Genomic DNA, 69282 nt, shown 5'->3' on the forward strand with positions numbered 1-69282 from the left:
CTTACTGAGGGTCTGCAGGAGAGAGGCCAAAGCAAGATGCGCCCGGAGGAGCGTCTTGCCACATGTCAACACTGGGTCTGACAGAGGGCCTCCAGGAGAGAGGCCGAAGCAAGACGCGCCCCGAGGAGCGTCTTGCCACGTCACCTCTGGTTCTGACTGAGCGCCTCCAGGAGAGAGGCCCAAGCAAGACGCGCCCCGAGGAGCGTCTTGCCACATGTCAACAATGGGTCTGACTGAGGGCCTCCAGGAAAGAAGCCCAAGCAATACGCGCCCCGAGGAGCGTCTTGCCACATGTCACCACTGGGTCTGACTGAGCGCCTCCAGGAGAGAGGCCCAAGCAAGACGAGCCCCGAGGAGCGTCTTGCCACGTGTCAACACTGGGTCTGATTGAGGGCCTTCTGGAGAGAGGCCCAAGCAAGACGCGCCCCGAGGAGCGTCTTGCCACATGTCAACAATGGGTCTGACTGAGGGCCTCCAGGAGAGAAGCCCAAGCAAGACGCGCCCCGAGGAGCTTCTTGCCACATGTCAGCACTCGGTCTGACTGAGCGCCTCCAGGAGAGAGGCCAAAGCAAGACGCGCCCCGAGGAGCGTCTTGACACATGTCAACACTGGGTCTGACAGAGGGCCTCCATGAGAGAGGCCCAAGCAAGACGCGCCCCGAGGAGTGTCTTGCCACATGTCAACACTGGGTCTAACAGAGGGCCTCCAGGAGAGAGGCCCAAGCAAGACGCGCCCCGAGGAGTGTCTTGCCACATGTAACCACTTGGTCTGACTGAGCGCCTCCAGGAGAGAGGCCCAAGCAACACGCGCCCCGAGGAGCGTCAGGCCACGTGTCACTACTCAGTCTGACTAAGAGCCTCCAGGAGAGAGGCCCAAGCAAGTCGCGCCCCGAGGAGCGTCTTGCCACGTGTCAACACTGGGTCTGATTGAGGGCCTTCTGGAGAGAGGCCCAAGCAAGACGCGCCCCGAGGAGCGTCTTGCCACATGTCAACAATGGTTCTTACTGAGGGCCTCCAGGAGAGAAGCCCAAGCAAGACGCGCCCCGAGGAGCTTCTTGCCACATGTCAGCACTCGGTCTGACTGAGCGCCTCCGGGAGAGAGGCCAAAAAAGGACGCCCCCCGAGGAGCGTCTTACCACAAGTCAACACTGGGTCTGACTGAGTGCCTCCATGAGAGAAGCCCTAGCCCCCGAGGAGCGTCTTGCCACATGTCACTACTCGGTCTGTTTGAGCGCATCTAGGAGAGTAGCCCAAGCAAGACGTGCCCCGAGGAGCATCTTGCCACATGTCAACAATGGGTCTGACTGAGGGCCTCCAGGAGAGAAGCCCAAGCAAGACGCGCCCCCAGGAGCGTCTTGCCACATGTCAACACTGGGTCTGACTGAGCGCCTCCAGGAGAGAGGCCCAAGCAAGACATGCCCCGAGGAGCGTCTTGACACATGTCAACTCTGGGTCTGACTGAGGGCCTCCATGAGAGAAGCCCAAGCAAGACGTGCCCCGAGGAGAGTCTTGCCACATGTCAACACTCGGTCTGACAGAGGGCATCCAGGAGAGAGGCCCAAGCAATACGCGCCCCGAGGAGCGTCTTGCCACATGTCACCACTGGGTCTGACTGAGCGCCTCCAGGAGAGAGGCCCAACCAAGACGCGCCCTGAGGAGCGTCTTGCCACATGCCAACACTGGGTCTGACAGAGGGCCTCCAGGAGAGAGGCCCAACCAAGACGCGCCCCGAGGAGTGTCTTGCCACATGTCACCACTGGGTCTGACTGAGCGCCTCCAGGAGAGAGGCCCAAGCAAGACGCGCCCCGAGGAGTGTCTTGTCACATGTCAACACTGGGTCTTACTGAGCGCCTCCAGGAGAGAGGCCCAAGCAAGACGCGCCCAAAGGAGCGTCTTGCAACATGTCAACAATGGGTCTGACTGAGGGCCTCCAGGAGAGAAGCCCAAGCAACACGCGGCCCGAGGAGCGTCTTGCCACATGTCAGCACTCGGTCTGACTGAGCGCCTCCAGGAGAGAGGCCAAAGCAAGACGCGCCCCGAGGAGCGTCTTGCCACATGTCAACAATGGGTATGACTGAGGGCCTCCAGGAGAGAAGCCCAAGCAAGATGTGCCCCGAAGAGCGTCTTGACACATGTCAACACTGGGTCTGACAGAGGGCCTCCAGGAGAGAGGCCAAAGCAAGACGCGCCCCGAGGAGCGTCTTGACACATGTCAACACTGGGTCTGATTGAGGGCCTTCTGGAGAGAGGCCCAAGCAAGACGCGTCCCGAGGAGCGTCTTGCCACATGTCAACAATGGTTCTTACTGAGGGCCTCCAGGAGAGAAGCCCAAGCAAGACGCGCCCCGAGGAGCTTCTTGCCACATGTCAACAATGTGTATGACTGAGCGCCTCCAGGAGAGAGGCCAAAGCAAGACTTCCCCCGAGGAGCGTCTTGACACATGTCAACACTGGGTCTGACAGAGAGCCTCCATGAGAGAGGCCCAAGCAAGACGCGCCCCGAGGAGTGTCTTGCCAAATGTCAACACTGGGTCTGACAGAGCGCCTCAGGGAGAGCTCTCCTGGAGGCCCTCTGTCAGACCCAGTGTTGACATGTGGCAAGACGCTCCTCCGGGCGCATCTTGCTTTGGCCTCTCTCCTGCAGACCCTCAGTAAGACCCATTGTTGACATGTGGCAAGATGCTCCTCGGGGCGCGTCTTGCTTGTGCCTTTCTCCAGAAGGCCCTCAATCAGACCCAGTGTTGACATGTGGCAAGACGCTCCTCGGGGCGCATCTTGCTTGGGCCTCTCTCCTTGAGGCGCTCAGTCAGACTGAGTAGTGACATGTGGCCTGACGCTCCGCGGGGCGCGTCTTGCTTGGGCTTCTCTCCTGGAGGCGCTCAGTCAGACCCAGTGTTGACATGTGGCAAGACGCTCCTCGGGGCACGTCTTGCTTGGGCCTCTCTCCTGGAGGCGCTCAGTCAGACCGAGTAGTGACATGTGGCAAGACGCTCCTCGGGGCGCGTCTTGCTTGGACCTCTCTCCTGGAGGCGCTCAGTTAGACCGAGTAGTGACAGGTCGCAAGACGCTCCTCGGGGCGCGTCTTGCTTGGGCCTCTCTCCTGGAGGCGCTCAGTCAGACCGAGTGCTGACATAAGGCAAGACGCTCCTCGGGGCGTGTCTTGCTGGGGCCTCTCTCCTGGAGGCGCTCAATCAGACCGAGTAGTGACATGTCGCAAGACGCTCCTCGGGGCGCGTATTGCTTGGGCTTCTTTCCTGGAGGCCCTCAGTCAGACCCATTGTTGACATGTGGCAAGACGCTCCTCGGGGCGCATCTTGCTTGGGCCTCTCTCCTGGAGGCGCTCAGTCAGAACCAGATGTGACATGTGGCAAGACGCTCCATGGGGCGCGTCTTGCTTCGGCCTCTCTCCTGGATGCCCTCTGTCAGACCCAGTGTTGACATGTGGCAAGACGCTCCTCCGGGCGCATCTTGCTTTGGCCTCTCTCCTGCAGACCCTCAGTAAGACCCATTGTTGACATGTGGCAAGACGCTCCTCGGGGCGCGTCTTGCTTGGGCCTCTCTCCTGGAGGCGCTCAGTCAGACCCAGTGTTGACATGTGGCAAGACGCTCCTCGGGGCACGTCTTGCTTGGGCCTCTCTCCTGGAGGCGCTCAGTCAGACCGAGTAGTGACATGTGGCAAGACGCTCCTCGGGGCGCGTCTTGCTTGGACCTCTCTCCTGGAGGCGCTCAGTCAGACCGAGTGCTGACATAAGGCAAGACGCTCCTCGGGGCGTGTCTTGCTGGGGCCTCTCTCCTGGAGGCGCTCAATCAGACCCAGTGGTGACACGTGGCAAGACGCTCCTCGGGGCGCGTCTTGCTTGGGCCTCTCTCCTGGAGGCGCTCAGTCAGAGCCAGTGGTGACACGTGGCAAGACGCTCCTCGGGGCGCATCTTGCTTGGGCCTCTCTCCTGGAGGCACTCAGTCAGACCCAGTGTTGACACGTGGCAAGACATTCCTCGGGGCGCGTCTTGCTTGGGCCTCTCTCCTGGAGGCGCTCAGTCAGACCCAGTGTTGACATGTGGCAAGACACTCCTCGGGGCGCGTCTTGCTTGGGCCTCTCTCATGGAGTTCCTCTGTCAGACCCAGTGTTGACATGTGTCAAGACGCTCCTCGGGGCGCGTCTTGCTTTGGCCTCTCTCCTGGAGGCCCTCTGTCAGACCCAGTGCTGACATGTGGCAAGACGCTCCTCGGGCCGCGTGTTGCTTGGGCTTCTCTCCTGGAGGCCCTCAGTCAGACCCATTGTTGACATGTTGCAAGACGCTCCTTTGGGCGCGTCTTGCTTGGGCCTCTCTCCTGCAGGCGCTCAGTCAGACCGAGTGCTGACATGTGGAAAGATGCTCCTCGGGGCGCGTCTTGCTTGGGCTTCTCTCCTGGAGGCGCTCAGAAAGACCCAGTGTTGACATGTGACAAGACGCTCCTCGGGGCGCGTCTTGCTTGGGCCTCTCTCCTGGAGGCGCTCAGTCAGACCCAGTGGTGACATGTGGCAAGACACTCCTCGGGGCGCGTCCTGCTTGGGCCTCTCTCCTGGAGGCCCTTTTTCAGACCCAGTGTTGACATGTGTCAAGACGCTCCTCGGGGCGCGTCTTGCTTGGGCTTCTCTCCTGGACGCCCTCAGTCATACCCATTGTTGACATGTGGCAAGACACTCCTCGGGGCGCGTCTTGCTTTGGCCTCTCTCCTGGAGGCGCTCAGTCAGACCGAGTGCTGACATGTGGCAAGACGCTCCTCGGGCCGCGTGTTGCTTGGGCTTCTCTCCTGGAGGCCCTCAGTCAGACCCATTGTTGACATGTTGCAAGACGCTCCTTTGGGCGCGTCTTGCTTGGGCCTCTCTCCTGCAGGCGCTCAGTCAGACCGAGTGCTGACATGTGGAAAGACGCTCCTCGGGGCGCGTCTTGCTTGGGCTTCTCTCCTGGAGGCACTCAGAAAGACCCAGTGTTGACATGTGACAAGACGCTCCTCGGGGCGCGTCTTGCTTGGGCCTCTTTCCTGGAGGCGCTCAGTCAGACCCAGTGGTGACATGTGGCAAGACACTCCTCGGGGTGCGTCTTGCTTGGGCCTCTCTCCTGGAGGCCCTCTGTCAGACCCAGTGTTGGCATGTGGCAAGACGTTCCTCAGGGCGCGTCTTGGTTGGGCTTCTCTCATGGAGGCCCTCAGTCAGACCCAGTGTTGACATGTGTCAAGACGCTCCTCGGGGCGTGTCTTGCTTGGGCCTCTCTCCTGGAGGCCCTCAGTCAGACCCATTGTTGACATGTGGCAAGACGCTCCTCGGGGCGCGTCTTGCTTGGACCTCTCTCCCTGAGGCGCTCAGTCAGACCGAGTAGTGACATGTGGCAAGACGCTCCTCGGGGCGCGTCTTGCTTGGACCTCTCTCCCTGAGGCGCTCTGTCAGACCCAGTGTTGACATTTGGCAAGACACTCCTCGGGGCGCGTCTTGCTTGGGCCTCTCTCATGGAGGCCCTCTGTCAGACCCAGTGTTGACATGTGTCAAGACGCTCCTCGGGGGAAGTCTTGCTTTGGCCTCTCTCCTGGAGGCGCTCAGTCATACCCATTGTTGACATGTGGCAAGAAGCTCCTCGGGGCGCATCTTGCTTGGGCTTCTCTCCTGGAGGCCCTCAGTAAGAACCATTGTTGACATGTGGCAAGACGCTCCTCGGGACGCGTCTTGCTTGGGCCTCTCTCCAGAAGGCCCTCAATCAGACCCAGTGTTGACATGTGTCAAGACGCTCCTCGGGGCGCGTCTTGCTTTGGCCTCTCTCCTGGAGGCCCTCTGTCAGACCCAGTGTTGACATGTGTCAAGACGCTCCTCGGGGCGCATCTTGCTTGGGCTTCTCTCCTGGAGGCCCTCAGTCATACCCATTGTTGACATGTGGCAAGACGCTCCTCGGGGCGCGTCTTGCTTGGGCCTCTCTCCTGGAGGCGCTCAGTAAGACCCAGTGTTGACAAGTGACAAGACGCTCCTCGGGGCGCGTCTTGCTTGGGCCTCTCTCCTGGAGGCGCTCAGTCAGACCCAGTGGTGACATGTGGCAAGACACTCCTCGGGGCGCGTCTTGGTTGGGCCTCTCTCCTGGAGGCCCTCTGTCAGACCCAGTGTTGGCATGTGGCAAGACGCTCCTCAGGGCGCGTCTTGGTTGGGCCTCTCTCCTGGAGGCGCTCAGTCAGACCCAGTGGTGACATGTGGCAAGACGCTCCTCGGGGCGCGTATTGCTTGGGCCTCTCTCCTGGATGCCCTCTGTCAGACCGAGTGTTGACATGTGGCAAGACTCTCCTCGGGGCGCGTCTTGCTTGGGCTTCTCTCATGGAGGCCCTCAGTCAGACCCAGTGTTGACATGTGTCAAGACGCTCCTCGGGGCATGTCTTGCTTGGGCCTCTCTCCTGGAGGCGCTCAGTCAGACCCAGTGTTGACATGTGGCAAGACGCTCCTGGGGGCGCGTCTTGCTTGGGCTTCTCTCCTGGAGGCCCTCAGTCAGACCCATTGTTGACATGTGGCAAGATGCTCCTCGGGGCACGTCTTGCTTGGGCTACTCTCCTAGATGCGCTCAAACAGACCGAGTAGTGACATGTGGCAAGACGCTCCTCGGGGCGCGTCTTGCTGGGGCTTCTCTCATGGAGGCACTCAGTCAGACCCAGTGTTGACTTGTGGCAAGACGCTCCTCGGGGGGCGTCCTTTTTTGGCCTCTCTCCTGGAGGCGCTCAGTCAGACCGAGTGCTGACATGTGGCAAGAAGCTCCTCGGGGCGCGTCTTGCTTGGGCTTCTCTCCTGGAGGCCCTCAGTAAGAACCATTGTTGACATGTGGCAAGACGCTCCTCGGGGCGCGTCTTGCTTGGGCCTCTCTCCAGAAGGCCCTCAATCAGACCCAGTGTTGACACGTGGCAAGACGCTCCTCGGGGCGCGACTTGCTTGGGCCTCTCTCCTGGAGGCGCTTAGTCAGACTGAGTAGTGACACGTGGCCTGACGCTCCTCGGGGCGTGTGTGGCTTGGGCCTCTCTCCTGGAGGCGCTCAGTCAGACCAAGTGGTGACATGTGGCAAGACACTCCTCGGGGCGCGTCTTGCTTGGGCCTCTCTCCTGGAGGCCCTCTGTTAGACCCAGTGTTGACAAGTGGCAAGACACTCCTCGGGGCGCGTCTTGCTTGGGCCTCTCTCATGGAGGCCCTCTGTCAGACCCAGTGTTGACATGTGTCAAGACGCTCCTCGGGGCGCGTCTTGCTTTGGCCTCTCTCCTGGAGGCGCTCAGTCAGACCGAGTGCTGAGTACTGTGGCAAGAAGCTCCTCGGGGCGCGTCTTGCTTGGGCTTCTCTCCTGGAGGCCCTCAGTAAGACCCATTGTTGACATGTGGCAAGACGCGCCTTGGGGCGCTTCTTGCTTGGGCCTCTCTCCTGGAGGCGCTCAGTCAGACTGAGTAGTGACATGTGGCCTGACGCTCCTCGGGGCGCGTGTTGCTTGGGCCTCTCTCCTGGAGGCGCTCAGTAAGACCAAGTGGTGACATGTGGCAAGACGCTCCTCGGGGCGCGTCTTGCTTGGGCCTCTCTCCAGAAGGCCCTCAATCAGACCCAGTGTTGACACGTGGTAAGACGCTCCTCGGGGCGCGTCTTGCTTGGGCCTCTCTCCTGGAGGCGCTCAGTCAGACTGAGTAGTGACATGTGGCCTGACGCTCCTAGGGGCGCGTGTTGCTTGGGCCTCTCTCCTGGAGGCGCTCAGTCAGACCAAGTGGTGACATGTGTCAAGACGCTCCTCGGGGCGCGTCTTGCTTGGGCCTCTCTCCTGGAGGCCCTCTGTCAGACCCAGTGTTGACATGTGGCAAGACGCTCCTCCGGGCGCGTCTTGCTTGGGCCTCTCTCCTGGAGGCCCTCAGTCAGACACATTGTTGACATGTGGCAAGACACTCCTCGGGGCGCGTCTTGGTTGGGCCTCTTTCCTGGAGGCGCTCATTCAGACCCAGTGGTGACATGTGGCAAGATGCTCCTCGGGGCGCGTATTGCTTGGGCCACTCTCCTGAATGCCCTCTGTCAGACCGAGTGTTGACATGTGGCAAGACTCTCCTCGGGGCGCGTCTTGCTTGGGCTTCTCTCATGGAGGCCCTCAGTCCGACCCAGTGTTGACATGTGTCAAGACGCTCCTCGGGGCGTGTCTTGCTTGGGCCTCTCTCCTGGAGGCGCTCAGTCAGACCCAGTGCTGACATGTTGCAAGACGCTCCTCGGGGCGCGTCTTACTTGGGCCTCTCTCCTGGAGGCGCTCAGTTAGACCGAGTAGTGACATGTGGCAAGACGCTCCTCGGGGCGCGTCTTGCTTGGGCCTCTCTCCTGGAGGCGCTCAGTCAGACCGAGTGCTGACATAAGGCAAGACGCTCCTCGGGGCGCGTCTTGCTGGGGCCTCTCTCCTGGAGGTGCTCAATCAGACCCAGTGATGACAAGTGGCAAGACGCTCCTCTGGGCGCGTCTTGCTTGGGCCTCTCTCCTGGAGGAGCTCAGTCAGACCCAGTGGTGACACGTGGCAAGACGCTCCTCTGGGCGCATCTTGCTTGGGCCTCTCTCCTGGAGGCGCTAAGTCAGACCCAGAGTTGACACGTGGCAAGACGCTCCTCGGGGCGCGTCTTGCTTGGGCCTCTCTCCTGGAGGCGCTCAGTCAGACACAGTGTTGACATGTGGCAAGACACTCCTCGGGGCGTGTCTTGCTTGGGCTTCTCTCCTGGAGGCCCTCAGTAAGACCCATTGTTGACATGTGGAAAGAAGCTCCTCGGGGCGCGTCTTGCTTTGTCTTCTCTCCTGGAGGCCCTCAGTCAGACCCATTGTTGACATGTGGCTAGATGCTCCTCGGGGCGCGTATTGCTTGGGCCTCTCTCCTTGATGCCCTCTGTCAGACCCAGTGTTGACATGTGGCAAGACACTCCTCGGGGCGCGTCTTGCTTGGGCTTCTCTCATGGAGGCCCTCAGTCAGACCCAGTGTTGACATGTGTCAAGAAGCTCCTCGGGGCGTGTCTTGCTTGGGCCTCTCTCCTGGAGGCGCTCAGTCAGACCCAGTGTTGACATGTGGCAAGACGCTCCTCGGGGCGCGTCTTGCTTGGGCCTCTCTCCTGGAGGCGCTCAGTCAGACCGAGTGCTGACATAAGGCAAGACGCTCCTCGGGGCGTGTCTTGCTGGGGCCTCTCTCCTGGAGGCGCTCAATCAGACCGAGTAGTGACATGTCGCAAGACGCTCCTCGGGGCGCGTATTGCTTGGGCTTCTTTCCTGGAGGCCCTCAGTCAGACCCATTGTTGACATGTGGCAAGACGCTCCTCGGGGCGCATCTTGCTTGGGCCTCTCTCCTGGAGGCGCTCAGTCAGAACCAGATGTGACATGTGGCAAGACGCTCCATGGGGCGCGTCTTGCTTCGGCCTCTCTCCTGGATGCCCTCTGTCAGACCCAGTGTTGACATGTGGCAAGACGCTCCTCCGGGCGCATCTTGCTTTGGCCTCTCTCCTGCAGACCCTCAGTAAGACCCATTGTTGACATGTGGCAAGACGCTCCTCGGGGCGCGTCTTGCTTGTGCCTTTCTCCAGAAGGCCCTCAATCAGACCCAGTGTTGACATGTGGCAAGACGCTCCTCGGGGCGCATCTTGCTTGGGCCTCTCTCCTGGAGGCGCTCAGTCAGACTGAGTAGTGACATGTGGCCTGACGCTCCTCGGGGCGCGTCTTGCTTGGGCCTCTCTCCTGGAGGCGCTCAGTCAGACCCAGTGTTGACATGTGGCAAGACGCTCCTCGGGGCACGTCTTGCTTGGGCCTCTCTCCTGGAGGCGCTCAGTCAGACCGAGTAGTGACATGTGGCAAGACGCTCCTCGGGGCGCGTCTTGCTTGGACCTCTCTCCTGGAGGCGCTCAGTCAGACCGAGTGCTGACATAAGGCAAGACGCTCCTCGGGGCGTGTCTTGCTGGGGCCTCTCTCCTGGAGGCGCTCAATCAGACCCAGTGGTGACACGTGGCAAGACGCTCCTCGGGGCGCGTCTTGCTTGGGCCTCTCTCCTGGAGGCGCTCAGTCAGAGCCAGTGGTGACACGTGGCAAGACGCTCCTCGGGGCGCATCTTGCTTGGGCCTCTCTCCTGGAGGCACTCAGTCAGACCCAGTGTTGACACGTGGCAAGACATTCCTCGGGGCGCGTCTTGCTTGGGCCTCTCTCCTGGAGGCGCTCAGTCAGACCCAGTGTTGACATGTGGCAAGACACTCCTCGGGGCGCGTCTTGCTTGGGCCTCTCTCATGGAGTTCCTCTGTCAGACCCAGTGTTGACATGTGTCAAGACGCTCCTCGGGGCGCGTCTTGCTTTGGCCTCTCTCCTGGAGGCCCTCTGTCAGACCCAGTGCTGACATGTGGCAAGACGCTCCTCGGGCCGCGTGTTGCTTGGGCTTCTCTCCTGGAGGCCCTCAGTCAGACCCATTGTTGACATGTTGCAAGACGCTCCTTTGGGCGCGTCTTGCTTGGGCCTCTCTCCTGCAGGCGCTCAGTCAGACCGAGTGCTGACATGTGGAAAGATGCTCCTCGGGGCGCGTCTTGCTTGGGCTTCTCTCCTGGAGGCGCTCAGAAAGACCCAGTGTTGACATGTGACAAGACGCTCCTCGGGGCGCGTCTTGCTTGGGCCTCTCTCCTGGAGGCGCTCAGTCAGACCCAGTGGTGACATGTGGCAAGACACTCCTCGGGGCGCGTCCTGCTTGGGCCTCTCTCCTGGAGGCCCTTTTTCAGACCCAGTGTTGACATGTGTCAAGACGCTCCTCGGGGCGCGTCTTGCTTGGGCTTCTCTCCTGGACGCCCTCAGTCATACCCATTGTTGACATGTGGCAAGACACTCCTCGGGGCGCGTCTTGCTTTGGCCTCTCTCCTGGAGGCGCTCAGTCAGACCGAGTGCTGACATGTGGCAAGACGCTCCTCGGGCCGCGTGTTGCTTGGGCTTCTCTCCTGGAGGCCCTCAGTCAGACCCATTGTTGACATGTTGCAAGACGCTCCTTTGGGCGCGTCTTGCTTGGGCCTCTCTCCTGCAGGCGCTCAGTCAGACCGAGTGCTGACATGTGGAAAGAGGCTCCTCGGGGCGCGTCTTGCTTGGGCTTCTCTCCTGGAGGCACTCAGAAAGACCCAGTGTTGACATGTGACAAGACGCTCCTCGGGGCGCGTCTTGCTTGGGCCTCTTTCCTGGAGGCGCTCAGTCAGACCCAGTGGTGACATGTGGCAAGACACTCCTCGGGGTGCGTCTTGCTTGGGCCTCTCTCCTGGAGGCCCTCTGTCAGACCCAGTGTTGGCATGTGGCAAGACGTTCCTCAGGGCGCGTCTTGGTTGGGCTTCTCTCATGGAGGCCCTCAGTCAGACCCAGTGTTGACATGTGTCAAGACGCTCCTCGGGGCGTGTCTTGCTTGGGCCTCTCTCCTGGAGGCCCTCAGTCAGACCCATTGTTGACATGTGGCAAGACGCTCCTCGGGGCGCGTCTTGCTTGGACCTCTCTCCCTGAGGCGCTCAGTCAGACCGAGTAGTGACATGTGGCAAGACGCTCCTCGGGGCGCGTCTTGCTTGGACCTCTCTCCCTGAGGCGCTCTGTCAGACCCAGTGTTGACATTTGGCAAGACACTCCTCGGGGCGCGTCTTGCTTGGGCCTCTCTCATGGAGGCCCTCTGTCAGACCCAGTGTTGACATGTGTCAAGACGCTCCTCGGGGGAAGTCTTGCTTTGGCCTCTCTCCTGGAGGCGCTCAGTCATACCCATTGTTGACATGTGGCAAGAAGCTCCTCGGGGCGCATCTTGCTTGGGCTTCTCTCCTGGAGGCCCTCAGTAAGAACCATTGTTGACATGTGGCAAGACGCTCCTCGGGACGCGTCTTGCTTGGGCCTCTCTCCAGAAGGCCCTCAATCAGACCCAGTGTTGACATGTGTCAAGACGCTCCTCGGGGCGCGTCTTGCTTTGGCCTCTCTCCTGGAGGCCCTCTGTCAGACCCAGTGTTGACATGTGTCAAGACGCTCCTCGGGGCGCATCTTGCTTGGGCTTCTCTCCTGGAGGCCCTCAGTCATACCCATTGTTGACATGTGGCAAGACGCTCCTCGGGGCGCGTCTTGCTTGGGCCTCTCTCCTGGAGGCGCTCAGTAAGACCCAGTGTTGACATGTGACAAGACGCTCCTCGGGGCGCGTCTTGCTTGGGCCTCTCTCCTGGAGGCGCTCAGTCAGACCCAGTGGTGACATGTGGCAAGACACTCCTCGGGGCGCGTCTTGGTTGGGCCTCTCTCCTGGAGGCCCTCTGTCAGACCCAGTGTTGGCATGTGGCAAGACGCTCCTCAGGGCGCGTCTTGGTTGGGCCTCTCTCCTGGAGGCGCTCAGTCAGACCCAGTGGTGACATGTGGCAAGACGCTCCTCGGGGCGCGTATTGCTTGGGCCTCTCTCCTGGATGCCCTCTGTCAGACCGAGTGTTGACATGTGGCAAGACTCTCCTCGGGGCGCGTCTTGCTTGGGCTTCTCTCATGGAGGCCCTCAGTCAGACCCAGTGTTGACATGTGTCAAGACGCTCCTCGGGGCATGTCTTGCTTGGGCCTCTCTCCTGGAGGCGCTCAGTCAGACCCAGTGTTGACATGTGGCAAGACGCTCCTGGGGGCGCGTCTTGCTTGGGCTTCTCTCCTGGAGGCCCTCAGTCAGACCCATTGTTGACATGTGGCAAGATGCTCCTCGGGGCACGTCTTGCTTGGGCTACTCTCCTAGATGCGCTCAAACAGACCGAGTAGTGACATGTGGCAAGACGCTCCTCGGGGCGCGTCTTGCTGGGGCTTCTCTCATGGAGGCACTCAGTCAGACCCAGTGTTGACTTGTGGCAAGACGCTCCTCGGGGGGCGTCCTTTTTTGGCCTCTCTCCTGGAGGCGCTCAGTCAGACCGAGTGCTGACATGTGGCAAGAAGCTCCTCGGGGCGCGTCTTGCTTGGGCTTCTCTCCTGGAGGCCCTCAGTAAGAACCATTGTTGACATGTGGCAAGACGCTCCTCGGGGCGCGTCTTGCTTGGGCCTCTCTCCAGAAGGCCCTCAATCAGACCCAGTGTTGACACGTGGCAAGACGCTCCTCGGGGCGCGACTTGCTTGGGCCTCTCTCCTGGAGGCGCTTAGTCAGACTGAGTAGTGACACGTGGCCTGACGCTCCTCGGGGCGCGTGTTGCTTGGGCCTCTCTCCTGGAGGCGCTCAGTCAGACCAAGTGGTGACATGTGGCAAGACACTCCTCGGGGCGCGTCTTGCTTGGGCCTCTCTCCTGGAGGCCCTCTGTTAGACCCAGTGTTGACAAGTGGCAAGACACTCCTCGGGGCGCGTCTTGCTTGGGCCTCTCTCATGGAGGCCCTCTGTCAGACCCAGTGTTGACATGTGTCAAGACGCTCCTCGGGGCGCGTCTTGCTTTGGCCTCTCTCCTGGAGGCGCTCAGTCAGACCGAGTGCTGAGTACTGTGGCAAGAAGCTCCTCGGGGCGCGTCTTGCTTGGGCTTCTCTCCTGGAGGCCCTCAGTAAGACCCATTGTTGACATGTGGCAAGACGCGCCTTGGGGCGCTTCTTGCTTGGGCCTCTCTCCTGGAGGCGCTCAGTCAGACTGAGTAGTGACATGTGGCCTGACGCTCCTCGGGGCGCGTGTTGCTTGGGCCTCTCTCCTGGAGGCGCTCAGTAAGACCAAGTGGTGACATGTGGCAAGACGCTCCTCGGGGCGCGTCTTGCTTGGGCCTCTCTCCAGAAGGCCCTCAATCAGACCCAGTGTTGACACGTGGTAAGACGCTCCTCGGGGCGCGTCTTGCTTGGGCCTCTCTCCTGGAGGCGCTCAGTCAGACTGAGTAGTGACATGTGGCCTGACGCTCCTAGGGGCGCGTGTTGCTTGGGCCTCTCTCCTGGAGGCGCTCAGTCAGACCAAGTGGTGACATGTGTCAAGACGCTCCTCGGGGCGCGTCTTGCTTGGGCCTCTCTCCTAGAGGCCCTCTGTCAGACCCAGTGTTGACATGTGGCAAGACGCTCCTCCGGGCGCGTCTTGCTTGGGCCTCTCTCCTGGAGGCCCTCAGTCAGACACATTGTTGACATGTGGCAAGACACTCCTCGGGGCGCGTCTTGGTTGGGCCTCTTTCCTGGAGGCGCTCATTCAGACCCAGTGGTGACATGTGGCAAGATGCTCCTCGGGGCGCGTATTGCTTGGGCCACTCTCCTGAATGCCCTCTGTCAGACCGAGTGTTGACATGTGGCAAGACTCTCCTCGGGGCGCGTCTTGCTTGGGCTTCTCTCATGGAGGCCCTCAGTCCGACCCAGTGTTGACATGTGTCAAGACGCTCCTCGGGGCGTGTCTTGCTTGGGCCTCTCTCCTGGAGGCGCTCAGTCAGACCCAGTGCTGACATGTGGCAAGACGCTCCTCGGGGCGCGTCTTACTTGGGCCTCTCTCCTGGAGGCGCTCAGTTAGACCGAGTAGTGACATGTGGCATTACGCTCCTCGGGGCGCGTCTTGCTTGGGCCTCTCTCCTGGAGGCGCTCAGTCAGACCGAGTGCTGACATAAGGCAAGACGCTCCTCGGGGCGCGTCTTGCTGGGGCCTCTCTCCTGGAGGTGCTCAATCAGACCCAGTGATGACAAGTGGCAAGACGCTCCTCTGGGCGCGTCTTGCTTGGGCCTCTCTCCTGGAGGAGCTCAGTCAGACCCAGTGGTGACACGTGGCAAGACGCTCCTCTGGGCGCATCTTGCTTGGGCCTCTCTCCTGGAGGCGCTAAGTCAGACCCAGAGTTGACACGTGGCAAGACGCTCCTCGGGGCGCGTCTTGCTTGGGCCTCTCTCCTGGAGGCGCTCAGTCAGACACAGTGTTGACATGTGGCAAGACACTCCTCGGGGCGTGTCTTGCTTGGGCTTCTCTCCTGGAGGCCCTCAGTAAGACCCATTGTTGACATGTGGAAAGAAGCTCCTCGGGGCGCGTCTTGCTTTGTCTTCTCTCCTGGAGGCCCTCAGTCAGACCCATTGTTGACATGTGGCTAGATGCTCCTCGGGGCGCGTATTGCTTGGGCCTCTCTCCTGGATGCCCTCTGTCAGACCCAGTGTTGACATGTGGCAAGACACTCCTCGGGGCGCGTCTTGCTTGGGCTTCTCTCATGGAGGCCCTCAGTCAGACCCAGTGTTGACATGTGTCAAGAAGCTCCTCGGGGCGTGTCTTGCTTGGGCCTCTCTCCTGGAGGCGCTCAGTCAGACCCAGTGTTGACATGTGGCAAGACGCTCCTCGGGGCACATCTTGCTTGGGCCTCTCTCCTGGAGGCGCTCAGTCAGACCGAGTAGTGCCATGTGGCAAGACGCTCCTCGAGGCCCATCTTGCTGGGGCTTCTCTCATGGAGGCACTCAGTCAGACCCAGTGTTGACATGTGGCAAGACGCTCCTCGGGGCGCGTGTTGCTTGGACCTCTCTCCTGGAGGCGCTCAGTCAGACCGAGTAGTGACATGTGGCAAGACGCTCCTCGGGGCGCGTCTTGCTTGGGCCTCTCTCCTGGAGGCGCTCAATTAGACCCAGTGTTGACATGTGGCAAGACGCTCCTCGGGGCGCGTCTTGCTTGGGCTTCTCCCCTGGAGGCCCTCAGTCAGACCCATTGTTGACATGTGGCAAGACTCTCCTCGGGGCGCGTCTTGCTTGGGCCTCTCTCATGGAGGCCCTCTGTCAGACCCAGTGTTGACATGTGTCAAGACGCTCCTCGGGGCGCGTCTTGCTGGGGCCTCTGTCCTGGAGGCGCTCAGTCAGACCGAGTGCTGACATGTGGCAAGAAGCTCCTCGGGGCGCGTCTTGCTTGGGCTTCTCTCCTGGCGGCCCTCAGTCAGACCCATTGTTGACATGTGGCAAGACGCTCCTCGGGGCGCATCTTGCTTGGGCTTCTCTCCTGGAGGCGCTCAGAAAGACCCAGTGTTGACATGTGACAAGACGCTCCTCGGGGCGCGTCTTGCTTGGGCCTCTCTCCTGGAGGCGCTCAGTCAGAACCAGAGGTGACATGTGGCAAGACGCTCCTCGGGGCGCGTCTTGCTTGGGCCTCTCTCCTGGAGGCCCTCTTTCAGACTGAGTAGTGACATGTGGCCTGACGCTCCTCGGGGCGCGTCTTGCTTGGGCCTCTCTCCTGGAGGCGCTCAGTCAGACCCAGTGGTGACATGTGGCAAGACACTCCTCGGGGCGCGTCTTGCTTGGGCTTCTCTCCTGGAGGCCCTCAGTCAGACCCATTGTTGACATGTGGCAAGACGCTCCTCGGGACACGTCTTGCTTGGGCCTCTCTCCTGGATTCGCTCAGTCAGACCGAGTAGTGACATGTGGCAAGACGCTCCTCGGGGCGTGTCTTGCTTGGGCCTCTCTCCTGGAGGCGCTCAGTCAGACCGAGTGCTGACATAAGGCAAGACGCTCCTCGGGGCGCGTCTTGCTGGGGCCTCTCTCCTGGAGGTGCTCTATCAGACCCAGTGGTGACACGTGGCAAGACGCTCCTCGGGGCGCGTCTTGCTTGGGCCTCTCTCCTGGAGGCCCTCAGTCAGACCCAGTGGTGACACATGGCAAGACGCTCCTCGGGGCGTGTCTTGCTTGGGCCTCTCTCCTGGAGGCGCTCAGTCAGACCCAGTGTTGACACGTGGCAAGACGCTCCTCGGGGCGCGTCTTGGTTGGGCCGCTTTCCTGGACGCGCTCATTCAGACCCAGTGGTGACATGTGGCAAGACGCTCCTCGGGGCGCGTATTGCTTGGGCCTCTCTCCTGAATGCCCTCTGTCAGACCGAGGGTTGACATGTGGCAAGACTCTCCTCGGGGCGCGTCTTGCTTGGGCTTCTCTCATGGAGGCCCTCAGTCCGACCCAGTGTTGACATGTGTCAATACGCTCCTCGGGGCGTGTCTTGCTTGGGCCTCTCTCCTGGAGGCGCTCAGTCAGACCCAGTGCTGACATGTGGCAAGACGCTCCTCCGGGCGCGTCTTGCTTGGGCCTCTCTCCTGGAGGCGCTCAGTCAGACCCAGTGTTGACATGTGGCAAGACGCTCCTCGGGGCACGTCTTGCTTGGGCCTCTCTCCTGGAGGCCCTCTGTCAGACCCAGTGTTGGCATGTGGCAAGACGCTCCTCAGGGCGCGTCTTGGTTGGGTCTCTCTCCTGGAGGCGCTCAGTCAGACCCAGTGGTGACATGTGGCAAGACGCTCCTCGGGGCGTGTATTGCTTGGGCCTCTCTCCTGGATGCCCTCTGTCAGACCGAGTGTTGACATGTGGCAACACTCTCCTCGGGGCACGTCTTGCTTGGGCCTCTCTCCTGGAGGCGCTCAAACAGACCGAGTAGTGACATGTGGCAAGACGCTCCTCAGGGCGCGTCTTGCTGGGGCTTCTCTCATGGAGGCACTCAGTCAGACCCAGTGTTGACATGTGGCAAGACGCTCCTCGGGGCGCGTCTTGCTTGGACCTCTCTCCCTGAGGCGCTCAGTCAGACCGAGTAGTGACATGTGGCAAGACGCTCCTCGGGGCGCGTCTTGCTTGGACCTCTCTCCCTGTGGCGCTCAGTCACACCCAGTGTTGACATTTGGCAAGACACTCCTCGGGGCGCGTCTTGCTTGGGCCTCTCTCATGGAGGCCCTCTGTCAGACCCAGTGTTGACATGTGTCAAGACGCTCCTCGGGGCGCGTTTTGTTTTGGCCTCTCCTCTGGAGGCGCTCAGTCAGACCGAGTGCTGACATGTGGCAAGAAGCTCCTCGGGGCGCGTCTTGCTTGGGCTTCTCTCCTGGCGGCCCTCAGTCAGACCCATTGTTGACATGTGGCAAGACGCTCCTCGGGGCGCGTCTTGCTTGGGCTTCTCTCCTGGAGGCGCTCAGAAAGACCCAGTGTTGACATGTGACAAGACGCTCCTCGGGGGCGCGTCTTGCTTGGGCCTCTCTCCTGGAGGCGCTCAGTCAGAACCAGAGGTGACATGTGGCAAGACGCTCCTCGGGGCGCGTCTTGCTTGGGCCTCTCTCCTGGAGGCGCTCAGTCAGACCCAGTGGTGACATGTGGCAAGACACTCCTCGGGGCGCGTCTTGCTTGGGCTTCTCTCCTGGAGGCCCTCAGTCAGACCCATTGTTGACATGTGGCAAGACGCTCCTCGGGACACGTCTTGCTTGGGCCTCTCTCCTGGATTCGCTCAGTCAGACCGAGTAGTGACATGTGGCAAGACGCTCCTCGGGGCGTGTCTTGCTTGGGCCTCTCTCCTGGAGGCCCTCTTTCAGACTGAGTAGTGACATGTGGCAAGACGCTCCTCGGGGCGCGTCTTGCTTGGGCCTCTCTCCTGGAGGCGCTCAGTCAGACCCAGTGGTGACATGTGGCAAGACACTCCTCGGGGCGCGTCTTGCTTGGGCTTCTCTCCTGGAGGCCCTCAGTCAGACCCATTGTTGACATGTGGCAAGACGCTCCTCGGGACACGTCTTGCTTGGGCCTCTCTCCTGGATTCGCTCAGTCAGACCGAGTAGTGACATGTGGCAAGACGCTCCTCGGGGCATGTCTTGCTTGGGCCTCTCTCCTGGAGGCGCTCAGTCAGACCGAGTGCTGACATAAGGCAAGACGCTCCTCGGGGCGCGTCTTGCTGGGGCCTCTCTCCTGGAGGTGCTCTATCAGACCCAGTGGTGACACGTGGCAAGACGCTCTTCGGGGCGCGTCTTGCTTGGGCCTCTCTCCTGGAGGAGCTCAGTCGGACCCAGTGGTGACACATGGCAAGACGCTCCTCGGGGCGCATCTTGCTTGGGCCTCTCTCCAGGAGGCGCTAAGTCAGACCCAGTGTTGACACGTGGCAAGACGCTCCTCGGGGCGCGTCGTGCTTGGGCCTCTCTCCTGGAGGCCCTCTTTCAGACCCAGTGTTGACATGTGGCAAGACGCTCCTCCGGGCGCATCTTGCTTGGGCCTCTCTCCTTGAGGCCCTCAGTCAGACCCAGTGTTGACATGTGTCAATACGCTCCTCGGGGCGTGTCTTGCTTGGGCCTCTCTCCTGGAGGCGCTCAGTCAGACCCAGTGTTGACACGTGGCAAGACGCTCCTCGGGGCGCGTCTTGGTTGGGCCGCTTTCCTGGACGCGCTCATTCAGACCCAGTGGTGACATGTGGCAAGACGCTCCTCGGGGCGCGTATTGCTTGGGCCTCTCTCCTGAATGCCCTCTGTCAGACCGAGTGTTGACATGTGGCAAGACTCTCCTCGGGGCGCGTCTTGCTTGGGCTTCTCTCATGGAGGCCCTCAGTCCGACCCAGTGTTGACATGTGTCAATACGCTCCTCGGGGCGTGTCTTGCTTGGGCTTCTCTCCTGGAAGCACTCAGTCCGACCCATTGTTGACATGTGGCAAGACGCTCCTCGGGGCGCGTCTTATTTGGACCTCTCTCCTAGAGGCCCTCAGTCAGACCCAGTGTTGACATGTGGCAAGACGCTCCTCGGGGCGCGTCTTGCTTGGGCTTCTCTCCTGGAGGCCCTCAGTCAGACCCATTGTTGACATGTGGCAAGACGCTCCTCGGGGCACGTCTTGCTTGGGCCTCTCTCCTGGAGGCGCTCAGTCAGACCCAGTGGTGACACGTGGCAAGACGCTCCTCGGGGCGCACCTTGCTTGGGCCTCTCTCCTGGAGGCGCTCAGTCAGACCCAGTGTTGACACGTGGCAAGACGCTCCTCGGGGCGCGTCTTGCTTGGGCCTCTCTCCTGGAGGCGCTCAGTCAGACCCAGTGTTGACATGTGGCAAGACACTCCTCGGGGCGCGTCTTGCTTGGGCCTCTCTCATGGAGGCCCTCTGTCAGACCCAGTGTTGACATGTGTCAAGACGCTCCTCGGGGCGCGTCTTGCTTTGGCCTCTCTCCTGGAGGCGCCCAGTCAGACCGAGTGCTGACATGTGGCAAGAAGCTCCTCGGGGCGCGTGTTGCTTGGGCTTCTCTCCTGGAGGCCCTCAGTAAGACCCATTGTTGACATGTGGCAAGACGCTCCTCGGGGCGCGTCTTGCTTGGGCCTCTCTCCAGAAGGCCCTCAATCAGACCCAGTGTTGACACGTGGCAAGACGCTCCTCGGGGCACGTCTTACTTTGGCCTCTCTCCTGGAGGCGCTCAGTCAGACTGAGTAGTGACATGTGGCCTGACGCTCCTCGGGGCGCGTGTTGCTTGGGCCTCTCTCCTGGAGGCGCTCAGTCAGACCAAGTGGTGACATGTGGCAAGACACTCCTAGGGGCGCGTCTTGCTTGGGCCTCTCTCCTGGAGGCCCTCAGTCATACCCATTGTTGACATGTGGCAAGACGCTCCTCGGGGCGCGTCTTGCTTGGGCCTCTCTCCTGGAGGCGCTCAGTCAGACCGAGTGCTGACATGTGGCAAGACGCTCCTCGGGCCGCGTGATGCTTGGGCTTCTCTCCTGGAGGCCCTCAGTCAGACCCATTGTTGACATGTTGCAAGACGCTCCTTTGGGCGCGTCTTGCTTGGGCCTCTCTCCTGGAGGCGCTCAGTCAGACCGAGTGCTGACATGTGGAAAGACTCTCCTCGGGGCGCGTCTTTCTTGGGCTTCTCTCCTGGAGGCGCTCAGAAAGACCCAGTGTTGACATGTGACAAGACGCTCCTCGGGGCGCGTCTTGCTTGGGCCTCTCTCCTGGAGGCGCTCAGTCAGAACCAGTGGTGACATGTGGCAAGACACTCCTCGGGGCGCGTCTTGCTTGGGCCTCTCTCCTGGAGGCCCTCTGTCAGACCCAGTGTTGGCATGTGGCAAGACGCTCCTCAGGGCGCGTCTTGGTTGGGTCTCTCTCCTGGAGGCGCTCAGTCAGACCCAGTGGTGACATGTGGCAAGACGCTCCTCGGGGCGTGTATTGCTTGGACCTCTCTCCTGGATGCCCTCTGTCAGACCGAGTGTTGACATGTGGCAAGACTCTCCTCGGGGCACGTCTTGCTTGGGCCTCTCTCCTGGAGGCGCTCAAACAGACCGAGTAGTGACATGTGGCAAGACGCTCCTCGGGGCGCGTCTTGCTGGGGCTTCTCTCATGGAGGAACTCAGTCAGACCCAGTGTTGACATGTGGCAAGACGCTCCTCGGGGCGCGTCTTGCTTGGACCTCTCTCCCTGAGGCGCTCAGTCAGACCGAGTAGTGACATGTGGCCTGACGCTCCTCGGGGCGCGTCTTGCTTGGGCCTCTCTCCTGGAGGCGCTCAGTCAGACCCAGTGGTGACATGTGGCAAGACACTCCTCGGGGCGCATCTTGCTTGGGCTTCTCTCCTCGAGGCCCTCAGTCAGACCCATTGTTGACATGTGGCAAGACGCTCCTCGGGACACGTCTTGCTTGGGCCTCTCTCCTGGATTCGCTCAGTCAGACTAAGTGCTGACATAAGGCAAGACGCTCCTCGGGGCGCGTCTTGCTGGGGCCTCTCTCCTGGAGGTGCTCTATCAGACCCAGTTGTGACACGTGGCAAGACGCTCCTCGGGGCACGTCTTGCTTGGGCCTCTCTCCTGGAGGAGCTCAGTCAGACCCAGTGGTGACAAATGGCAAGACGCTCCTCGGGGCGCATCTTGCTTGGGCCTCTCTCCTGGAGGCGCTAAGTCAGACCCAGTGTTGACACGTGGCAAGACGCTCCTCGGGGCGTGTCTTGCTTGGGCCTCTCTCCTGGAAGCGCTCAGTCAGACCGAGTGCTGACATAAGGCAAGACGCTCCTCGGGGCGCGTCTTGCTGGGGCCTCTCTCCTGGAGGTGCTCTATCAGACCCAGTGGTGACACGTGGCAAGACGCTCCTCGGGGCGCGTCTTGCTTGGGCCTCTCTCCTGGAGGAGCTCAGTCAGACCCAGTGGTGACACATGGCAAGACGCTCCTCGGGGCGCATCTTGCTTGGGCCTCTCTCCTGGAGGCGCTAAGTCAGACCCAGTGTTGACACGTGGCAAGACGCTCCTCGGGGCGCGTCTTGCTTTGGCCTCTCTCCTGGAGGCGCTCAGTCAGACCGAGTGCTGACATGTGGCAAGAAGCTCCTCGGGGCGCGTCTTGCTTGGGCTTCTCTCCTGGAGGCCCTCAGTCAGACCCATTGTTGACATGTGGCAAGACGCTCCTCGGGGCGCGTCTTGCTTGGGTCTCTCTCCAGAAGGCCCTCAATCAGACCCAGTGTTGACACGTGGCAAGACGCTCCTCGGGGCGCGTCTTGTTTGGGCTTCTCTCCTGGAGGCCCTCAGTCAGACCCATTGTTGACATGTGGCAAGACGCTCCTCGGGGCGCGTCTTATTTGGACCTCTCTCCTAGAGGCCCTCAGTCAGACCCAGTGTTGACATGTGGCAAGACGCTCCTCGGGGCGCGTCTTGCTTGGGCTTCTCTCCTGGAGGCCCTCAGTCAGACCCATTGTTGACATGTGGCAAGACGCTCCTCGGGGCACGTCTTGCTTGGGCCTCTCTCCTGGAGGCGCTCAGTCAAACCGAGTAGTGACATGTGTCAAGACGCTCCTCGGGGCGCGTCTTGCTTGGGCCTCTCTCCTGGAGGCGCTCAGTCAGACCGAGTGCTGGCATGTGGCAAGAAGCTCCTCGGGGCGCGTCTTGCTTGGGCTTCTCTCCTGGAGGCCCTCAGTCAGACCCATTGTTGACATGTGGCAAGACGCTCCTCGGGGCGCGTCTTGCTTGGGCCTCTCTCCAGAAGGCCCTCAATCAGACCCAGTGTTGACACGTGGCAAGACGCTCCTCGGGGCGCGTCTTGCTTGGGCCTCTCTCCTGGAGGCGCTCAGTCAGACCCAGTGGTGACATGTGGCAAGACGCTCCTCGGGGCGCGTATTGCTTGGGCCTCTCTCCTGGATGCCCTCTGTCAGACCCAGTGTTGACATGTGGCAAGACTCTCCTCGGGGCGCGTCTTGCTTGGGCTTCTCTCATGGAGGCCCTCAGTCAGACCCAGTGTTGACATGTGTCAAGAAGCTCCTCGGGGCGTGTCTTGCTTGGGCTTCTCTCCTGGAGGCGCTCAGTCAGACCCAGTGTTGACATGTGGCAAGACTCTCCTCGGGGCACTTCTTGCTTGGGCTTCTCTCCTGGAGGCCCTCAGTCAGACCCATTGTTGACATGTGGCAAGACGCTCCTCGGGGCACGTCTTGCTTGGGCCTCTCTCCTGGAGGCGCTCAGTCAGACCGAGTAGTGACATGTGACAAGACGCTCCTCGGGGCGCGTCTTGCTTGGGCCTCTCTCCTGGAGGCGCTCAGTCAGACCCAGTGTTGACATGTGGCAAGACGCTCCTCGGGGCGCGTCTTGCTGGGGCTTCTCTCATGGAGGCACTCAGTCTGACCCAGTGTTGACATGTGGCAAGACGCTCCTCGGGGCACATCTTGCTTGGGCCTCTCTCCTGGAGGCGCTCAGTCAGACCCAGAGGAGACATGTGTCAAGATGCTCCTCGGGGCGCGTCTTGCTTGGGCCTCTCTCCTGGAGGCGCTCAGTCAGACCGAGTGCTGACATTTGGCAAGACGCTCCTCCGGGCGCGTCTTGCTTGGGCCTCTCTCCTGGAGGCGCTCAGTCAGACCCAGTGTTCACATGTGGCAAGACGCTCCTCGGGGTGCATCTTGCTTGGGCCTCTCTCCTGGAGGCGCTCCGTCAGACCCAGTGTTGACATGTGGCAAGACGCTCCTCGGGGCACGTCTTGCTTGGGCCTCTCTCCTGGAGGCGCTCAGTCAGACCGAGTGCTGACATGTGGCAAGACGCTCCTCGGGGCGCGTCTTGCTTGGGCTTCTCTCCTGGAGGCCCTCAGTCAGACCCATTGTTGACATGTGGCAAGACGCTCCTCGGGGCGCGTCTCATTTGGGCCTCTCTCCTGGAGGCTCTCAGTCAGACCCAGTGTTGACATGTGGCAAGACGCTCCTCGGGGCGCGTCTTGCTTGGGCTTCTCTCCTGTAGGCCCTCAGTCAGACCCATTGTTGACATGTGGCAAGACGCTCCTCGGGGCACGTCTTGCTTGGGCCTCTCTCCTGGAGGCGCTCAGTCAGACCGAGTAGTGACATGTGGCAAGACGCTCAGTGCGTGTCATGCTTGGGCCTCTCTCCTGGAGGCGCTCAGTCAGACCGAGTGCTGACATAAGGCAAGACGCTCCTCGGGGCGCGTCTTGCTGGGGCCTCTCGCCTGGAGGTGCTCTATCAGACCCAGTGGTGACACGTGGCAAGACGCTCCTCGGGGCGCGTCTTGCTTGGGCCTCTCTCCTGGAGGAGCTCAGTCAGACCCAGTGGTGACACGTGGCAAGACGCTCCTCGGGGCGCATCTTGCTTGGGCCGCTCTCCTGGAGGCGCTAAGTCAGACCCAGTGTTGACATGTGGCAAGACGCTCCTCGGGCCGCGTCTTGCTTTGGCTTCTCTCCTGGAGGCCCTCAGTCAGACCCATTGTTGACATGTGGCAAGACGCTCCTCGGGGCGCGTCTTGCTTGGGCCTCTCTCCAGAAGGCCCTCAATCATACCCAGTGTTGACACGTGGCAAGACGCTCCTCGGGGCGCGTCTTGCTTGGGCCTCTCTCCTGGAGGCGCTCAGACAGACTGAGAAGTGACATGTGGTCTGACGCTCCTCGGGGCGCGTCTTGCTTGGGCCTCTCTCCTGGAGGCGCTCAGTCAGACCCAGTGGTGACATGTGGCAAGACACTCCTCGGGGCGCGTCTTGCTTGGGCCTCTCTCCTGGAGGCCCTCTGTCAGACCCAGTGTTGACATGTGTCAAGACGCTCCACGGGGCGCGTCTTGCTTGGCCTTCTCTCCTGGAGGCCCTCAGTCAAACCCATTGTTGACATGTGGCAAGACGCTCCTCGGGGCGCGTCTTGCTTGGGCCTCTCTCCTGGAGGGGATCAGTCAGACCGAGTGCTGTCATGTGGCAAGACGCACCTCGGGCCGCGTGTTGCTTGGGCTTCTTTCCTGGAGGCCCTCAGTCAGACCCATTGTTGACATGTGGCAAGACGCTCCTCGGGGCGCGTCTTGCTTGGGCCTCTCTCCTGGAGGCGCTCAGTCAGAACCAGAGGTGACATGTGGCAAGACGCTCCTCGGGGCGCGTCTTGCTTCGGCCTCTCTCCTGGAGGTCCTCTGTCAGACACAGTGTTGACATGTGGCAAGACTTTCCTCCGGGCGCATCTTGCTTTGGCCTCTCTCCTGCAGACCCTCAGTAAGACCCATTGTTGACATGTGGCATGACGCTCCTCGGGGCGCGTCTTGCTTGTGCCTTTCTCCAGAAGGCCCTCAATCAGACCCAGTGTTGACATGTGGCAAGACGCTCCTCGGGGCGCATCTTGCTTGGGCCTCTCTCCTGGAGGCGCTCAGTCAGACTGAGTAGTGACATGTGGCCTGACGCTCCTCGGGGCGCGTCTTGCTTGGGCCTCTCTCCTGGAGGCGCTCAGTCAGACCCAGTGTTGACATGTGGCAAGACGCTCCTCGGGGCACGTCTTGCTTGGGCCTCTCTCCTGGAGGCGCTCAGTCAGACCGAGTAGTGACATGTGGCAAGACGCTCCTCGGGGCGCGTCTTGCTTGGGCCTCTCTCCTGGAGGCGCTCAGTCAGACCGAGTGCTGACATAAGACAAGGCGCTCCTCGGGGCGTGTCTTGCTGGGGCCTCTCTCCTGGAGGCGCTCAATCAGACCCAGTGGTGACACGTGGCAAGACGCTCCTCGGGGCGCGTCTTGCTTGGGCCTCTCTCCTGGAGGCGCTCAGTCAGAGCCAGTGGTGACACGTGGCAAGACGCTCCTCGGGGCGCATCTTGCTTGGGCCTCTCTCCTGGAGGCACTCAGTCAGACCCAGTGTTGACACGTGGCAAGACATTCCTCGGGGCGCGTCTTGCTTGGGCCTCTCTCCTGGAGGCGCTCAGTCAGACCCAGTGTTGACATGTGGCAAGACACTCCTCGGGGCGCGTCTTGCTTGGGCCTCTCTCCAGAAGGCCCTCAATCATACCCAGTGTTGACACGTGGCAAGACGCTCCTCGGGGCGCGTCTTGCTTGGGCCTCTCTCCTGGAGGCGCTCAGACAGACTGAGAAGTGACATGTGGTCTGACGCTCCTCGGGGCGCGTCTTGCTTGGGCCTCTCTCCTGGAGGCGCTCAGTCAGACCCAGTGGTGACATGTGGCAAGACACTCCTCGGGGCGCGTCTTGCTTGGGCCTCTCTCCTGGAGGCCCTCTGTCAGACCCAGTGTTGACATGTGTCAAGACGCTCCACGGGGCGCGTCTTGCTTGGCCTTCTCTCCTGGAGGCCCTCAGTCAAACCCATTGTTGACATGTGGCAAGACGCTCCTCGGGGCGCGTCTTGCTTGGGCCTCTCTCCTGGAGGGGATCAGTCAGACCGAGTGCTGTCATGTGGCAAGACGCACCTCGGGCCGCGTGTTGCTTGGGCTTCTTTCCTGGAGGCCCTCAGTCAGACCCATTGTTGACATGTGGCAAGACGCTCCTCGGGGCGCGTCTTGCTTGGGCCTCTCTCCTGGAGGCGCTCAGTCAGAACCAGAGGTGACATGTGGCAAGACGCTCCTCGGGGCGCGTCTTGCTTCGGCCTCTCTCCTGGAGGTCCTCTGTCAGACACAGTGTTGACATGTGGCAAGACTTTCCTCCGGGCGCATCTTGCTTTGGCCTCTCTCCTGCAGACCCTCAGTAAGACCCATTGTTGACATGTGGCATGACGCTCCTCGGGGCGCGTCTTGCTTGTGCCTTTCTCCAGAAGGCCCTCAATCAGACCCAGTGTTGACATGTGGCAAGACGCTCCTCGGGGCGCATCTTGCTTGGGCCTCTCTCCTGGAGGCGCTCAGTCAGACTGAGTAGTGACATGTGGCCTGACGCTCCTCGGGGCGCGTCTTGCTTGGGCCTCTCTCCTGGAGGCGCTCAGTCAGACCCAGTGTTGACATGTGGCAAGACGCTCCTCGGGGCACGTCTTGCTTGGGCCTCTCTCCTGGAGGCGCTCAGTCAGACCGAGTAGTGACATGTGGCAAGACGCTCCTCGGGGCGCGTCTTGCTTGGGCCTCTCTCCTGGAGGCGCTCAGTCAGACCGAGTGCTGACATAAGACAAGGCGCTCCTCGGGGCGTGTCTTGCTGGGGCCTCTCTCCTGGAGGCGCTCAATCAGACCCAGTGGTGACACGTGGCAAGACGCTCCTCGGGGCGCGTCTTGCTTGGGCCTCTCTCCTGGAGGCGCTCAGTCAGAGCCAGTGGTGACACGTGGCAAGACGCTCCTCGGGGCGCATCTTGCTTGGGCCTCTCTCCTGGAGGCACTCAGTCAGACCCAGTGTTGACACGTGGCAAGACATTCCTCGGGGCGCGTCTTGCTTGGGCCTCTCTCCTGGAGGCGCTCAGTCAGACCCAGTGTTGACATGTGGCAAGACACTCCTCGGGGCACGTCTTGCTTGGGCCTCTCTCATGGAGGCCCTCTGTCAGACCCAGTGTTGACATGTGTCAAGACGCTCCTCGGGGCACGTCTTGCTTTGGCCTCTCTCCTGGAGGCCCTCTGTCAGACCCAGTGTTGACATGTGTCAAGACGCTCCTCGGGGCGCGTCTTGCTTGGGCTTCTCTCCTGGACGCCCTCAGTCATACCCATTGTTGACATGTGGCAAGACACTCCTCGGGGCGCGTCTTGCTTTGGCCTCTCTCCTGGAGGCGCTCAGTCAGACCGAGTGCTGACATGTGGCAAGACGCTCCTTGGGCCGCGTGTTGCTTGGGCTTCTCTCCTGGAGGCCCTCAGTCAGACCCATTGTTGACATGTTGCAAGACGCTCCTCGGGGCGCGTCTTGCTTGGGCCTCTCTCCTGCAGGCGCTCAGTCAGACCGAGTGCTGACATGTGGAAAGACGCTCCTCGGGGCGCGTCTTGCTTGGGCTTCTCTCCTGGAGGCGCTCAGAAAGACCCAGTGTTGACATGTGACAAGACGCTCCTCGGGGCGCGTCTTGCTTGGGCCTCTCTCCTGGAGGCGATCAGTCAGACACAGTGGTGACATGTGGCAAGACACTTCTCGGGGCGTATCTTGCTTGGGCCTCTCTCCTGGATGCCCTCTGTCAGACCCAGTGTTGGCATGTGGCAAGACATTCCTCAGGGCGCGTCTTGGTTGGGCTTCTCTCATGGAGGCCCTCAGTCAGACCCAGTGTTGACATGTGTCAAGACGCTCCTCGGGGCGTGTCTTGCCTCTCTCCTGGAGGTGCTCTATCAGACCCAGTGGTGAGACGTGGCAAGACGCTCCTCGGGGCGCGTCTTGCTTGGGCCTCTCTCATGGAGGAGCTCAGTCAGACCCAGTGGTGACACGTGGCAAGACGCTCCTCGGGGTGCATCTTGCTTGGGCCGCTCTCCTGGAGGCGCTAAGTCAGACCCAGTGTTGACATGTGGCAAGACGCTCCTCGGGGCGCGTCTTGCTTGGGCTTCTCTCCTGGAAGCACTCAGTCAGACCCATTGTTGACATGTGGCAAGACGCTCCTCGGGGCGCGTCTTATTTGGACCTCTCTCCTAGAGGCCCTCAGTCAGACCCAGTGTTGACATGTGGCAAGACGCTCCTCGGGGGGCGTCTTGCTTGGGCTTCTCTCCTGGAGGCCCTCAGTCAGACCCATTGTTGACATGTGGCAAGACGCTCCTCGGGGCACGTCTTGCTTGGGCCTCTCTCCTGGAGGCGCTCAGTCAAACCGAGTAGTGACATGTGGCAAGACGCTCCTCGGGGCGCGTCTTGCTTGGGCCTCTCTCCTAGAGGCGCTCAGTCAGACCGAGTGCTGACATAAGGCAAGACGCTCCTCGGGGCACGTCTTGCTGGGGCCTCTCTCCTGGAGGCGCTCAGTCAGACCCAGTGGTGACACGTGGCAAGACGCTCCTCGGGGCGCATCTTGCTTGGGCCTCTCTCCTGGAGGCGCTCAGTCAGACCCAGTGTTGACACGTGGCAAGACGCTCCTCGGGGCACGTCTTGCTTGGGCCTCTCTCCTGGAGGCGCTCAGTCAGACCCAGTGTTGACATGTGGCAAGACACTCCTCGGGGCGCGTCTTGCTTGGGCCTCTCTCATGGAGGCCCTCTGTCAGACCCAGTGTTGACATGTGTCAAGACGCTCCTCGGGGCGCGTCTTGCTTTGGCCTCTCTCCTGGAGGCGCCCAGTCAGACCGAGTGCTGACATGTGGCAAGAAGCTCCTCGGGGCGCGTGTTGCTTGGGCTTCTCTCCTGGAGGCCCTCAGTAAGACCCATTGTTGACATGTGGCAAGACGCTCCTCGGGGCGCGTCTTGCTTGGGCCTCTCTCCAGAAGGCCCTCAATCAGACCCAGTGTTGACATGTTGCAAGACGCTCCTTTGGGCGCGTCTTGCTTGGGCCTCTCTCCTGGAGGCGCTCAGTCAGACCGAGTGCTGACATGTGGAAAGACTCTCCTCGGGGCGCGTCTTTCTTGGGCTTCTCTCCTGGAGGCGCTCAGAAAGACCCAGTGTTGACATGTGACAAGACGCTCCTCGGGGCGCGTCTTGCTTGGGCCTCTCTCCTGGAGGCCCTCTGTCAGACCCAGTGTTGGCATGTGGCAAGACGCTCCTCAGGGCGCGTCTTGGTTGGGTCTCTCTCCTGGAGGCGCTCAGTCAGACCCAGTGGTGACATGTGGCAAGACGCTCCTCGGGGCGTGTATTGCTTGGACCTCTCTCCTGGATGCCCTCTGTCAGACCGAGTGTTGACATGTGGCAAGACTCTCCTCGGGGCACGTCTTGCTTGGGCCTCTCTCCTGGAGGCCCTCTTTCAGACCCAGTGTTGACATGTGGCAAGACGCTCCTCCGGGCGCATCTTGCTTGGGCCTCTCTCCTGGAGGCCCTCAGTCAGACCCAGTGTTGACATGTGTCGATACGCTCCTCGGGGCGTGTCTTGCTTGGGCCTCTCTCCTGGAGGCGCTCAGTCAGACCCAGTGTTGACACGTGGCAAGACGCTCCTCGGGGCGCGTCTTGGTTGGGCCGCTTTCCTGGACGCGCTCATTCAGACCCAGTGGTGACATGTGGCAAGACGCTCCTCGGGGCGCGTATTGCTTGGGCCTCTCTCCTGAATGCCCTCTGTCAGACCGAGTGTTGACATGTGGCAAGACTCTCCTCGGGGCGCGTCTTGCTTGGGCTTCTCTCATGGAGGCCCTCAGTCCGACCCAGTGTTGACATGTGTCAATACGCTCCTTGGGGCGTGTCTTGCTTGGGCCTCTCTCCTGGAGGCGCTCAGTCAGACCCAGTGCTGACATGTGGCAAGACGCTCCTCCGGGCGCATCTTGCTTGGGCCTCTCTCCTGGAGGCGCTCAGTCAGACCCAGTGTTGACATGTGGCAAGACGCTCCTCGGGGCACGTCTTGCTTGGGGCTCTCTCCTGGAGGCGCTCAGTCAGACCGAGTGCTGACATGTGGCAAGACGCTCCTCGGGGCGCGTCTTGCTTGGGCTTCTCTCCTGGAAGCACTCAGTCAGACCCATTGTTGACATGTGGCAAGACGCTCCTCGGGGCGCGTCTTATTTGGACCTCTCTCCTAGAGGCCCTCAGTCAGACCCAGTGTTGAAATGTGGCAAGACGCTCCTCGGGGGGCGTCTTGCTTGGGCTTCTCTCCTGGAGGCCCTCAGTCAGACCCATTGTTGACATGTGGCAAGACGCTCCTCGGGGCACGTCTTGCTTGGGCCTCTCTCCTGGAGGCGCTCAGTCAAACCGAGTAGTGACATGTGGCAAGACGCTCCTCGGGGCGCGTCTTGCTTGGGCCTCTCTCCTGGAGGCGCTCAGTCAGACCGAGTGCTGACATAAGGCAAGACGCTCCTCGGGGCACGTCTTGCTGGGGCCTCTCTCCTGGAGGCGCTCAGTCAGACCCAGTGGTGACACGTGGCAAGACGCTCCTCGGGGCGCATCTTGCTTGGGCCTCTCTCCTGGAGGCGCTCAGTCAGACCCAGTGTTGACACGTGGCAAGACGCTCCTCGGGGCACGTCTTGCTTGGGCCTCTCTCCTGGAGGCGCTCAGTCAGACCCAGTGTTGACATGTGGCAAGACACTCCTCGGGGCGCGTCTTGCTTGGGCCTCTCTCATGGAGGCCCTCTGTCAGACCCAGTGTTGACATGTGTCAAGACGCTCCTCGGGGCGCGTCTTGCTTTGGCCTCTCTCCTGGAGGCGCCCAGTCAGACCGAGTGCTGACATGTGGCAAGAAGCTCCTCGGGGCGCGTGTTGCTTGGGCTTCTCTCCTGGAGGCCCTCAGTAAGACCCATTGTTGACATGTGGCAAGACGCTCCTCGGGGCGCGTCTTGCTTGGGCCTCTCTCCAGAAGGCCCTCAATCAGACCCAGTGTTGACATGTTGCAAGACGCTCCTTTGGGCGCGTCTTGCTTGGGCCTCTCTCCTGGAGGCGCTCAGTCAGACCGAGTGCTGACATGTGGAAAGACTCTCCTCGGGGCACGTCTTTCTTGGGCTTCTCTCCTGGAGGCGCTCAGAAAGACCCAGTGTTGACATGTGACAAGACGCTCCTCGGGGCGCGTCTTGCTTGGGCCTCTCTCCTGGAGGCCCTCTGTCAGACCCAGTGTTGGCATGTGGCAAGACGCTCCTCAGGGCGCGTCTTGGTTGGGTCTCTCTCCTGGAGGCGCTCAGTCAGACCCAGTGGTGACATGTGGCAAGACGCTCCTCGGGGCGTGTATTGCTTGGACCTCTCTCCTGGATGCCCTCTGTCAGACCGAGTGTTGACATGTGGCAAGACTCTCCTCGGGGCACGTCTTGCTTGGGCCTCTCTCCTGGAGGCGCTCAAACAGACCGAGTAGTGACATGTGGCAAGACGCTCCTCGGGGCGCGTCTTGCTGGGGCTTCTCTCATGGAGGAACTCAGTCAGACCCAGTGTTGACATGTGGCAAGACGCTCCTCGGGGCGCGTCTTGCTTGGACCTCTCTCCCTGAGGCACTCAGTCAGACCGAGTAGTGACATGTGGCCTGACGCTCCTCGGGGCGCGTCTTGCTTGGGCCTCTCTCCTGGAGGCGCTCAGTCAGACCCAGTGGTGACATGTGGCAAGACACTCCTCGGGGCGCGTCTTGCTTGGGCTTCTCTCCTGGAGGCCCTCAGTCAGACCCATTGTTGACATGTGGCAAGACGCTCCTCGGGACACGTCTTGCTTGTGCCTCTCTCCTGGATTCGCTCAGTCAGACCGAGTGCTGACATAAGGCAAGACGCTCCTCGGGGCGCGTCTTGCTGGGGCCTCTCTCCTGGAGGTGCTCTATCAGACCCAGTGGTGACACGTGGCAAGACGCTCCTCGGGGCACGTCTTGCTTGGGCCTCTCTCCTGGAGGAGCTCAGTCAGACCCAGTGGTGACACATGGCAAGACGCTCCTCGGGGCGCATCTTGCTTGGGCCTCTCTCCTGGAGGCGCTAAGTCAGACCCAGTGTTGACACGTGGCAAGACGCTCCTCGGGGCGTGTCTTGCTTGGGCCTCTCTCCTGGAAGCGCTCAGTCAGACCGAGTGCTGACATAAGGCAAGACGCTCCTCGGGGCGCGTCTTGCTGGGGCCTCTCTCCTGGAGGTGCTCTATCAGACCCAGTGGTGACACGTGGCAAGACGCTCCTCGGGGCGCGTCTTGCTTGGGCCTCTCTCCTGGAGGAGCTCAGTCAGACCCAGTGGTGACACATGGCAAGACGCTCCTCGGGGCGCATCTTGCTTGGGCCTCTCTCCTGGAGGCACTAAGTCAGACCCAGTGTTGACACGTGGCAAGACGCTCCTCGGGGCGCGTCTTGCTTGGGCTTCTCTCCTGGAGGCCCTCAGTCAGACCCATTGTTGACATGTGGCAAGACGCTCCTCGGGGCGCGTCTTGCTTGGGTCTCTCTCCAGAAGGCCCTCAATCAGACCCAGTGTTGACACGTGGCAAGACGCTCCTCGGGGCGCGTCTTGTTTGGGCTTCTCTCCTGGAGGCCCTCAGTCAGACCCATTGTTGACATGTGGCAAGACGCTCCTCGGGGCGCGTCTTATTTGGACCTATCTCCTAGAGGCCCTCAGTCAGACCCAGTGTTGACATGTGGCAAGACGCTCCTCGGGGCGCGTCTTGCTTGGGCTTCTCTCCTGGAGGCCCTCAGTCAGACCCATTGTTGACATGTGGCAAGACGCTCCTCGGGGCACGTCATGCTTGGGCCTCTCTCCTGGAGGCGCTCAGTCAAACCGAGTAGTGACATGTGGCAAGACGCTCCTCGGGGCGCGTCTTGCTTGGACCTTTCTCCTGGAGGCGCTCAGTTAGACCGAGTAGTGACATGTGTCAAGACGCGCCTCGGGGCGCGTCTTGCTTGGGCCTCTCTCCTGGAGGCGCTCAGTCAGACCGAGTGCTGACATGTGGCAAGAAGCTCCTCGGGGCGCGTCTTGCTTGGGCTTCTCTCCTGGAGGCCCTCAGTCAGACCCATTGTTGACATGTGGCAAGACGCTCCTCGGGGCGCGTCTTGCTTGGGCCTCTCTCCAGAAGGCCCTCAATCAGACCCAGTGTTGACACGTGGCAAGACGCTCCTCGGGGCGCGTCTTGCTTGGGCCTCTCTCCTGGAGGCGCTCAGTCAGACCCAGTGGTGACATGTGGCAAGACGCTCCTCGGGGCGCGTATTGCTTGGGCCTCTCTCCTGGATGCCCTCTGTCAGACCCAGTGTTGACATGTGGCAAGACTCTCCTCGGGGCGCGTCTTGCTTGGGCTTCTCTCATGGAGGCCCTCAGTCAGACCCAGTGTTGACATGTGTCAAGAAGCTCCTCGGGGCGTGTCTTGCTTGGGCCTCTCTCCTGGAGGAGCTCAGTCAGACCCAGTGTTGACATGTGGCAAGACGCTCCTCGGGGCACTTCTTGCTTGGGCTTCTCTCCTGGAGGCCCTCAGTCAGACCCATTGTTGACATGTGGCAAGACGCTCCTCGGGGCACGTCTTGCTTGGGCCTCTCTCCTGGAGGCGCTCAGTCAGACCGAGTAGTGACATGTGACAAGACGCTCCTCGGGGCGCGTCTTGCTTGGGCCTCTCTCCTGGAGGCGCTCGGTCAGACCCAGTGTTGACATGTGGCAAGACGCTCCTCGGGGCGCGTCTTGCTTGGGCCTCTCTCCTGGAGGTTCTCAGTCAGATCCAGTGTTGACATGTGGCAAGATGCTCCTCGGGGCGCGTCTTGCTGGGGCTTCTCTCATGGAGGAACTCAGTCTGACCCAGTGTTGAAATGTGGCAAGACGCTCCTCGGGGCACGTCTTGCTTGGGCCTCTCTCCTGGAGGCGCTCAGTCAGACCCAGAGGAGACATGTGTCAAGATGCTCCTCGGGGCGCGTCTTGCTTGGGCCTCTCTCCTGGAGGCGCTCAGTCAGACCGAGTGCTGACATTTGGCAAGACGCTCCTCCGGGCGCGTCTTGCTTGGGCCTCTCTCCTGGAGGCGCTCAGTCAGACCCAGTGTTCACATGTGGCAAGACGCTCCTCGGGGTGCGTCTTGCTTGGGCCTCTCTCCTGGAGGCGCTCCGTCAGACCCAGTGTTGACATGTGGCAAGACGCTCCTCGGGGCACGTCTTGCTTGGGCCTCTCTCCTGGAGGCGCTCAGTCAGACCGAGTGCTGACATGTGGCAAGACGCTCCTCGGGGCGCGTCTTGCTTGGGCTTCTCTCCTGGAGGCCCTCAGTCAGACCCATTGTTGACATGTGGCAAGACGCTCCTCGGGGCGCGTCTCATTTGGGCCTCTCTCCTGGAGGCTCTCAGTCAGACCCAGTGTTGACATGTGGCAAGACGCTCCTCGGGGCGCGTCTTGCTTGGGCTTCTCTCCTGTAGGCCCTCAGTCAGACCCATTGTTGACATGTGGCAAGACGCTCCTCGGGGCACGTCTTGCTTGGGCCTCTCTCCTGGAGGCTCTCAGTCAGACCGAGTAGTGACATGTGGCAAGACGCTCCTCAGTGCGTGTCATGCTTGGGCCTCTCTCCTGGAGGCGCTCAGTCAGACCGAGTGCTGACATAAGGCAAGACGCTCCTCGGGGCGCGTCTTGCTGGGGCCTCTCTCCTGGAGGTGCTCTATCAGACCCAGTGGTGACACGTGGCAAGACGCTCCTCGGGGCGCGTCTTGCTTGGGCCTCTCTCCTGGAGGAGCTCAGTCAGACCCAGTGGTGACACGTGGCAAGACGCTCCTCGGGGCGCATCTTGCTTGGGCCGCTCTCCTGGAGGCGCTAAGTCAGACCCAGTGTTGACATGTGGCAAGACGCTCCTCGGGGCGCGTCTTGCTTTGGCCTCTCTCCTGGAGGCGCTCAGTCAGACCGAGTGCTGACATGTGGCAAGAAGCTCCTCGGGGCGCGTCTTGCTTGGGCTTCTCTCCTGGAGGCCCTCAGTCAGACCCATTGTTGACATGTGGCAAGACGCTCCTCGGGGCGCGTCTTGCTTGGGCCTCTCTCCAGAAGGCCCTCAATCATACCCAGTGTTGACACGTGGCAAGACGCTCCTCGGGGCGCGTCTTGCTTGGGCCTCTCTCCTGGAGGCGCTCAGACAGACTGAGTAGTGACATGTGGTCTGACGCTCCTCGGGGCGCGTCTTGCTTGGGCCTCTCTCCTGGAGGCGCTCAGTCAGACCCAGTGGTGACATGTGGCAAGACACTCCTCGGGGCGCGTCTTGCTTGGGCCTCTCTCCTGGAGGCCCTCTGTCAGACCCAGTGTTGACATGTGTCAAGACGCTCCACGGGGCGCGTCTTGCTTGGCCTTCTCTCCTGGAGGCCCTCAGTCAAACCCATTGTTGACATGTGGCAAGACGCTCCTCGGGGCGCGTCTTGCTTGGGCCTCTCTCCTGGAGGGGATCAGTCAGACCGAGTGCTGACATGTGGCAAGACGCACCTCGGGCCGCGTGTTGCTTGGGCTTCTTTCCTGGAGGCCCTCAGTCAGACCCATTGTTGACATGTGGCAAGACGCTCCTCGGGGCGCGTCTTGCTTGTGCCTTTCTCCAGAAGGCCCTCAATCAGACCCAGTGTTGACATGTGGCAAGACGCTCCTCGGGGCGCATCTTGCTTGGGCCTCTCTCCTGGAGGCGCTCAGTCAGACTGAGTAGTGACATGTGGCCTGACGCTCCTCGGGGCGCGTCTTGCTTGGGCCTCTCTCCTGGAGGCGCTCAGTCAGACCCAGTGTTGACATGTGGCAAGACGCTCCTCGGGGCACGTCTTGCTTGGGCCTCTCTCCTGGAGGCGCTCAGTCAGACCGAGTAGTGACATGTGGCAAGACGCTCCTCGGGGCGCGTCTTGCTTGGACCTCTCTCCTGGAGGCGCTCAGTTAGACCGAGTAGTGACATGTCGCAAGACGCTCCTCGGGGCGCGTCTTGCTTGGGCCTCTCTCCTGGAGGCGCTCAGTCAGACCGAGTGCTGACATAAGGCAAGACGCTCCTCGGGGCGTGTCTTGCTGGGGCCTCTCTCCTGGAGGCGCTCAATCAGACCCAGTGGTGACACGTGGCAAGACGCTCCTCGGGGCGCGTCTTGCTTGGGCCTCTCTCCTGGAGGCGCTCAGTCAGAGCCAGTGGTGACACGTGGCAAGACGCTCCTCGGGGCGCATCTTGCTTGGGCCTCTCTCCTGGAGGCACTCAGTCAGACCCAGTGTTGACACGTGGCAAGACATTCCTCGGGGCGCGTCTTGCTTGGGCCTCTCTCCTGGAGGCGCTCAGTCAGACCCAGTGTTGACATGTGGCAAGACACTCCTCGGGGCGCGTCTTGCTTGGGCCTCTCTCATGGAGGCCCTCTGTCAGACCCAGTGTTGACATGTGTCAAGACGCTCCTCGGGGCACGTCTTGCTTTGGCCTTTCTCCTGGAGGCCCTCTGTCAGACCCAGTGTTGACATGTGTCAAGACGCTCCTCGGGGCGCGTCTTGCTTGGGCTTCTCTCCTGGACGCCCTCAGTCATACCCATTGTTGACATGTGGCAAGACACTCCTCGGGGCGCGTCTTGCTTTGGCCTCTCTCCTGGAGGCGCTCAGTCAGACCGAGTGCTGACATGTGGCAAGACGCTCCTCGGGCCGCGTGTTGCTTGGGCTTCTCTCCTGGAGGCCCTCAGTCAGACCAATTGTTGACATGTTGCAAGACGCTCCTCGGGGCGCGTCTTGCTTGGGCCTCTCTCCTGCAGGCGCTCAGTCAGACCGAGTGCTGACATGTGGAAAGACGCTCCTCGGGGCGCGTCTTGCTTGGGCTTCTCTCCTGGAGGCGCTCAGTCAGACCCAGTGGTGACATGTGGCAAGACACTTCTCGGGGCACATTTTGCTTGGGCCTCTCTCCTGGAGGCCCTCTGTCAGACCCAGTGTTGGCATGTGGCAAGACATTCCTCAGGGCGCGTCTTGGTTGGGCTTCTCTCATGGAGGCCCTCAGTCAGACCCAGTGTTGACATGTGTCAAGACGCTCCTCGGGGCGTGTCTTGCTTGGGCCTCTCTCCTGGTGGCGCTCAGTCAGACCCAGTGTTGACATGTGGCAAGACGCTCCTCGGGGCGCGTCTTGCTTGGGCTACTCTCCTGGAGGCCCTCAGTCAGACCCATTGTTGACATGTGGCAAGACGCTCCTCGGGGCACGTCTTGCTTGGGCTTCTCTCCTGGAGGCGCTCAAACAGACCGAGTAGTGACATGTGGCAAGACGCTCCTCGGGGCGCGTCTTGCTGGGGCTTCTCTCATGGAGGCACTCAGTCAGACCCAGTGTTGACATGTGGCAAGACGCTCCTCGGGGCGCGTCTTGCTTGGACCTCTCTCCCTGAGGCGCTCAGTCAGACCGAGTAGTGACATGTGGCAAGACTCTCCTCGGGGCGCGTCTTGCTTGGACCTCTCTCCTGGAGGCGCTCAGTCAGAACCAGAGGTGACATGTGGCAAGACGCTCCTCGGGGCGCGTCTTGCTTCGGCCTCTCTCCTGGAGGTCCTCTGTCAGACCCAGTGTTGACATGTGGCAAGACTTTCCTCCGGGCGCATCTTGCTTTGGCCTCTCTCCTGCAGACCCTCAGTAAGACCCATTGTTGACATGTGGCAAGCCGCTCCTCGGGGCGCGTCTTGCTTGTGCCTTTCTCCAGAAGGCCCTCAATCAGACCCAGTGTTGACATGTGGCAAGACGCTCCTCGGGGCGCATCTTGCTTGGGCCTCTCTCCTGGAGGCGCTCAGTCAGACTGAGTAGTGACATGTGGCCTGACGCTCCTCGGGGCGCGTCTTGCTTGGGCCTCTCTCCTGGAGGCGCTCAGTCAGACCCAGTGTTGACATGTGGCAAGACGCTCCTCGGGGCACGTCTTGCTTGGGCCTCTCTCCTGGAGGCGCTCAGTCAGACCGAGTAGTGACATGTGGCAAGACGCTCCTCGGGGCGCGTCTTGCTTGGACCTCTCTCCTGGAGGCGCTCAGTTAGACCGAGTAGTGACATGTCGCAAGACGCTCCTCGGGGCGCGTCTTGCTTGGGCCTCTCTCCTGGAGGCGCTCAGTCAGACCGAGTGCTGACATAAGGCAAGACGCTCCTCGGGGCGTGTCTTGCTGGGGCCTCTCTCCTGGAGGCGCTCAATCAGACCCAGTGGTGACACGTGGCAAGACGCTCCTCGGGGCGCGTCTTGCTTGGGCCTCTCTCCTGGTGGCGCTCAGTCAGAGCCAGTGGTGACACGTGGCAAGACGCTCCTCGGGGCGCATCTTGCTTGGGCCTCTCTCCTGGAGGCACTCAGTCAGACCCAGTGTTGACACGTGGCAAGACATTCCTCGGGGCGCGTGTTGCTTGGGCCTCTCTCCTGGAGGCGCTCAGTCAGACCCAGTGTTGACATGTGTCAAGACGCTCCTCGGGGCGCGTCTTGCTTGGGCTTCTCTCCTGGACGCCCTCAGTCATACCCATTGTTGACATGTGGCAAGACACTCCTCGGGGCGAGTCTTGCTTTGGCCTCTCTCCTGGAGGCGCTCAGTCAGACCGAGTGCTGTCATGTGGCCAGACGCTCCTCGGGCCGCGTGTTGCTTGGGCTTCTCTCCTGGAGGCCCTCAGTCAGACCCATTGTTGACATGTTGCAAGACGCTCCTCGGGGCGCGTCTTGCTTGGGCCTCTCTCCTGCAGGCGCTCAGTCAGACCGAGTGCTGACATGTGGAAAGACGCTCCTCGGGGCGCGTCTTTCTTGGGCTTCTCTCCTGGAGGCGCTCAGAAAGACTCAGTGTTCACATGTGACAAGACGCTCCTCGGGGCGCGTCTTGCCTGGGCCTCTCTCCTGGAGGCGCTCAGTCAGACCCAGTGGTGACATGTGGCAAGACACTCCTCGGGGCGCATCTTGCTTGGGCCTCTCTCCTGGAGGCCCTCTGTCAGACCCAGTGTTGGCATGTGGCAAGACATTCCTCAGGGCGCGTCTTGGTTGGGCTTCTCTCATGGAGGCCCTCAGTCAGACCCAGTGTTGACATGTGTCAAGACGCTCCTCGGGGCGTGTCTTGCTTGGGCCTCTCTCCTGGAGGCGCTCAGTCAGACCCAGTGTTGACATGTGGCAAGACGCTCCTCGGGGCGCGTCTTGCTTGGGCTACTCTCCTGGAGGCCCTCAGGTAGACCCATTGTTGACATGTGGCAAGACGCTCCTCGGGGCACGTCTTGCTTGGGCTTCTCTCCTGGAGGCGCTCAAACAGACCGAGTAGTGACATGTGGCAAGACGCTCCTCGGGGCGCGTCTTGCTGGGGCTTCTCTCATGGAGGCACTCAGTCAGACCCAGTGTTGACATGTGGCAAGACGCTCCTCGGGGCGCGTCTTGCTTGGACCTCTCTCCCTGAGGCGCTCTGTCAGACCCAGTGTTGACATTTGGCAAGACACTCCTCGGGGCGCGTCTTGCTTGGGCCTCTCTCATGGAGGCCCTCTGTCAGACCCAGTGTTGACATGTGTCAAGACGCTCCTCGGGGGAAGTCTTGCTTTGGCCTCTCTCCTGGAGGCGCTCAGTCATACCCATTGTTGACATGTGGCAAGAAGCTCCTCGGGGCGCGTCTTGCTTGGGCTTCTCTCCTGGAGGCCCTCAGTAAGAACCATTGTTGACATGTGGCAAGACGCTCCTCGGGACGCGTCTTGCTTGGGCCTCTCTCCAGAAGGCCCTCAATCAGACCCAGTGTTGACACATGGCAAGACGCTCCTCGGGGCGTGTCTTGCTTGGGCCTCTCTCCTGGAGGCGCTCAGTCAGACCCAGTGGTGACACGTGGCAAGACGCTCCTCGGGGCGCATCTTGCGTGGGCCTCTCTCCTGGAGGCGCTCAGTCAGACCCAGTGTTGACACGTGGCAAGACGCTCCTCGGGGCGCGTCTTGCTTGGGCCTCTCTCCTGGAGGCGCTCAGTCAGACCGAGTGCTGACATGTGGCAAGAAGCTCCTCGGGGCGCGTCTTGCTTGGGCTTCTCTCCTGGAGGCCCTCAGTCAGACCCATTGTTGACATGTGGCAAGACGCTCCTCGGGGCGCGTCTTGCTTGGGCTTCTCTCCTGGAGGCGCTCAGAAAGACCCAGTGTTGACATGTGACAAGACGCTCCTCGGGGCGCGTCTTGCTTGGGCCTCTCTCCTGGAGGCGCTCAGTCAGAACCAGAGGTGACATGTGGCAAGACGCTCCTCGGGACACGTCTTGCTTGGGCCTCTCTCCTGGATTCGCTCAGTCAGACCGAGTAGTGACATGTGGCAAGACGCTCCTCGGGGCGTGTCTTGCTTGGGCCTCTCTCCTGGAGGTGCTCAGTCAGACCGAGTGCTGACATAAGGCAAGACGCTCCTCGGGGCGCGTCTTGCTGGGGCCTCTCTCCTGGAGGTGCTCTATCAGACCCAGTGGTGACACGTGGCAAGACGCTCCTCGGGGCGCGTCTTGCTTGGGCCTCTCTCCTGGAGGAGCTCAGTCAGACCCATTGTTGACATGTGGCAAGACGCTCCTCGGGGCGCGTCTTGCTTGGGTCTCTCTCCAGAAGGCCCTCAATCAGACCCAGTGTTGACACGTGGCAAGACGCTCCTCGTGGCGCATCTTGCTTGGGCTTCTCTCCTGGAGGCCCTCAGTCAGACCCAGTGTTGACATGTGGCAAGACGCTCCTCGGGGCGCGTCTTGCTTGGGCTTCTCTCCTGGAGGCCCTCAGTCAGACCCATTGTTGACATGTGGCAAGACGCTCCTCGGGGCACGTCTTGCTTGGGCCTCTCTCCTGGAGGCGCTCAGTCAAACCGAGTAGTGACATGTGGCAAGACGCTCCTCGGGGCGCGTCTTGCTTGGACCTTTCTCCTGGAGGCGCTCAGTTAGACCGAGTAGTGACATGTGTCAAGACGCTCCTCGGGGCGCGTCTTGCTTGGGCCTCTCTCCTGGAGGCGCTCAGTCAGACCGAGTGCTGACATGTGGCAAGAAGCTCCTCGGGGCGCATCTTGCTTGGGCTTCTCTCCTGGAGGCCCTCAGTCAGACCCATTGTTGACATGTGGCAAGACGCTCCTCGGGGCACTTCTTGCTTGGGCTTCTCTCCTGGAGGCCCTCAGTCAGACCCATTGTTGACATGTGGCAAGACGCTCCTCGGGGCACGTCTTGCTTGGGCCTCTCTCCTGGAGGCGCTCAGTCAGACCGAGTAGTGACATGTGACAAGACGCTCCTCGGGGCGCGTCTTGCTTGGGCCTCTCTCCTGGAGGCGCTCAGTCAGACCCAGTGTTGACATGTGGCAAGACGCTCCTCGGGGCGCGTCTTGCTTGGGCCTCTCTCCTGGAGGTTCTCAGTCAGATCCAGTGTTGACATGTGGCAAGATGCTCCTCGGGGCGCGTCTTGCTGGGGCTTCTCTCATGGAGGCACTCAGTCAGACCCAGTGTTGACATGTGGCAAGACGCTCCTCGGGGCACGTCTTGCTTGGGCCTCTCTCCTGGAGGCGCTCAGTCAGACCCAGAGGAGACATGTGTCAAGATGCTCCTCGGGGCGCGTCTTGCTTGGGCCTCTCTCCTGGAGGCGCTCAGTCAGACCGAGTGCTGACATGTGGCAAGACGCTCCTCCGGGCGCGTCTTGCTTGGGCCTCTCTCCTGGAGGCACTCAGTCAGACCCAGTGTTCACATGTGGCAAGACGCTCCTCGGGGTGCGTCTTGCTTGGGCCTCTCTCCTGGAGGCGCTCAGTCAGACCGAGTGCTGACATGTTGCAAGACGCTCCTCGGGGCGGGTCTTGCTTGGGCTTCTCTCCTGGAGGCCCTCAGTCAGACCCATTGTTGACATGTGGCAAGACGCTCCTCGGGGCACGTCTCATTTGGGCCTCTCTCCTGGAGGCTCTCAGTCAGACCCAGTGTTGACATGTGGCAAGACGCTCCTCGGGGCGCGTCTTGCTTGGGCTTCTCTCCTGTAGGCCCTCAGTCAGACCCATTGTTGACATGTGGCAAGACGCTCCTCGGGGCACGTCTTGCTTGGCCTTCTCTCCTGGAGGCGCTCAAACAGACCGAGTAGTGACATGTTGCAAGACTCTCCTCGGGGCGCGTCTTGCTGGGGCTTCTCTCATGGAGGCACTCAGTCAGACCCAGTGTTGACATGTGGCAAGACGCTCCTCGGGGCGCGTCTTGCTTGGACCTCTCTCCCTGAGGCGCTCAGTCAGACCGAGTAGTGACATGTGGCAAGACGCTCCTCGGGGCACGTCTTGCTTGGACCTCTCTCCCAGAGGCGCTCTGTCAGACCCAGTGTTGACATTTGGCAAGACACTCCTCGGGGCACGTCTTGCTTGGGCCTCTCTCATGGAGGCCCTCTGTCAGACCCAGTGTTGACATGTGTCAAGACGCTCCTCGGGGGAAGTCTTGCTTTGGCCTCTCTCCTGGAGGCGCTCAGTCATACCCATTGTTGACATGTGGCAAGAAGCTCCTCGGGGCGCGTCTTGCTTGGGCTTCTCTCCTGGAGGCCCTCAGTCAGACCCATTGTTGACATGTGGCAAGACGCTCCTCGGGGCGCGTCTTGCTTGGGCCTCTCTCCAGAAGGCCCTCAATCAGACCCAGTGTTGACACGTGGCAAGACGCTCCTCGGGGCGCGTCTTGCTTGGGCCTCTCTCCTGGAGGTGCTCAGTCAGACCCAGTGGTGACATGTGGCAAGACGCTCCTCGGGGCGCGTATTGCTTGGGCCTCTCTCCTGGATGCCCTCTGTCAGACCCAGTGTTGACATGTGGCAAGACTCTCCTCGGGGCGCGTCTTGCTTGGGCTTCTCTCATGGAGGCCCTCAGTCAGACCCAGTGTTGACATGTGTCAAGAAGCTCCTCGGGGCGTGTCTTGCTTGGGCCTCTCTCCTGGAGGCGCTCAGTCAGACCCAGTGTTGACATGTGGCAAGACGCTCCTCGGGGCACTTCTTGCTTGGGCTTCTCTCCTGGAGGCCCTCAGTCAGACCCATTGTTGACATGTGGCAAGACGCTCCTCGGGGCACGTCTTGCTTGGGCCTCTCTCCTGGAGGCGCTCAGTCAGACCGAGTAGTGACATGTGACAAGACGCTCCTCGGGGCGCGTCTTGCTTGGGCCTCTCTCCTGGAGGCGCTCAGTCAGACCCAGTGTTGACATGTGGCAAGACGCTCCTCGGGGCGCGTCTTGCTTGGGCCTCTCTCCTGGAGGTTCTCAGTCAGATCCAGTGTTGACATGTGGCAAGATGCTCCTCGGGGCGCGTCTTGCTGGGGCTTCTCTCATGGAGGCACTCAGTCAGACCCAGTGTTGACATGTGGCAAGACGCTCCTCGGGGCACGTCTTGCTTGGGCCTCTCTCCTGGAGGCGCTCAGTCAGACCCAGAGGAGACATGTGTCAAGATGCTCCTCGGGGCGCGTCTTGCTTGGGCCTCTCTCCTGGAGGCGCTCAGTCAGACCGAGTGCTGACATGTGGAAAGACGCTCCTCCGGGCGCGTCTTGCTTGGGCCTCTCTCCTGGAGGCGCTCAGTCAGACCCAGTGTTCACATGTGGCAAGACGCTCCTCGGGGTGCGTCTTGCTTGGGCCTCTCTCCTGGAGGCGCTCCGTCAGACCCAGTGTTGACATGTGGCAAGACGCTCCTCGGGGCACGTCTTGCTTGGGCCTCTCTCCTGGAGGCGCTCAGTCAGACCGAGTGCTGACATGTTGCAAGACGCTCCTCGGGGCGGGTCTTGCTTGGACTTCTCTCCTGGAGGCCCTCAGTCAGACCCATTGTTGACATGTGGCAAGACGCTCCTCGGGGCGCGTCTCATTTGGGCCTCTCTCCTGGAGGCTCTCAGTCAGACCCAGTGTTGACATGTGGCAAGACGCTCCTCGGGGCGCGTCTTGCTTGGGCTTCTCTCCTGTAGGCCCTCAGTCAGACCCATTGTTGACATGTGGCAAGACGCTCCTCGGGGCACGTCTTGCTTGGCCTTCTCTCCTGGAGGCGCTCAAACAGACCGAGTAGTGACATGTGGCAAGACTCTCCTCGGGGCGCATCTTGCTGGGGCTTCTCTCATGGAGGCACTCAGTCAGACCCAGTGTTGACATGTGGCAAGACGCTCCTCGGGGCGCGTCTTGCTTGGACCTCTCTCCCTGAGGCGCTCAGTCAGACCGAGTAGTGACATGTGGCAAGACGCTCCTCGGGGCACGTCTTGCTTGGACCTCTCTCCCTGAGGCGCTCTGTCAGACCCAGTGTTGACATTTGGCAAGACACTCCTCGGGGCGCGTCTTGCTTGGGCCTCTCTCATGGAGGCCCTCTGTCAGACCCAGTGTTGACATGTGTCAAGACGCTCCTCGGGGGAAGTCTTGCTTTGGCCTCTCTCCTGGAGGCGCTCAGTCATACCCATTGTTGACATGTGGCAAGAAGCTCCTCGGGGCGCGTCTTGCTTGGGCTTCTCTCCTGGAGGCCCTCAGTAAGAACCATTGTTGACATGTGGCAAGACGCTCCTCGGGACGCGTCTTGCTTGGGCCTCTCTCCAGAAGGCCCTCAATCAGACCCAGTGTTGACACGTGGCAAGACGCTCCTTGGGGCGTGTCTTGCTTGGGCCTCTCTCCTGGAGGCGCTCAGTCAGACCCAGTGGTGACACTAGCAAGACGCTCCTCGGGGCGCATCTTGCTTGGGCCTCTCTCCTGGAGGCGCTCAGTCAGACCCAGTGTTGACACGTGGCAAGACGCTCCTCAGGCCGCGTCTTGCTTGGGCCTCTCTCCTGGAGGCGCTCAGTCAGACCCAGTGTTGACATGTGGCAAGACACTCCTCCGGGCGCGTCTTGCTTGGGCCTCTCTCATGGACGCCCTCTGTCAGACCCAGTATTGACATGTGTCAAGACGCTCCTCAGGGCGCGTCTTGCTTTGGCCTCTCTCCTGGAGGCCCTCAGTCATACCCATTGTTGACATGTGGCAAGACGCTCCTCGGTGCGCGTCTTGCTTTGGCCTCTCTCCTGGAGGCGCTCAGTCAGACCGAGTGCTGACATGTGGCAAGACGCTCCTCGGGCCGCGTGTTGCTTGGGCTTCTCTCCTGGAGGCCCTCAGTCAGACCCATTGTTGACATGTTGCAAGACGCTCCTTTGGGCGCGTCTTGCTTGGGCCTCTCTCCTGGAGGCGCTCAGTAAGACCCAGTGTTGACCTGTGACAAGATGCTCCTCGGGGCGCGTCTTGCTTGGGCCTCTCTCCTGGAGGCGCTCAGTCAGACCCAGTGGTGACATGTGGCAAGACACTCCTCGGGGCGCGTCTTGGTTGGGCCTCTCTCCTGGAGGCCCTCTGTCAGACCCAGTGTTGGCATGTGGCAAGACGCTCCTCAGGGCGCGTCTTGGTTGGGCCTCTCTCCTGGAGGTGCTCAGTCAGACCCAGTGGTTACATGTGGCAAGACGCTCCTCGGGGCGCGTATTGCTTGGGCCTCTCTCCTGGATGCCCTCTGTAAGAACGAGTGTTGACATGTGGCAAGACTCTCCTCGGGGCGCGTCTTGCTTGGGCTTCTCTCATGGAGGCCCTCAGTCAGACCCAGTGTTGACATGTGTCAAGACGCTCCTCGGGGCGCGTCTTGCTGGGGCTTCTCTCATGGAGGCACTCAGTCAGACCCAGTGTTGACATGTGGCAAGACGCTCCTCGGGGCACGTCTTGCTTGGGCCTCTCTCCTGGAGGCGCTCAGTCAGACCCAGTGTTGACATGTGGCAAGACGCTCCTCGGGGCGCATCTTGCTTGGGCCTCTCTCCTGGAGGTTCTCAGTCAGATCCAGTGTTGACATGTGGCAAGATGCTCCTCGGGGCGCGTCTTGCTGGGGCTTCTCTCATGGAGGCACTCAGTCAGACCCAGTGTTGACATGTGGCAAGACGCTCCTCGGGGCACGTCTTGCTTGGGCCTCTCTCCTGGAGGCGCTCAGTCAGACCCAGAGGAGACATGTGTCAAGATGCTCCTCGGGGCGCGTCTTGCTTGGGCCTCTCTCCTGGAGGCGCTCAGTCAGACCGAGTGCTGACATGTGGCAAGACGCTCCTCCGGGCGCGTCTTGCTTGGGCCTCTCTCCTGGAGGCGCTCAGTCAGACCCAGTGTTCACATGTGGCAAGACGCTCCTCGGGGTGCGTCTTGCTTGGGCCTCTCTCCTGGAGGCGCTCCGTCAGACACAGTGTTGACATGTGGCAAGACGCTCCTCGGGGCACGTCTTGCTTGGGCCTCTCTCCTGGAGGCGCTCAGTCAGACCGAGTGCTGACATGTTGCAAGACGCTCCTCGGGGCGGGTCTTGCTTGGGCTTCTCTCCTGGAGGCCCTCAGTCAGACCCATTGTTGACATGTGGCAAGACGCTCCTCGGGGCGCGTCTCATTTGGGCCTCTCTCCTGGAGGCTCTCAGTCAGACCCAGTGTTGACCATTGGCAAGACGCTCCTCGGGGCGCGTCTTGCTTGGGCTTCTCTCCTATAGGCCCTCAGTCAGACCCATTGTTGACATGTGGCAAGACGCTCCTCGGGGCACGTCTTGCTTGGGCTTCTCTCCTGGAGGCGCTCAAACAGACCGAGTAGTGACATGTGGCAAGACTCTCCTCGGGGCGCGTCTTGCTGGGGCTTCTCTCATGGAGGCACTCAGTCAGACCCAGTGTTGACATGTGGCAAGACGCTCCTCGGGGCGCGTCTTGCTTGGACCTCTCTCCCTGAGGCGCTCAGTCAGACCGAGTAGTGACATGTGGCAAGACACTCCTCGGGGCACGTCTTGCTTGGACCTCTCTCCCTGAGGCGCTCTGTCAGACCCAGTGTTGACATTTGGCAAGACACTCCTCGGGGCGCGTCTTGCTTTGGCCTCTCTCCTGGAGGCGCTCAGTCATACCCATTGTTGACATGTGGCAAGAAGCTCCTCGGGGCGCGTCTTGCTTGGGCTTCTCTCCTGGAGGCCCTCAGTAAGAACCATTGTTGACATGTGGCAAGACGCTCCTCGGGGCGCGTCTTGCTTGGACCTCTCTCCTGGAGGCGCTCAGTTAGACCGAGTAGTGACATGTGGCAAGACGCTCCTCGGGGCGCGTCTTGCTTGGGCCTCTCTCCTGGAGGCGCTCAGTCAGACCGAGTGCTGACATAAGGCAAGACGCTCCTCGGGGCGCGTCTTGCTGGGGCCTCTCTCCTGGAGGTGCTCAATCAGACCCAGTGATGACAAGTGGCAAGACGCTCCTCTGGGCGCGTCTTGCTTGGTTCTCTCTCCTAAAGGAGCTCAGTCAGACCCAGTGGTGACACGTGGCAAGACGCTCCTCGGGGCGCATCTTGCTTGGGCCTCTCTCCTGGAGGCGCTAAGTCAGACCCAGAGTTGACACGTGGCAAGACGCTCCTCGGGGCACGTCTTGCTTGGGCCTCTCTCCTGGAGGCGCTCAGTCAGACACAGTGTTGACATGTGGCAAGACACTCCTCGGGGCGCGTCTTGCTTGGGCTTCTCTCATGGAGGCCCTCAGTAAGACCCATTGTTGACTTGTGGAAAGAAGCTCCTCGGGGCGAGTCTTGCTTTGTCTTCTCTCCTGGAGGCCCTCAGTCAGACCCATTGTTGACATGTGGCAAGATGCTCCACGGGGCGCGTATTGCTTGGGCCTCTCTCCTGGATGCCCTCTGTCAGACCCATTGTTGACATGTGGCAAGACACTCCTCGGGGCGTGTCTTGCTTGGGCTTCTCTCATGGAGGCCCTCAGTCAGACCCAGTGTTGACATGTGTCAAGAAGCTCCTCGGGGCGTGTCTTGCTTGGGCCTCTCTCCTGGAGGCGCTCAGTCAGACCCAGTGTTGATATGTGGCAAGACGCTCCTCGGGGCACATCTTGCCTGGGCCTCTCTCCTGGAGGCGCTCAGTCAGACCGAGTAGTGCCATGTGGCAAGACGCTCCTCGGGGCCCGTCTTGCTGGGGCTTCTCTCATGGAGGCACTCAGTCAGACCCTGTGTTGACATGTGGCAAGACGCTCCTCGGGGCGCTTCTTGCTTGGGCCTCTCTCCTGGAGGCGCTCAGTCAGACCGAGTGCTGACATGAGGCAAGACGCTACTCGGGGCGCGTCTTGCTGGGGCCTCTCTCCTGGAGGCGCTCAGTCAGACCCAGTGTTTACATGTGTCAAGACGCTCCTCGGGCGTTTCTTGCTTGCGCCTCTCTCCTGGAGGCGCTCAGTCAGACCCAGAGGTGACATGTGGCAAGACGCTTCTCGGGGCGCATCTTGCTTGGGCTTCTCTCCTGGAGGCCCTCAGTCAGACCCAGTGTTGACATGTGGCAAGACGCTCCTCGGGGCGCGTCTTATTTGGGCCTCTCTCCTGGAGGCCCTCAGTCAGACCCAGTGTTGACATGGGGCAAGACGCTCCTCGGGGCGCGTCTTGCTTGGGCTTCTCTCCTGGAGGCCCTCAGTCAGACACATTGTTGACATGTGGCAAGACGCTCCTCGGGGCACGTCTTGCTTGGGCCTCTCTCCTGGAGGCGCTCAGTCAGACCAAGTAGTGACATGTGGCAAGACGCTCCTCGGGGCGCTTCTTGCTTGGGCCTCTCTCCTGGAGGCGCTCAGTCAGACCGAGTGCTGACATAAGGCAAGACGCTCCTCGGGGCGCGTCTTGCTGGGGCCTCTCTCCTGGAGGTGCTCAATCAGACCCAGTGGTGACACGTGGCAAGACGCTCCTCTGGGCGCGTCTTGCTTGGGCCTCTCTCCGGGAGGCGCTCAGTCAGACCGAGTAGTGACATGTGGCAAGACGCTCCTCGGGGAGCGTCTTGCTTGGGCTTCTCCCCTGGAGGCCCTCAGTCAGACCCATTGTTGACATGTGGCAAGACGCTCCTCGGGGCGCTTCTTGCTTGGGCCTCTCTCCTGGAGGCGCTCAGTCAGACCCAGTGTTGACATGTGTCAAGACGCTCCTCGGGCGTTTCTTGCTTGCGCCTTTCTCCTGGAGGCGCTCAGTCAGACCCAGAGGTGACATGTGGCAAGACGCTCCTCGGGCCTCTCTCCTGGAGGCCCTCAGTCAGACCCATTGTTGACATGTGGCAAGACGCTCCTCGGGGCACGTCTTGCTTGGGCCTCTCTCCTGGAGGCGCTCAGTCAGACCGAGTAGTGACATGTGACAAGACGCTCCTCGGGGCGCGTCTTGCTTGGGCCTCTCTCCTGGAGGCGCTCAGTCAGACACAGTGTTGACATGTGGCAAGATGCTCCTCGGGGCGCGTCTTGCTTGGGCCTCTCTCCTGGAGGTTCTCAGTCAGACCCAGTGTTGACATGTGGCAAGATGCTCCTCGGGGCGCGTCTTGCTTGGGCTTCTCTCATGGAGGCACTCAGTCAGACCCAGTGTTGACATGTGGCAAGACGCTCCTCAGGGCACGTCTTGCTTGGGCCTCTCTCCTGGAGGCGCTCAGTCAGACCCAGAGGAGACATGTGTCAAGATGCTCCTCGGGGTGCGTCTTGCTTGGGCCTCTCTCCTGGAGGCGCTCAGTCAGACCTAGTGCTGACATGTGGCAAGACGCTCCTCCGGGCGCGTCTTGCTTGGGCCTCTCTCCTGGAGGCGCTCAGTAAGACCCAGTGTTCACATGTGGCAAGACGCTACTCGGGGCGCGTCTTGCTTGGGCCTCTCTCCTGCAGGCGCTCAGTCAGACCCAGTGTTGACATGTGGCAAGACGCTCCTCGGGGCACGTCTTGCTTGGGCCTCTCTCCTGGAGGCGCTCAGTCAGACCGAGTGCTGACATGTGGCAAGACGATCCTCGGGGCGCGTCTTGCTTGGGCTTCTCTCCTGGAGGCCCTCAGTCAGACCCATTGTTGACATGTGGCAAGACGCTCCTCGGGGCGCGTCTTGCTTGGGCCTCTCTCCAGAAGGCCCTCAATCAGACCCAGTGTTGACACGTGGCAAGACGCTCCTCGGGGCGCTTCTTGCTTGGGCCTTTCTCCTGGAGGCGCTCAGTCAGACCCAGTGGTGACATGTGGCAAGACGCTCCTCGGGGCGTCTATTGCTTGGGCCTCTCTTCTGGATGCCCTCTGTCAGACCCAGTGTTGACATGTGGCAAGACTCTCCTCGGGGCGCGTCTTGCTTGGGCTTATGTCAGCACTCGGTCTGACTGAGCGCCTCCAGGAGAGAGGCCCAAGCAAGACGCGCCCCGAGGAGCGTCTTGCCAAATGTCACTACTCGGTCTGACTGAGCGCCTCCAGGAGGGAGGTCCAAGCAAGACGCGCCCCGAGGAGCGTCAGGCCACATGTCACTACTCAGTCTGACTGAGCTCCTCCAGGAGAGAGGCCCAAGTAAGACGCACCCCGAGGAGCGTCTTGCCACATGTCAGCACTGGGTCTGACTGAGCGCCTCCAGGAGAGAGGCCCAAGCAAGACACGCCCCGAGGAGCGTCTTGACACATGTCAACACTGGGTCGGACTGAGGGCCTCCATGAGAGAAGCCCAAGCAAGACGCGCCCCGAGGAGAGTCTTGCCACATGTCTACACTCGGTCTGACAGAGGGCATTCAGGAGAGCGGCCCAAGCAATACGCGCCCCGAGGAGCGTCTTGCCACATGTCACCACTGGGTCTGAATGAGCGCCTCCAGGAAAGAGGCCCAACCAAGACGCGCCCCGAGGAGTGTCTTGCCACATGCCAACACTGGGTCTGACTGAAAGCCTCCAGGAGAGAGGCCCAAGCAAGACGCGCCCCGAGGAGCGTCTTTCCACGTGTCACCACTGGGGATGACTGAGCGCCTCCAGGAGAGAGGCCCAAGCAAGACGCGCCCAGAGGAGCGTCTTGACACATGTCAACACTGGGTCTGACTGAGCGCCTCCAGGAGAGAGGCCCAAGCAAGACGCGCCCCGAGGAGCGTCTTGCCACATGTCAACACTGGGTCTGACTGAGCGCCTCCAGGAGAGAGGCCCAAGCAAGACGCGCCCCGAGGATCGTCTTGCCACATGTCAGCACTGGGTCTGACTGAGCGCCTCCAGGAGAGAGGCCCCAGCAAGACGCGCCCCGAGGAGCGTCTTGCCTTATGTCAGCACTCGGTCTGACTGAGCGCCTCCAGGAGAGAGGCCCAAGCAAGACGCTCCCCGAGGAGCGTCTTGCCACATGTCAACAATGGGTCTGACTGAGGGCCTCCAGGAGAGAGGCCCAAGCAAGATGCGCCCGGAGGAGCGTCTTGCCACATGTCAACACTGGGTCTGACAGAGGGCCTCCAGGAGAGAGGCCCAAGCAAGACGCGCCCCGAGGAGCGTCTTGCCACATGTCACCTCTGGTTCTGACTGAGAGCCTCCAGGAGAGAGGCCCAAGCAAGACGCGCCCCGAGGAGCGTCTTGTCACATGTCAACACTGGGTCTGACTGAGGGCCTCCAGGAGAGAGGCCCAAGCAAGACGTGCCCCGAGGAGCGTCTTGCCTTATGTCAGCACTCGGTCTGACTGAGCGCCTCCCGGAGAGAGGCCCAAGCAAGACGCGCCTCGAGGAGCGTCTTGCCACATGTCAACAATGGGTCTGACTGAGGGCCTCCAGGAGAGAGGCCCAAGCAAGACCCGCCCGGAGGAGCGTCTTGCCACATGTCAACACTGGGTCTGACAGAGGGCCTCCAGGAGAGAGGCCCAAGCAAGACGCGCCCCGAGGAGCGTCTTGACACATGTCACCACTTGGTCTGACTGAGCGCCTCCAGGAGAGAGGCCCAAGCAACACGCGCCCCTAGGAGCGTCAGGCCACATGTCACTACTCAGTCTGACTGAGCGCCTCCAGGAGAGAGGCCCAAGCAAGACGCGCCCCGAGGAGCGTCTTGCCACGTGTCAACACTGGGTCTGATTGAGGGCCTTCTGGAGAGAGGCCCAAGCAAGACGCGCCCCGAGGAGCGTCTTGCCACATGTCACCACTTGGTCTTACTGAGCGCCTCCAGGAGAGAGGCCCAAGCAACACGCGCCCCGAGGAGCGTCAGGCCACATGTCACTACTCAGTCTGACTGAGCGCCTCCAGGAGAGAGGCCCAAGCAAGAAGCGCCCCAAGGAGCGTCTTGCCACATGTCAACAATGGGTCTTACTGAGGGCCTCCAGGAGAGAAGCCCAAGCAAGACGCGCCCCGAGGAGCTTCTTGCCACAGTACTCAGCACTCGGTCTGACTGAGCGCCTCCAGGAGAGAGGCCAAAGCAAGACGCGCCCCGAGGAGCATCTTGACACATGTCAACACTGGGTCTGACAGAGGGCCTCCATGAGAGAGGCCCAAGCAAGATGCGCCCCGAGGAGTGTCTTGCCACATGTCAACACTGGGTCTAACAGAGGGCCTCCAGGAGAGAGGCCCAAGCAAGACGCGCCCCGAGGAGTGTCTTGCCACATGTCACCACTTGGTCTGACTGAGCGCCTCCAGGAGAGAGGCCCAAGCAACACGCGCCCCGAGGAGCGTCAGGCCACATGTCACTACTCAGTCTGACTAAGCGCCTCCAGGAGAGAGGCCCAAGCAAGTCGCGCCCCGAGGAGCGTCTTGCCACGTGTCAACACTGGGTCTGATTGAGGGCCTTCTGGAGAGAGGCCCAAGCAAGACGCGCCCCGAGGAGCGTCTTGCCACATGTCAACAATGGTTCTTACTGAGGGACTCCAGGAGAGAAGCCCAAGCAAGACGCGCCCCGAGGAGCTTCTTGCCACATGTCAGCACTCGGTCTGACTGAGCGCCTCCAGGAGAGAGGCCAAAGAAGGACGCCCCCGAGGAGCGTCTTGCCACAAGTCAACACTGGGTCTGACTGAGTTCCTCCATGAGAGAAGCCCCAGCAAGACGCGCCCCGAGGAGCGTCTTGCCACATGTCACTACTCGGTCTGTTTGAGCGCCTCTAGGAGAGTAGCCCAAGCAAGACGTGCCCCGAGGAGCATCTTGCCACATGTCAACAATGGGTCTGACTGAGGGCCTCCAGGAGAGAAGCCCAAGCAAGACGCGCCCCCAGGAGCGTCTTGCCACATGTCAACACTGGGTCTGACTGAGCGCCTCCAGGAGAGAGGCCCAAGCAAGACATGCCCCGAGGAGCGTCTTGACACATGTCAACACTGGGTCTGACTGAGGGCCTCCATGAGAGAAGCCCAAGCAAGACGCGCCCCGAGGAGAGTCTTGCCACATGTCAACACTCGGTCTGACAGAGGGCATCCAGGAGAGAGGCCCAAGCAATACGCGCCCCGAGGAGCGTCTTGCCACATGTCACCACTGGGTCTGACTGAGCACCTCCAGGAGAGAGGCCAACCCAAGACGCGCCCTGAGGAGCGTCTTGCCACATGCCAACACTGGGTCTGACAGAGGGCCTCCAGGAGAGAGGCCCAACCAAGACGCGCCCCGAGGAGTGTCTTGCCACATGTCACCACTGGGTCTGACTGAGCGCCTCCTGGAGAGAGGCCGAAGCAAGACGCGCCCCGAGGAGCGTCTTGTCACATGTCAACACTGGGTCTTACTGAGCGCCTCCAGGAGAGAGGCCCAAGCAAGACGCGCCCAAAGGAGCGTCTTGCAACATGTCAAAAATGGGTCTGACTGAGGGCCTCCAGGAGAGAAGCCCAATCAACACGCGGCCCGAGGAGGGTCTTGCCACATGTCAGCACTCGGTCTGACTGAGCGCCTCCAGGAGAGAGGCCAAAGCAAGACGCGCCCCGAGGAGCGTCTTGCCACATGTCAACAATGGGTATGACTGAGGGCCTCCAGGAGAGAAGCCCAAGCAAGATGCGCCCCGAGGAGCGTCTTGACACATGTCAACACTGGGTCTGACAGAGGGCCTCCAGGAGAGAGGCCAAAGCAAGACGCGCCCTGAGGAGCGTCTTGACACATGTCAACACTTGGTCTGACAGAGGGCGTCCATGAGAGAGGCCCAAGCAAGACGCGCCCCGAGGAGCGTCTTGCCACGTGTCACCACTGGGTCTGACTGAGCGCCTCCAGGAGAGAGGCCCAAGCAAGACACGCCCCGAGGAGCGTCTTGCCACGTGTCAACACTGGGTCTGATTGAGGGCCTTCTGGAGAGAGGCCCAAGCAAGACGCGTCCCGAGGAGTGTCTTGCCACATGTCAACAATGGTTCTTACTGAGGGCCTCCAGGAGAGAAGCCCAAGCAAGACGCGCCCCGAGGAGCTTCTTGCCACATGTCAACAATGGGTATGACTGAGCGCCTCCAGGAGAGAGGCCAAAGCAAGACTTCCCCCGAGGAGCGTCTTGACACATGTCAACACTGGGTCTGACAGAGGGCCTCCATGAGAGAGGCCCAAGCAAGACGCGCCCCGAGGAGTGTCTTGCCAAATGTCAACACTGGGTCTGACAGAGCGCCTCAGGGAGAGAGGTCCAAGCAAGACGCGCCTCGAGGAGCGTCTTGCCACATGTCACTACTCGGTCTGACTGAGCGCCTCAGGGAGAGAGGTCCAAGCAAGACGCGCCCCGAGGAGCGTCTTGCCACATGTCAACACTGGGTCTGACTGAGTGCCTCCATGAGAGAAGCCCCAGCAAGACGCGCCCCGAGGAGCGTCTTGCCACATGTCACTACTCGGTCTGTTTGAGCGCCTCCAGGTGAGAAGCCCAAGCAAGACGTGCCCCGAGGAAAGTCTTGCCACATGTCAACAATGGGTCTGACTGAGGGCCTCCAGGAGAGTAGCCCAAGCAAGACGCACCCCGAGGAGCGTCTTGCCACATGTCAACACTGGGTCTGACTGAGGGCCTCCATGAGAGAAGCCCAACCAAGACGCGCCCTGAGGAATGTCTTGCCACATGCCAACACTGGGTCTGACAGAGGGCCTCCAGGAGAGAGGCCCAAGCAAGATGCGCCCCGAGGAGTGTCTTGCCACATGTCACCACTGGGTCTGACTGAGCGCCTCCAGGAGAGAGGCCCAGGCAAGACGCGCCCCGAGGAGCGTCTTGTCACATGTCAACACTGGGTCTTTCTGAGCGCCTCCAGGAGAGAAGCCCAAGCAAGACGCGCCCCGAGGAGCGTCTTTCCACATGTCAGCACTCGGTCTGACTGAGCGCCTGCAGGAGAGAGGCCCAAGCAAGACGCGCCCCGAGGAGCGTCTTGCAACATGTCAACAATGGGTCTGACTGAGGGCCTCCAGGAGAGAAGCCCAAGCAACACGCGGCCCGAGGAGCGTCTTGCCACATGACAGCACTCGGTCTGACTGAGCGCCTCCAGGAGAGAGGCCAAAGCAAGACGCGCCCCGAGGAGTGTCTTGCCACATGTCAACAATGGGTATGACTGAGGGCGTCCAGGAGAGAAGCCCAAGCAAGACGCGCCCCGAGGAGCGTCTTGACACATGTCAACACTGGGTCTGACAGAGGGCCTCCAGGAGAGAGGCCAAAGCAAGACGTGCCCCGAGGAGCGTCTTGACACATGTCAACACTGGGTCTGACAGAGGGCCTCCATGAGAGAGGCCCAAGCAAGACGCGCCCCGAGGAGTGTCTTGCCACATGTCAACACTGGGTCTGACTGAGCGCCTCCAGGAGAGAGGCCCAAGCAAGACGCGCCCCGAGGAATGTCTTGCCACGTGTCAACACTGGGTCTGACTGAGTGCCTCCAGGAGAGAGGCCCAAGCAAGATGCGCCCCGAGGAGCGTCTTGCCACGTGTCACCACTGGCTCTGACTGAGCGCCTCCAGGAGAGAGGCCCAAGCAAGACGCGTCCCGAGGAGCGTCTTGCCACGTGTCACCACTAGGTCTGATTGAGCGCCTCCAGGAGAGAGGCCCCAGCAAGACACGCCCCAAGGAGCGTCTTGCCTTATGTCAGCACTCGGTCTGACTGAGCGCCTCCAGGAGAGAGGCCCAAGCAAGACGCGCCCCGAGGAGCGTCTTGCGACATGTCACTACTCGGTCTAACTGAGCGCCTCCAGGAGAGAGGTCCAAGCAAGACGCGCCCCGAGGAGCGTCTTGCCACATGTCACTACTCGGTCTGACTGAGCGCCTCCAGGAGAGAGGCCCAAGCAAGACGTGCCCCGAGGAGCGTCTTGCCACATGTCAACACTGGGTCTGACTGAGCGCCTCCAGGAGAGAGGCCCAAGCAAGACGCGCCCCGAGGAGCGTCAGGCCACATGTCACTACTCAGTCTGACTGAGCGCCTCCAGGAGAGAGGCCCAAGCAAGATGCGCCCCGAGGAGCGTCTTGCCACATGTCAACACTGGGTCTGATTGAGGGCCTTCTGGAGAAAGGCACAAGCAAGAGGCGCCCCGAGGAGCGTCTTGCCACATGTCAACAATGGGTCTTACTGAGGGTCTGCAGGAGAGAGGCCAAAGCAAGATGCGCCCGGAGGAAAGTCTTGCCACATGTCAACACTGGGTCTGACAGAGGACCTCCAGGAGAGAGGCCGAAGCAAGACGCGCCCCGAGGAGCGTCTTGCCACATGTCACCTCTGGTTCTGACTGAGCGCCTCCAGGAGAGAGGTCCAAGCAAGACGCGCCCCGAGGAGAGTCTTGCCACATGTCACTACTCGGTCTGACTGAGCGCCTCAGGGAGAGAGGTCCAAGCAAGACGCGCCCCGAGGAGCGTCTTGCCACATGTCAACACTGGGTCTGACTGAGTGCCTCCATGAGAGAAGCCCCAGCAAGACGCGCCCCGAGGAGCGTCTTGCCACATGTCACTACTTGGTCTGTTTGAGCGCCTCCAGGAGAGAAGCCCAAGCAAGACGTGCCCCGAGGAGCGTCTTGCCACATGTCAACAATGGGTCTGACTGAGGGCCTCCAGGAGAGTAGCCCAAGCAAGACGCGCCCCGAGGAGCGTCTTGCCACATGTCAACACTGGGTCTGACTGAGCGCCACCAGGAGAGAGGCCCAAGCAAGACACGCCCCGAGGAGCGTCTTGACACATGTCAACACTGGGTCTGACTGAGGGCCTCCATGAGAGAAGCCCAACCAAGACGCGCCCTGAGGAATGTCTTGCCACATGCCAACACTGGGTCTGACAGAGGGCCTCCAGGAGAGAGGCCCAAGCAAGATGCGCCCCGAGAAGTGTCTTGCCACATGTCACCACTGGGTCTGACTGATCGCCTCCAGGAGAGAGGCCCAAGCAAGACGCGCCCCGAGGAGCGTCTTGTCACATGTCAACACTGGGTCTTTCTGAGCGCCTCCAGGAGAGAAGCCCAAGCAAGACGCGCCCCGAGGAGCGTCTTTCCACATGTCAGCACTCGGTCTGACTGAGCGCCTGCAGGAGAGAGGCCCAAGCAAGACGCGCCCCGAGGAGCGTCTTGCAACATGTCAACAATGGGTCTGACTGAGGGCCTCCAGGAGAGAAGCCCAAGCAACACGCGGCCCGAGGAGCGTCTTGCCACATGTCAGCACTCGGTCTGACTGAGCGCCTCCAGGAGAGAGGCCAAAGCAAGACGCGCCCCGAGGAGTGTCTTGCCACATGTGAACAATGGGTTTGACTGAGGGCGTCCAGGAGAGAAGCCCAAGCAAGACGCGCCCCGAGGAGCGTCTTGACACATGTCAACACTGGGTCTGACAGAGGGCCTCCAGGAGAGAGGCCAAAGCAAGACGTGCCCCGAGGAGCGTCTTGACACATGTCAACACTGGGTCTGACAGAGGGCCTCCATGAGAGAGGACCAAGCAAGACGCGCCCCGAGGAGTGTCTTGCCACATGTCAACACTGGGTCTGACTGAGCGCCTCCAGGAGAGAGGCCCAAGCAAGACGCGCCCCGAGGAATGTCTTGCCACGTGTCAACACTGGGTCTGACTGAGTGCCTCCAGGAGAGAGGCCCAAGCAAGATGCGCCCCGAGGAGCGTCTTGCCACGTGTCACCACTGGCTCTGACTGAGCGCCTCCAGGAGAGAGGCCCAAGCAAGACGCGCCCCGAGGAGCGTCTTGCCACGTGTCACCACTGGGTCTGATTGAGCGCCTCCAGGAGAGAGGCCCCAGCAAGACACGCCCCGAGGAGCGCCTTGCCTTATGTCAGCACTCGGTCTGACTGAGCGCCTCCAGGAGAGAGGCCCAAGCAAGACGCGCCCCGAGGAGCGTCTTGCGACATGTCACTACTCGGTCTAACTGAGCGCCTCCAGGAGAGAGGTCCAAGCAAGACGCGCCCCGAGGAGCGTCTTGCCACATGTCACTACTCGGTCTGACTGAGCGCCTCCAGGAGAGAGGCCCAAGCAAGACGTGCCCCGAGGAGCGTCTTGCCACATGTCAACACTGGGTCTGACTGAGCGCCTCCAGGAGAGAGGCCCAAGCAAGACGCGCCCCGAGGAGCGTCAGGCCACATGTCACTACTCAGTCTGACTGAGCGCCTCCAGGAGAGAGGCCCAAGCAAGATGCGCCCCGAGGAGCGTCTTGCCACATGTCAACACTGGGTCTGATTGAGGGCCTTCTGGAGAAAGGCACAAGCAAGACGCGCCCCGAGGAGCGTCTTGCCACATGTCAACAATGGGTCTTACTGAGGGTCTGCAGGAGAGAGGCCAAAGCAAGATGCGCCCGGAGGAAAGTCTTGCCACATGTCAACACTGGGTCTGACAGAGGACCTCCAGGAGAGAGGCCGAAGCAAGACGCGCCCCGAGGAGCGTCTTGCCACATGTCACCTCTGGTTCTGACTGAGCGCCTCCAGGAGAGAGGCCCAAGCAAGACGCGCCCCGAGGAGCGTCTTGCCACATGTCAACAATGGGTCTGACTGAGGGCCTCCAGGAAAGAAGCCCAAGCAACACGCGGCCCGAGGTGCGTCTTGCCACATGTCAGCACTCGGTCTGACTGATCCCCTCCAGGAGAGAGGCCCAAGCAAGACGCGCCCCGAGGAGCGTCTTGCCACATGTCAACAATGGGTTTGACTGAGGGCCTCCAGGAGAGAAGGCCAAGCAAGACGCGCCCCGTGGAGCGTCTTGACACATGTCAACACTGGGTCTGACAGAGGGCCTCCAGGAGAGAGGCCCAAGCAAGACGCGCCCCGAGGAGTGTCTTGCCACATGTCACCACTGGGTCTGACTGAGCGCCTCCAGGAGAGAGGCCCAAGCAAGACACGCCCCGAGGAGCGTCAGACCACATGTCACTTCTCAGTCTGTCTGAGCGCCTCCAGGAGAGAGGCCCAAGCAAGACGCGCCCCGAGGAGCGTCTTGCCACGTGTCAACACTGGGTATGATTGAGGGCCTTCTGGAGAGAGGCCCAAGCAAGACGCGCCCCGAGGAGCGTCTTGCCACATGTCAACAATGGGTCTGACTGAGGGCCTCCAGGAGAGAAGCCAAAGCAAGACGCGCCCCGAGGAGCGTCTTGCCACATGTCAACACTGGGTCTGACTTAGCGCCTCCAGGAGAGCGGCCCAAGCAAGATGCGCCCCGAGGAGCGTCTTGCCACGTGTCACCACTGGGTCTGACTGAGCTCCTCCAGGAGAGAGGCCCAAGCAAGACGCGCCCCGAGGAGCGTCTTGCCACGTGTCACCACTGGGTCTGATAGAGCACCTCCAGGAGAGAGGCCCCAGCAAGACGCGCCCCGAGGAGCGTCTTGCCTTATGTCAGCACTCGGTCTGACTGAGCGCCTCCAGGAGAGAGGCCCAAGCATGACACGCACTGAGGAGCGTCTTGCCACATGTCACTACTCGGTCTGACTGAGCGCCTCCAGGAGAGAGGCCCAAGCAAGACGTGCCCCGAGGAGCGTCTTGCCACATGTCAACAATGGGTCTGACTGAGGGCCTACAGGAGAGAAGCCCAAGCAAGACGCGCCCCGAGGAGCGTCTTGCCACATGTCAACACTGGGTCTGACTGAGAGCCTCCAGGAGAGAGGCCCAAATGAGACGCGCCCCGAGGAGCGTCTTGCCACATGTCAACAATGGGTCTGACTGAGGGCCTCCAGGAGAGAAGCCCAAGCAAGACGCGCCCCGAGGAGCGTCTTGCCACATGTCAGCACTCGGTCTGACTGAGCGCCTCCAGGAGAGAGGCCCAAGCAAGATGTGCCCCGTGGAGCGTCTTGCCACATGTCAACACTGGGTCTGACGGAGCGCCTCCAGGAGAGAGGCCCAAGCAAGACGCACCCCGAGGAGCGTCTTGCCACATGTGAACACTGGGTCTGACTGAGCGCCTCCAGGAGAGAGGCCCAAGCAAGACGCGCCCGGAGGAGCGTCTTGCCAAATGTCAGCACTCGGTCTGACTGAGCGCCTCCAGGAGAGAGGCCCAAGCAAGACGCGCCCCGAGGAGCATCTTGACACATGTCTCCTCTGGGTCTGACTGAGCGCCTCCAGGAGAGAGGCCCAAGCAAGACGTGCCCCGAGGAGCGTCTTGCCACATGTCAACACTGGGTCAGACTGAGTGCCTCCATGAGAGAAGCCCCAGCAAGACGCGCCCCGAGGAGCGTCTTGCCACATGTCAACACTGGGTCTGACTGAGCGCCTCCAGGAGAGAGGCCCAAGCAAGACGCGCCCCGAGGAGCGTCTTGTCACATGTCACTACTCGGTCTGACTGAGCGCCTCCAGGAGAGAGGCCCAAGCAAGACGTGCCCCGAGGAGCGTCTTGCCACATGTCAACAATGGGTCTGACTGAGGGCCTCCAGGAGAGAAGCCCAAGCAAGAAGTGCCCCGAGGAGAGTCTTGCCACATGTCAACACTGGGTCTGACTGAGCGCCTCCAGGAGAGAGGCCCAAGCAAGACACGCCCCGAGGAGCTTCTTGACACATGTCAACACTGGGTCTGACTGAGGGCCTCCATGAGAGAAGCCCAAGCAAGACGCGCCCCGAGGAGCGTCTTGACACATGTCAACACTGGGTCTGACAGAGGGCCTCCATGAGAGAGGACCAAGCAAGACGCGCCCCGAGGAGTGTCTTGCCACATGTCAACACTGGGTCTGACTGAGCGCCTCCAGGAGAGAGGCCCAAGCAAGACGCGCCCCGAGGAATGTCTTGCCACGTGTCAACACTGGGTCTGACTGAGTGCCTCCAGGAGAGAGGCCCAAGCAAGATGCGCCCCGAGGAGCGTCTTGCCACGTGTCACCACTGGCTCTGACTGAGCGCCTCCAGGAGAGAGGCCCAAGCAAGACGCGCCCCGAGGAGCGTCTTGCCACGTGTCACCACTGGGTCTGATTGAGCGCCTCCAGGAGAGAGGCCCCAGCAAGACACGCCCCGAGGAGCGCCTTGCCTTATGTCAGCACTCGGTCTGACTGAGCGCCTCCAGGAGAGAGGCCCAAGCAAGACGCGCCCCGAGGAGCGTCTTGCGACATGTCACTACTCGGTCTAACTGAGCGCCTCCAGGAGAGAGGTCCAAGCAAGACGCGCCCCGAGGAGCGTCTTGCCACATGTCACTACTCGGTCTGACTGAGCGCCTCCAGGAGAGAGGCCCAAGCAAGACGTGCCCCGAGGAGCGTCTTGCCACATGTCAACACTGGGTCTGACTGAGCGCCTCCAGGAGAGAGGCCCAAGCAAGACGCGCCCCGAGGAGCGTCAGGCCACATGTCACTACTCAGTCTGACTGAGCGCCTCCAGGAGAGAGGCCCAAGCAAGATGCGCCCCGAGGAGCGTCTTGCCACATGTCAACACTGGGTCTGATTGAGGGCCTTCTGGAGAAAGGCACAAGCAAGACGCGCCCCGAGGAGCGTCTTGCCACATGTCAACAATGGGTCTTACTGAGGGTCTGCAGGAGAGAGGCCAAAGCAAGATGCGCCCGGAGGAAAGTCTTGCCACATGTCAACACTGGGTCTGACAGAGGACCTCCAGGAGAGAGGCCGAAGCAAGACGCGCCCCGAGGAGCGTCTTGCCACATGTCACCTCTGGTTCTGACTGAGCGCCTCCAGGAGAGAGGCCCAAGCAAGACGCGCCCCGAGGAGCGTCTTGCCACATGTCAACAATGGGTCTGACTGAGGGCCTCCAGGAAAGAAGCCCAAGCAACACGCGGCCCGAGGTGCGTCTTGCCACATGTCAGCACTCGGTCTGACTGATCCCCTCCAGGAGAGAGGCCCAAGCAAGACGCGCCCCGAGGAGCGTCTTGCCACATGTCAACAATGGGTTTGACTGAGGGCCTCCAGGAGAGAAGGCCAAGCAAGACGCGCCCCGTGGAGCGTCTTGACACATGTCAACACTGGGTCTGACAGAGGGCCTCCAGGAGAGAGGCCCAAGCAAGACGCGCCCCGAGGAGTGTCTTGCCACAAGTCACCACTGGGTCTGACTGAGCGCCTCCAGGAGAGAGGCCCAAGCAAGACGCGCCCCGAGGAGCGTCAGACCACATGTCACTTCTCAGTCTGTCTGAGCGCCTCCAGGAGAGAGGCCCAAGCAAGACGCGCCCCGAGGAGCGTCTTGCCACGTGTCAACACTGGGTATGATTGAGGGCCTTCTGGAGAGAGGCCCAAGCAAGACGCGCCCCGAGGAGCGTCTTGCCACATGTCAACAATGGGTCTGACTGAGGGCCTCCAGGAGAGAAGCCAAAGCAAGACGCGCCCCGAGGAGCGTCTTGCCACATGTCAACACTGGGTCTGACTTAGCGCCTCCAGGAGAGCGGCCCAAGCAAGATGCGCCCCGAGGAGCGTCTTGCCACGTGTCACCACTGGGTCTGACTGAGCTCCTCCACTAGAGAGGCCCAAGCAAGACGCGCCCCGAGGAGCGTCTTGCCACGTGTCACCACTGGGTCTGATAGAGCACCTCCAGGAGAGAGGCCCCAGCAAGACGCGCCCCGAGGAGCGTCTTGCCTTATGTCAGCACTCGGTCTGACTGAGCGCCTCCAGGAGAGAGGCCCAAGCATGACACGCACTGAGGAGCGTCTTGCCACATGTCACTACTCGGTCTGACTGAGCGCCTCCAGGAGAGAGGCCCAAGCAAGACGTGCCCCGAGGAGCGTCTTGCCACATGTCAACAATGGGTCTGACTGAGGGCCTACAGGAGAGAAGCCCAAGCAAGACGCGCCCCGAGGAGCGTCTTGCCACATGTCAACACTGGGTCTGACTGAGAGCCTCCAGGAGAGAGGCCCAAATGAGACGCGCCCCGAGGAGCGTCTTGCCACATGTCAACAATGGCTCTGACTGAGGGCCTCCAGGAGAGAAGCCCAAGCAAGACGCGCCCCGAGGAGCGTCTTGCCACATGTCAGCACTCGGTCTGACTGAGCGCCTCCAGGAGAGAGGCCCAAGCAAGACGTGCCCCGTGGAGCGTCTTGCCACATGTCAACACTGGGTCTGACGGAGCGCCTCCAGGAGAGAGGCCCAAGCAAGACGCACCCCGAGGAGCGTCTTGCCACATGTGAACACTGGGTCTGACTGAGCGCCTCCAGGAGAGAGGCCCAAGCAAGACGCGCCCGGAGGAGCGTCTTGCCAAATGTCAGCACTCGGTCTGACTGAGCGCCTCCAGGAGAGAGGCCCAAGCAAGACGCGCCCCGAGGAGCATCTTGACACATGTCTCCTCTGGGTCTGACTGAGCGCCTCCAGGAGAGAGGCCCAAGCAAGACGTGCCCCGAGGAGCGTCTTGCCACATGTCAACACTGGGTCAGACTGAGTGCCTCCATGAGAGAAGCCCCAGCAAGACGCGCCCCGAGGAGCGTCTTGCCACATGTCAACACTGGGTCTGACTGAGCGCCTCCAGGAGAGAGGCCCAAGCAAGACGCGCCCCGAGGAGCGTCTTGTCACATGTCACTACTCGGTCTGACTGAGCGCCTCCAGGAGAGAGGCCCAAGCAAGACACGCCCCGAGGAGCTTCTTGACACATGTCAACACTGGGTCTGACTGAGGGCCTCCATGAGAGAAGCCCAAGCAAGACGCGCCCCGAGGAGAGTCTTGCCACATGTCAACACTGGGTCTGACAGAGGGCATCCAGGAGAGAGGCCCAAGCAAGACGCGCCCCGAGGAGCGTCTTGCCACGTGTCAACACTGGGTCTGATTGAGGGCCTTCTGGAGAGAGGCCCAAGCAAGACGCGCCCCGAGGAGCGTCTTGCCACATGTCAACAATGGGTCTGACTGAGGGCCTCCAGGAGAGAAGGCCAAGCAAGACGCGCCCCGAGGAGCTTCTTGCCACATGTCAGCACTCGGTCTGACTGAGCGCCTCCAGGAGAGAGGCCCAAGCAAGACGCGCCCCGAGGAGCGTCTTGACACAGGTCACTACTCGGTCTAACTGAGCGCCTCCAGGAGAAAGGTCAAAGCAAGACGCGCCCCGAGGAGCGTCTTGCCACATGTCACTACTCGGTTTGACTGAGCGCCTCCAGGAGAGAGGCCCAAGCAAGACGTGCCCCGAGGAGCGTCTTGCCACATGTCAACAATGGGTCTGACTGAGGGCCTCCAGGAGAGAAGCCCAAGCAAGACGCGCCCCGAGGAGCGTCTTGCCACATGTCAACACTGGGTCTGACTGAGGGCCTCCAGGAGAGAAGCCCAAACAAGACGCGCCCCGAGGAGCGTCTTGCCACGTGTCAACACTGGGTCTGATTGAGGGCCTTCTGGAGAGAGACCCAAGCAAGACGCGCCCCGAGGAGCGTCTTGCCACATGTCAACAATGGGTCTGACTGAGGGCCTCCAGGAGAGAAGCCCAAGCAAGACGCGCCCCGAGGAGCTTCTTGCCACATGTCAGCACTCGGTCTGACTGAGCGCCTCCAGGAGAGAGGCCAAAGCAAGACGTGTCCCGAGGAGCGTCTTGCCACATGTCAACAATGGGTCTGACTGAGGGCCTCGAGGAGAGAAGCCCAAGCAAGACGCGCCCCGAGGAGTGTCTTGCCACATGTCACCACTGGGTCTGACTGAGCGCCTCCAGGAGAGAGGCCCAAGCAAGACGCGCCCCGAGGAGCGTCAGGCCACATGTCACTACTCGGTCTGACTGAGCGCCTCAGGGAGAGAGGTCCAAGCAAGACGCGCCCCGAGGAGCGTCTTGCCACATGTCAACACTGGGTCTGACTGAGTTCCTCCATGAGAGAAGCCCCAGCAAGACGCGCCCCGAGGAGCGTCTTGCCACATGTCACTACTCGGTCTGTTTGAGCGCCTCCAGGAGAGAGGCCCAAGCAAGACGTGCCCCGAGGAGAGTCTTGCCACATGTCAACACTGGGTCTGACAGAGGGCCTCCAGGAGAGAGGCCCAAGCAAGACGCGCCCCTAGGAGTGTCTTGCCACATGTCACCACTTGGTCTGACTGAGCGCCTCCAGGAGAGAGGCCCAAGCAACAACGCCCCGAGGAGCGTCAGGCCACATGTCACTACTCAGTCTGACTGAGCGCCTCCAGGAGAGAGGCCAAAGTAAGACGTGCCCCGAGGAGCTTCTTGCCACGTGTCAACACTGGGTCTGATTGAGGGCCTTCTGGAGAGAGGCCCAAGCAAGACGCGCCCCGAGGAGCGTCTTGCCACATGTCAACAATGGGTCTTACTGAGGGCCTCCAGGAGAGAAGCCCAAGCAACACGCGCCCCGAGGAGCTTCTTGCCACATGTCAGCACTCGGTCTGACTGGGCGCCTCCAGGAGAGAGGCCAAAGCAAGACGCGCCCCGAGGAGCGTCTTGACACATGTCAACACTGGGTCTGACAGAGGGCCTCCATGAGAGAGGCCCAAGCAAGACGCGCCCCGAGGAGTGTCTTGCCACATGTCAACACTGGGTCTGACTGAGCGCCTCCAGGAGAGAGGCCCAAGCAAGACGCGCCCCGAGGAGCGTCTTGCCACGTGTCAACACTGGGTCTGACTGAGCGCCTCCAGGAGAGAGGCCCAAGCAAGATGCGCCCCGAGGAGCGTCTTGCCACGTGTCACCACTGGGTCTGAATGAGCGCCTCCAGGAGAGAGGCCCCAGCAAGACGTGCCCCGAGGAGCGTCTTGCCTTATGTCAGCACTCGGTCTGACTGAGCGCCTCCAGGAGAGAGGCCCAAGCAAGACGCGCCCCGAGGAGCGTCTTGCCACATGTCACTACTCGGTTTGACTGAGCGCCTCCAGGAGAGAGGCCCAAGCAAGACGTGCCCCGAGGAGCGTCTTGCCACATGTCAACAATGGGTCTGACTGAGGGCCTCCAGGAGAGAAGCCCAAGCAAGACGCGCCCCGAGGAGCGTCTTGCCACATGTCAACACTGGGTCTGACTGAGGGCCTCTAGGAGAGAGGTCCAAATAAGACGCGCCCCGAGGAGCGTCTTGCCACATGTCAACAATGGGTCGGACTGAGTGCTTCCAGGAGAGAAGCCCAAGCAAGACACGCCCCGAGGAGCGTATTGACACATGTCAACACTGGGTCGGACTGAGGGCCTCCATGAGAGAAGCCCAAGCAAGACGCGCCCCGAGGAGAGTCTTGCCACATGTCAACACTCGGTCTGACAGAGGGCATTCAGGAGAGAGGCCCAAGCAATACGCGCCCCGAGGAGCGTCTTGCCACATGTCACCACTGGGTCTGAATGAGCGCGTCCAGGAAAGCGGCCCAACCAAGACGCGCCCCGAGGAGCGTCTTGCCACGTGTCAACACTGGGTCTGACTGAGCGCCTCCAGGAGAGAGGCCCAAGCAAGACACGCCCCGAGGAGCGTATTGACACATGTCAACACTGGGTCTGACTGAGGGCCTCAAGGAGAGAGGCCCAAGCAAGATGCGCCCGGAGGAGCGTCTTGCCACATGTCAACACTGGGTCTGAAAGAGGGCCTCCAGGAGAGAGGCCCAAGCACGACGCGCCCCGAGGAGCGTCTTGCCACGTGTCAACACTGGGTCTGACTTAGCACCTCCTGGAGAGAGGCCCAAGCAAGATGCGCCCCGAGGAGCGTCTTGCCATGTGTCACCACTGGGTCTGACTGAGCTCCTCCAGGAGAGAGGCCCAAGCAAGACGCGCCCCGAGGAGCGTCTTGCCACGTGTCACCACTGGGTCTGATAGAGCACCTCCAGGAGAGAGGCCCCAGCAAGACGCGCCCCGAGGAGCGTCTTGCCTTATGTCAGCACTCGGTCTGACTGAGCGCCTCCAGGAGAGAGGCCCAAGCAAGACACGCCCCGAGGAGCGTCTTGCCACATGTCACTACTCGGTCTGACTGAGCGAATCCAGGAGAGAGGCCCAAGCAAGACGTGTCCCGAGGAGCGTCTTGCCACATGTCAACAATGGGTCTGACTGAGGGCCTCCAGGAGAGAAGCCCAAGCAAGACGCGCCCCGAGGAGTGTCTTGCCACATGTCACCACTGGGTCTGACTGAGCGCCTCCAGGAGAGAGGCCCAAGCAAGACGCGCCCCGAGGAGCGTCAGGCTACATGTCACTACTCAGTCTGAAAGAGGGCCTCCAGGAGAGAGGCCCAAGCAAGACGCGCCCCGAGGAGCGTCTTGCCACATGTCACCTCTGGTTCTGACTGAGCGCCTCCAGGAGAGAGGCCCAAGCAAGACGCGCCCCGAGGAGCGTCTTGTCACATGTCAACACTGGGTCTTTCTGAGCGCCTCCAGGAGAGAAGCCCAAGCAAGACGCGCCCCGAGGAGCGTCTTGCCACATGTCAACAATGGGTCTGACTGAGGGCCGCCAGGAGAGAAGCCCAAGCAAGACGCGCCCCGAGGAGCTTCTTGCCACATGTCAGCACTCGGTCTGACTGAGCGCCTCCAGGAGAGAGGCCCAAGCAAGACGCGCCCCGAGGAGCGTCTTGACACATGTCAACACTGGGTCTGACAGAGGGCCTCCATGAGAGAGGCCCAAGAAAGACGCGCCCCGAGGAGTGTCTTGCCAAATGTCAACACTGGGTGTGACTGAGCGCCACAGGGAGAGAGGTCCAAGCAAGATGCGCCCCGAGGAGCGTCTTGCCACATGTCACTACTCGGTCTGACTGAACGCCTCAGGGAGAGAGGTCCAAGCAAGACGCGCCCCGAGGAGCGTCTTGCCACATGTCAACACTGGGTCTGACTGAGTGCCTCCATGAGAGAAGCCCCAGCAAGACGCGCCCCGAGGAGCATCTTGCCACATGTCACTACTCGGTCTGTTTGAGCGCCTCCAGGAGAGAGGCCCAAGCAAGACGTGCCCCGAGGAGAGTCTTGCCACATGTCAACACTCGGTCTGACAGAGGGCATCCAGGAGAGAGGCCCAAGCAATACACGCCCCGAGGAGCGTCTTGCCACATGTCACCACTGGGTCTGACTGAGCGCCTCCAGGAGAGAGACCCAACCAAGACGCGCCCTGAGGAGCGTCTTGCCACATGCCAACACTGGGTCTGACAGAGGGCCTCCAGGAGAGAGGCCCAAGCAAGACGCGCCCCGAGGAGCTTCTTGCCACATGTCAGCACTCGGTCTGACTGAGCGCCTCCAGGAGAGAGGCCCAAGCAAGACACGCCCAGAGGAGCGTCTTGCCACATGTCAGCACTTGGTAGTACTGAGCGCCTCCAGGAGAGAGGCCCAAGCAAGACGCGCCCCGAGGAGCATCTTGACAGATGTCTCTTCTGGGTCTGACTGAGCGCCTCCAGGAGAGAGGCCCAAGCAAGACGTGCCCCGAGGAGCGTCTTGCCACATGTCAACACTGGGTCTGACTGAGGGCCTCCATGAGAGAAGCCCCAGCAAGACGTGCCCCGAGGAGCATCTTGCCACTTGTCAACACTGGGTCTGACTGAGAACCTCCAGGAGAGAGGCCCAAGCAAGACGCGCCCCGAGGAGCGTCTTGCCACAAGTCAACACTGGGTCTGACTGAGCGCCTCCAGGAGAGAGGCCCAAGCAAGACGCGCCCCGAGGAGCGTCTTGTCACATGTCAACAATGGGTCTGACTGAGGGCCTCCAGGAGAGAAGCCCAAGCAAGAAGCGCCCCGAGGAGCTTCTTGCCACATGTCAGCACTCGGTCTGACTGAGCGCCTCCAGGGAAGAGGCCCAAGCAAGACGCGCCCCGAGGAGCGTCTTGACACATTTCTCCTCTGGGTCTGACTGAGCGCCTCCATGAGAGAAGCCCCAGCAAGACGCGCCCCGAGGAGCGTCTTGCCACATGTCAACACTGGGTCTGACTGAGGGCCTCCATGAGAGAAGCCCAAGCAAGACGCGCCCCGAGGAGAGTCTTGCCACATGTCAACAATGGGTCTGACTGAGGGCCTCCAGGAGAGAAGCCCAAGCAAGACGCGCCCCGAGGAGCGTCTTGCCACATGTCAACACTGGGTCTGACTGAGGGCCTCCATGAGAGAAGCCCAAGCAAGACGCGCCCCGAGGAGAGTCTTGCCACATGTCAACAATGGGTCTGACTGAGGGCCTCCAGGAGAGAAGCCCAAGCAAGATGCGCCCCGAGGAGCGTCTTGCCACATGTCAGCACTCGGTCTGACTGAGCGCCTCCAGGAGAGAGGCCCAAGCAAGACGTGCCCCGAGGAGCGTCTTGCCACATGTCAACACTGGGTCTGACTGAGTGCCTCCATGAGAGAAGCCCCAGCAAGACGCGCCCCGAGGAGCTTCTTGCCACATGTCAGCACTCGGTCTGACTAAGCGCCTCCAGGAGAGAGGCCCAAACAAGACGCGCCCGGAGGAGCGT

The sequence above is a fragment of the Nothobranchius furzeri genome, chromosome 15, assembly GCF_043380555.1.
Source record: "Nothobranchius furzeri strain GRZ-AD chromosome 15, NfurGRZ-RIMD1, whole genome shotgun sequence".
Classification (NCBI taxonomy): domain Eukaryota; kingdom Metazoa; phylum Chordata; class Actinopteri; order Cyprinodontiformes; family Nothobranchiidae; genus Nothobranchius; species Nothobranchius furzeri.